Source organism: Salarias fasciatus, chromosome 17, assembly GCF_902148845.1.
Source record: "Salarias fasciatus chromosome 17, fSalaFa1.1, whole genome shotgun sequence".
Taxonomy (NCBI): domain Eukaryota; kingdom Metazoa; phylum Chordata; class Actinopteri; order Blenniiformes; family Blenniidae; genus Salarias; species Salarias fasciatus.
The window spans coordinates 16,227,849-16,298,418 of NC_043761.1; the positions used below are offsets into that span (position 1 = coordinate 16,227,849).

At 52.8% G+C, this 70,570-nt stretch overlaps 3 protein-coding genes across 3 annotated transcripts in view; 1 reads left to right on the forward strand and 2 right to left on the reverse strand.

Moving 5' to 3' along the window:
* Positions 1–2,275: 2,275 nt before the first annotated feature.
* Positions 2,276–16,446, reverse strand: lmo3 (LIM domain only 3). Its single transcript, XM_030113555.1, has 2 exons — positions 16,234–16,446; positions 2,276–2,493 (listed from the first exon to the last, which is right to left on the reverse strand). Exons 1-2 carry the CDS (start codon positions 16,256–16,258, stop codon positions 2,276–2,278), a joined length of 243 nt encoding a protein of 80 aa, XP_029969415.1. The 5' UTR covers positions 16,259–16,446.
* A 41,085-nt stretch (positions 16,447–57,531) lies between these two features.
* On the reverse strand, positions 57,532–58,807 carry LOC115404679 (extensin-like). The gene is made up of 2 exons (XM_030114082.1): positions 58,658–58,807; positions 57,532–58,509 (listed from the first exon to the last, which is right to left on the reverse strand). The coding sequence occupies exons 1-2, from the start codon at positions 58,805–58,807 to the stop codon at positions 57,532–57,534; spliced, it is 1,128 nt and encodes a 375-aa protein (XP_029969942.1).
* Positions 58,808–66,060: 7,253 nt separating this feature from the next.
* Positions 66,061–70,570, forward strand: part of arhgef39 (Rho guanine nucleotide exchange factor (GEF) 39) — a 4,765-nt gene continuing 255 nt past the window's right edge. Inside the window, exons 1-2 of the mRNA XM_030114083.1 lie at positions 66,061–66,113; positions 68,444–68,620. Coding sequence (XP_029969943.1) covers positions 68,471–68,620 — 150 coding nt within the window. The 5' untranslated portion in view covers positions 66,061–66,113; positions 68,444–68,470. The remainder of the gene's footprint in view (positions 66,114–68,443; positions 68,621–70,570) is intronic.

The window sequence follows — 70,570 nt, forward strand, 5'->3', positions numbered from 1 at the left end:
CCTGGACCATAAAGTGGCTCTACAACAGAGCTCCACAAAACTAACCGTCGTGAGACAGGTTAGTTTTACCCTACTGATGATGTGTTGTTGCAATAGTAATCCTTACTATTGCATTGCATTACTGTTGCATTACTATTGCAACAACACATCATCAGTAGGGTAAAACTAACCTGTCTCACGACGGTCTAACCCAGCTCACGTTCCCTATTAGTGGGAGAACAATCCAACGCCTGGTGAATTCTGCTTCACAATGACAGGAAGAGTCGACATCGAAGGATCAAAAAGCGACGTTGCTATGAACGCTTGGCCGCCACAAGCCAGTTCTCCCTGTGGGAACTTTTCTGACACGTCCTGCTTAAAACCCAAAAAGTCAGAAGGATGGTGAAGCCCCGCTTTCACGGTCTGTACTCATACTGAAAATCAAGATCAAGCGAGCTTTTGCCCTTCTCAGACTGACCTCAGACTGACCTCAGACTGACCTCAGACTGACCTCAGACCGACCTCAGACTGACCTCAGACTGACCTCAGACCAACCTCAGACTGACCTCAGACTGACCTCAGACCAACCTCAGACTGACCTCAGACTGACCTCAGGCCGACCTCAGACTGACCTCAGGCTGACCTCAGACCAACCTCAGACTGACCTCAGGCTGACCTCAGACCAACCTCAGACTGACCTCAGACCAACCTCAGACTGACCTCAGACCGACCTCAGACTGACCTCAGACCGACCTCAGACCGACCTCAGACTGACCTCAGACTGACCTCAGACTGACCTCAGGCTGACCTCAGACTGACCTCAGACCGACCTCAGACCGACCTCAGACTGACCTCAGACTGACCTCAGACTGACCTCAGGCTGACCTCAGACTGACCTCAGGCTGACCTCAGGCTGACCTCAGGCTGACCTCAGGGTGACCTCAGAGTGACCTCAGGCTGACCTCAGGGTGACCTCAGGCTGACCTCAGACTGACCTCAGGGTGACCTCAGGCTGACCTCAGACTGACCTCAGGCTGACCTCAGACTGACCTCAGGCTGACCTCAGGCTGACCTCAGGCCGCCCAGGTGGAGCTCCCAGACAGCCTCCATACTGGGAGACGCGGGGACTCCCTGTCCGTCCTGCACAGGTCCCGCCTGACGTCATGCTCGCTCATGCAAACGGTGTGAAATGAAGACAGAGATTCATTAACGTGTCGGCACATGGCGGCAGGGCGGCAGGGCGGCAGGGCGGCGGGGCGGCGGGGCGGCGGGGCGGCAGGGCGGCGGCGGAGGAGGAGGAGGGGAAAATAGAAGTTATTACAGAGAAGCATGCTCTACATGTTGTTTATCTCTCACTGATAGCCGGCTTTCCAAAACCTTCATAAATCCCGCCGTGTTGACGGCTCTGTGAGTTTGCCTGCATTTACAATCTTAGTAAAACCACTGTAGAGGAAAATTGAAGTTGGATTAAAAAATGAATGAATAGATAGATAAAAAATAAAGTATTCTCCTGGTGCTGTCTTTAAAATGGATGCCTGAAATTTACAGTTTTCCATTAACTGATGCCCAACAGCTTTTTCACGCCTGCACCCGGCCTTGGAGCGGTGTGTGTGTGTGTGTGTGTGTGTGTGTGTGTGTGTGTGTGTGTGTGTGTGTGTGTGTGTGTGTGTGTGTGTGTGTGTGTGTGTGTGCGCGCACCAGTGTGTCCTGTTGCCCTTCAGTGTTATTTGGAGAACATCTGTGTGGGTCAGAACTGGCCTGAGGAGCAGGAGGAGGAGGAGGAGCAGGATACACCCATAAGGCTGTGTGTGTGTGTGTGTGTGTGTGTGTGTGTGTGTGTGTGTGTGTGTGTGTGTGTGTGTTCTTGTATTTCTATCCTTGTCGGGGCCAAATGTCCCCACAAGGATAGCAAAACGTGGAACGACGTGCCTTGTGGGGACCTTTTTCTGGTCCTAAGTAGGAGAAACAGTGTTTTCTTGACCATGTTGTTGTTACTGAAAAAAGTAAAAGGTCAAAAACATTTCTTTAGGGTTAGGCTTTGTTGTGGTGTGGGTTAGGGTTAGGGTAAGGGTCAGGGTTAGGGGCTAGACATGAATGGGAGTCAATGGAAGGTCCCCACAAGGATAGAAATACAAACGTGTGTGTGTGTGTGTGTGTGTGTGTGTGTGTGTGTGTGTGTGTGTGTGTGTGAGAGTGTGTGTGTGTGTGTGTGTGAGTGTCTCAGTGTGATTGTGTGAGTGTCCAGTGTGATTGTGTGTGTGTCCAGTGTGATTGTGTGTGTGTGTCAGTGTGTGTGTCACCTCAGGTAGTCCCTCCTGCACAGGATGAGGTTGGCCTTGGTGTAGAGGGTGGAGCCCACCTCGCCCAGCCGGCAGTCGCAGCAGGCGCACTTCAGGCAGTCCTCGTGCCAGAACTTATCCAGCGCCTTCAGCAGGAAGCGGTCCTTGATCTTCCGGTTGCAGCCGGCACAGCCCTTTGGCTTGGTGTCCGGCTGGACGGAGAGCATCTGGATACCTGCAGGGAGCACACACTGTCAGCACACACTGTCAGCACACACTGGCAACACACACTGGCAACACACACTGGCAACACACACACTGTCAGCACACACTGGCAACACACACACTGTCAGCACACACTGGCAACACACACACTGGCAACACACACTGGCAATACACACACTGTCAGCACACACTGGCAACACACACACTGGCAACACACACTGGCAATACACACACTGTCAGCACACACTGGCAACACACACTGGCAACACACACACTGGCAACACACACTGGCAATACACACACTGTCAGCACACACTGGCAACACACACACTGGCAACACACACTGGCAATACACACACTGTCAGCACACACTGGCAACACACACTGGCAACACACACACTGGCAACACACACACTGGCAACACACACTGGCAACACACACACTGTCAGCACACACTGGCAACACACACACTGGCAACACACACTGTCAGCACACACTGTCAGCACACACTGGCAACACACACTGTCAGCACACACTGGCAACACACACTGGCAACACACACTGGCAACACACACACTGTCAGCACACACTGTCAGCACACACTGGCAACACACACTGGCAACACACACTGGCAACACACACACTGTCAGCACACACTGTCAGCACACACTGGCAACACACACTGGAAACACACACCGGCAACACACACTGGCAACACACACACTGTCAGCACACACTGGCAACACACACTGGCAACACACACACTGTCAGCACACACTGGCAACACACACACTGGCAACACACACTGTCAGCACACACTGTCAGCACACACTGTCAGCACACACTGGAAACACACACTGGAAACACACACTGGCAACACTTGATCAGGGATTATTGGTTCTGCCATGCATTCCCTCGAACAGAGTGCCGTGACAGGAAGCAGGAAGCAGGAAACAGGAAGCCGGAAAGTCAAAAACCAGCAGAAGACCCGGACGGTGGCTGAGAAACAGTTTTTAATAAAAGTCCTGAGAGAACAAACGCTGGAGGAGAGATGGAGCCAGTTGCTGAAAGAGCTCGGTGGCAGACTACCAGCGGCCCGCCGCCCGGTGTTCTGATTAACTGGTTCCCATGGTAACGAGTGATGGATTCCTGTAAATATAAAGACCCTAAACTGATAAATTTACTGTAACTGTTTAAAACCCACGTTCACTAGAACCACTACAAGCTTCAGTCGGGTTTCAACATCTGGTGGTCACAAGTTAACACGGTCACCAGTTAATCTGAAACACCGGCAGACTACACCGGGGCGAGGCGCCGGGCGGACCGGGACTCCGGGCAGGGAGGGGCTCTGTGAGCAGCGTCTCCTGGAGATGATGGAACGTTATGGATCAGATGAAACTCTGCTGCTGCACTGACAAAGACCTGGACAGTCCTGAGGACTCTGTCCTCATGTCACAGGGGGCTGGATGGTCTAAATGGTAGATGTTCTACACTGATATAGCGCTTTACACTGCATTATCACATTCACCCATTCACACTCACATTCACACACCAGTGGAGGCGGCTGCCATGCAAGGCGCTCAGTCCGTCCACCGGGGGCAATTTGGGGTTCAGTGTCTTGCCCAAGGACACTTCGACATGCAGAGTCAGGAATCGATCTAACAACCTCCCAATTGTGAGACAAATGCTTTCCCCTAGAGCCGGGTTCCTCAATTAGCGGACTGCGGTCCACGACCGGACCGTGGCACACCTCGCTGCGGACCCAGGGCAAATGGCACTTTTCCACAAAAAAAAAAAAAAAAAAAATCTTTCTTTAAACATATATTATTTTTATTAATCTCCAACCTATCGCGATGCATTTTTAGTCAAATCTCTCTCATGTTTCCACTTCTGTTGTATTCAATCACTCAGCGCTGTGTGTGTGCGTGTGTGTACGTGCATGCATGTGTGTGTTTGAGAGAAGAGGGAGACAGCGCTGATTGGCTGTTGCCTGGGTGACAGGATATTATGGGCTGTCATCTCTATGACAACGATGCGCTGATTGGCTGAGAGAGCGTGCATGCTGCTAGCAGGACGGGACGGGCAGCACCTTCGACCTGCCTCGAACATGTCCCAGGGCCGGTCCCGGGGCCGGTCCCGGGGCCGGTCCCAGGGCCGGTCCCGGGGCCGGTCCCAGGGCCGGTCCCAGGTCCCAGGGCCGGTCCCAGGGCCGGTCCCAGGGCCGGTCCCAGGGCCGGTCCCAGGGCCGGTCCCAGGTCCCAGGGCCGGTCCCAGGGCCGGTCCCGGGGCCGGTCCCGGGGCCGGTCCCAGGCAGAGGTGGACGAGAGAGCGGCCTACGGCGCAATGTACGGGGGGGGGCCGTGGCCGTACAAGGGGCGCCCCCACGCTCCGTGTTCCGTGTGAGCACCGCTCTGCGCTGCCCTGCTCTGCTCGGCACTGCCCGGCATCGCTCGGTATCGCTCGCCCCCCCCCAACAGGGCGCTGAAGCCCGGACCCATGCTTGTATGGAAAAAACAAACGTGGACCTTCAAGATTTGTACTTGAGGACCCCTGCCCTAGAGATGCGCGGATTGCGGTTGCACCTGTGGAGCCCGCGGATCACCGCGGATCAGGCGGATCTGTCGAAAAATTAAGATTTTAATGACGTTCGGGCGGGTTGCGGTTGAACCACTCAAATAAAAAAAACCCCCAACATTTTAATAGCCATAACACTATTGTGCGGATGGCGGCGGGTTCGGTTTTGAAAATTGATAAAAAATCTTTCGAGCGGGCGGATAGCGGGCGGATGGAGATTTTAAGAAGCGGTTGTGGATGGAAAAATGAGCCATCCACGATTCTCTACCTGCCCCACTGAACCACAGCCGCCCGTCTACTTCACCAGGACCCTGGAGGACCAGGACCCTGGAGGACCAGGACCCTGGAGAACCAGGACCCTGGAGAACCAGGACCCTGGAGAACCAGGACTCTGGAGAACCAGGACCCTGGAGGACCAGGACTCTGGAGAACCAGGACCCTGGAGGACCAGGACTCTGGAGAACCAGGACCCTGGAGGACCAGGACCCTGGAGGACCAGGACCCTGGAGGACCAGGACCCTGGAGGACCAGGACCCTGGAGAACCAGGACCCTGGAGAACCAGGACCCTGGAGAACCAGGACTCTGGAGAACCAGGACCCTGGAGGACCAGGACTCTGGAGAACCAGGACCCTGGAGGACCAGGACTCTGGAGAACCAGGACCCTGGAGGACCAGGACTCTGGAGAACCAGGACCCTGGAGAACCAGGACCCTGGAGAACCAGGACTCTGGAGAACCAGGACCCTGGAGAACCAGGACCCTGGAGAACCAGGACTCTGGAGAACCAGGACGGTAGTAGCACGCACATACATCATCTGCGATTAAACTAGCTTAGCTTCACGTCATGAGCGAGCAGAGGTGTAATGAGAGGTCCGAGAACTCTACAGACGTGGCTCCGAACAGGAGCTGTGAGGAACAGAAGTGCAGGGCAGGAGGAGAATAGAACCAGCAGCCCTGCTGGACCTGAAGCTGACCGCAGTGAAGCGAACACGAGCGCTAGTGGCCATCAGGTGGCGATCAGAGCAGCGCAGCCGACGCGTCAGCGCCATCTGCTAGCGTTAGCAACAAACGATGCTGCGTGAGCGCACGAGCGTGTGAGAGAGAGAGAGAGAGGGAGAGAGAGAGAGAGAGAGAGTGAGGATGTGAGAGAGGGAGAGTTGCCCCTTTGTGTGTGTTCTAGTGTTCTGCCTTTGCTAACTGTGGCTGACAGAATTAAACAAAAGCATGAAGTTAGACTGTTAGAAACACACCTGCTTCCTGTGTGTGGCGTCTTCATTTGAAAAGAGTTTTTTTTTCTTTTTTACTATGGTCATAATGGTGGTACTTGGAAAGCCTAATTTTTTCCGAGGTGGTACTTGGTTTAAAAGGTTTGAGAAACACTGATTTAAAACAAAGCACAGTTTAATATTTTCTGGATTGTCTTACATTTAATAAATTTATCAACAGAAAAAAAAAACCTTTTCCTTTTGACTTTTTCTGGGTTTATTAATGTGAAAATGTTTTTCTTCAGTTCAATAAAAAGAGGATTAAGTTTTGGAATCCTGTTTTTCTTTGAACACCATAAATCCAGGATGGTGACAACAGTCACAGGTAGCCAACAAGAAAAAGAAACAGCAGGAAAGAAACATCAGCCGTACATAAATAGGGCACAGATACTCACACACACACACACACACACACACACACACACACACACACACACACACACACACACACACACACACACACACACACACACACAGCGACTGCAGCAATCCTGTTTACTCTGGAAATACGGTTCATCTGTTCATCGTCACAAGCTGACAGATGACATTCAGACATGTTAAAGACAGGAAAATACTATTTAATACATGGAAATAGAATTTAAAGACATTAAATTATATTTTCATATCTTTAGGATATTTTAAAGACAATAAAATATAACTGAAAGACATGGAAATATATAAAGACATTAAAATAAATGTTAACATTTAAACTGAATTGAAAGACATTAAATTACAATTTAAAGAAATACAATGAAGAGAAAAAAATAAATATTTAGGATATTAAAATAGAATTTAAAGACATTAAAATATGCCATGAAATAGAACCGAGGTGAGTGTTAACACATGAATTTAATTTTACTGAGTGTTTAATGTTTTCAGTAGAGAGAATAAAAATCCATCAACAGGATAAATAAAGTCCAGTCTGAAGACGTGAGTTCCAGCCGATCTGACCGCCGTTACACACACACACACACACACACACACACACACACACACACACACCTTCAGGAGAATGACAGGTGTGTTGTTTGGACAGATGTCAGTGAATTGGTTTTTTTTCCACTAAACATTAAAATGTTTCGTCTTAGTGAAATAAAAGTGAGTCGTCAGGCTGATCGCCACCGCTCACACACTCTCACACACTCTCACACACTCTCACACACTCTGTCTGCAGACTGGAGCAGCGCAAGCTTTCTGCTTCTGCTTCTTCACACACCTCCGTCCTCACACACCTCCGTCCTCACACACGTTCTTTTACCCTCACTAAATCAAAAGGCTTGACATTTACACAAATTTATATTGTATGCTACATTAATATTATAAAGCATCCAGTATATTAAGTGCAAAAAATGACCAAATAAAATTCAAAGATGCACGAAATAATTGCCCGAAATAAAAAACGCGAATGGGTGCCGCACACCAATGAACTGATGATTACTGCTGGGGATTTTCTTTAAAGGGGCCGTATCATGCAAAATTCACTTTTTGTGTGTTTTAACCGCTGATTGGTTGAAGTAGCTGTCAGTCAAAGTCCACAGGGGGAGAGGCGGGATTTTCAGTGAAACTGAGCGTTTTCTCTTCCGGGTTTCAGAATTAGCCCCAGAAAATCTTTTATTTCACACAAAATGACTTTTCCTTAGCGCCAAAAATAAACTATTACCATGTTAATGCCATTTCTAGGGTTTGGACGAGCTAAAAAAGCAGGATACAGCCCCTTTAATCTTTATTTCGTGAGTCCTGTTTCGTATTTCGTATCGTTTCGGGGTTGATCATTCAATTTCAGTTCAATTCAGCTTTATTGTCATTTCACCCTTAATGTATATATGTATAAAAAAACTGTGTTCTCGCCGCCCCGGCGGTATTGTGTCTGTCTCCTTCCAGCTCGGGTCCTCTAGAGGCCTGGAGCTGGAGGGTTCTGCAGGGTCTTAGCTGGTCCTAGGATTGTGCTCTTCTGAACAGAGCTCTCAGATGTTGTTCCTGGTCTCTGCTGGAGCCATCCTCCCAGCTTGGGGGTTCCTGCTCCCAGTGTCCCGATCACTACTGGGATCACTGTCTTCACACCCCACACTCTCTCCATCTCTTCCCTCAGCCATGGTGGCTGGACAGTCTAGTGGTAGAGGACACTGACTTTGAAACGGGAGATCGGGGGTTGGAATCCCGGTCAGGGTGAATGGTAATCCAGTTAGGCGCTTGGACAAGACCCTTAACACAGACATGTCCACATCTCAGCATGAGCGAAACCATAAATAGAAGAGTCATACCGGCTCGGACGACGCCCAGGTCAACAAGGTCCGCGTGAGTTGTTGTGGAATCAGGGCATGCTGATGACAAACTGGCTCCTGGAACAAGACACTCGTGGAGCCAGTGGGATATATAGCAGCAGGATATACATATATATAATATATATATTATGCCCAGGCGATTATATGATTGTGATTAGTGATGGCGATTAATTTCCAGTCGATCACGGTGATCAGCTGTGAGCACACTTACTCGATCACATATGGCGGAAATGTACGTGACCACAGCCAATCACAGTCGACTTTTTCCTGCTCAACTTCCGCCTGTAAGCTGTCCTTAAAGAGTAAAGAGGGATGGAGCTGAACATGGAGCCGAGAGCAGCGAAGCAGATGAAGTCGGCCATGCCTGGGCGTCATCCTCTGAAGATGAGGCTGCCGCTGACAGGACAGGCTGCTCCCCGCCGGCAGTGTGGAGGCGGTTTGGCGATCTCCAGTCTTTCAGCGCTGCTAGCACACCGCTGCCAGGAAACCACTGCTAGCACACTGCTGCTAACACACCGGTGCTAGCAGACGCGGCATTAGCGGTGTAGCCACAGCGAGCGGGGCAGCCGCAGGACCAAACCAGCAATATATATATTAGCGCTGTCAGTTTTAATCGCATTGATCGCAATTTAATCGCATTGATCGCAATTAATCATGATTAATTCATGGAGAACTGTAAACAATTAACTTTTTTAAAGTTGAGATTAATTGCAATGAAGAATCCAATCCTCATAAATCAGCCCCAATGTCAGGAAAAAACACTATTATCCTCTAGTTCTCTTCTTTGACCCAATTGGCAGACCTCAATGGATTAATCGCGATTAAAATTGACAGCACTAATATATATATATATATATATATATATACACACACACACACACACACACACACACACACACACACACACATATATATATATACATAGGGGTGTAACGAAAAAGTCAACTCACGAAACGATACAAAATGCTCAAAATACTAAATAAAGATTAAAGAAAATCCCTAATAGAAGGAAGCTAAGCAAAAATCTCATTTTCTTAATTCTATTCTTTATGCAGCCACACAAAAAATGCTGCATCAATACAAAATAAATTCTCTTTGGAAAAAAAAATACAAATCATTGCAAATACAAACATAAAATCTAAAAAAAGTGCTTTTTTTGCTGTAACAAACAGGAGAACTACAGCATAACTACATTCTTGCTGCCTGTCTTCAGTTCAAAACGCAAAAGCAAACCGGTGTACAGCTCTGGTTTTATCCGCAGTCTTCTCGCCGTCCTCCCGCCGTTTACACAGGAAGTCAAAATAGGTCCACTCAACCCATCTATTTAGAGCTGCGACTATCGAGTATTTTTGGAATCGAGTACTGTTGATTATTTGTTCGAGTAATCGAGTACTCTCCATTCTGGGCTCACGTGGTGCACGTTCCACGCAGGCCACTGATCCACGCCTCCTCAGGAGCTTTTCTGTGTCTCCAGTCTGCTCCTTTACTCCAGATTATTCACAGTAAATGAAGCCCAGACTTTGTCAGTCTGTTATCATTGAGTATCAGAGTTGATTTTGACTTTTTTCTCTGTTTCTGAATCGCGGAGCGGCGCCTGAGCGATTACGTACTTTCACTTCTGTTGCAGACCTTCTCGTCCCTCCAGACAGAGTCTGCTGTCTCTGTCCTCCAGTGTCTCACTGTCTGGGTGTCTTTGCAGACGGAGCTGCCGCCTGATGGCGCTCTGGACCATGCATATACCGATACGCACGCGCAACGCCGTCACACAATGTGGGCTTACTGCGGACGTGTGCGGATCGAACCACTCAGACCCCAGCGGACAGGAAGTCATGACGGGACAGGTGTCAGGACCCGGTCCGGCAGCGCCGGCTTACACACACCACACCTCTCTCTCTCTCTAACACACACACCTCGTCGCCACGTGAGCTTAATTAATTGAAGCCTCCAGGTATGAAATTTGCCTCGATCATGTTTTGTACTCGAGGTACTCCAGTTACTCGAGTAATAGTTGCAGCCCTAGATTTATTTGACAAAGGAGCGTCGGCTAATTCCAAATCGTCTCAGCGGTGCTGTTTTTATTTCATGCGTCTTTGAATTTTATTTTGTCATTTTTTTAATTTCATATATTATATTAGGGCTGTCAAATGATTAAATTTTTTAATCAGATTAATCATAGCTTACAAATTAATTAATCATGATGAATCACAAATAATCGCAATTTCCAACTATGTCTGAAATATCCCCTCTTTTTGCATTAACAAAAAACGACAGGACATGATTATATATATTTAACACGTCATGTGTTTTTTATTCAAGGCTCCAAATAAAATAAATATTCAAAAAACTGAAACATGCTCACCGTAACATGATGTCTGTGTGTGTAGTGTATTTGTACGTGCTCCGCGCAACACCACACCGCTCCGCGTGCTGCACGCCGCGCCGCCTGTCATGGCGCGCATGCATTAAACCGCGTTAAAGATTTTAATGAGATTGATCACATAAATTAATTAACGCCATTAACGCATCATTGTTGACAGCCCTACTTTATATATCTATATATATACACACATATGTATACAGAATGTGTGTATGTGTGTGTGTCATGTGTATATGTAAGTATAATATGTGTGCTCAGTTGCGTGTGTGTGTGTGTGTGTATAACATGTGTGTGTGTGTGTGTGTGTATTGAATGAAACAACGCCTCACTTCCACACCTTTCACCATCAGACTGATGACAGCATTACTTCAACTAAATTTAACCACAACCATTTCAATGATCACTGATCTGTGAGCTCTCTCTCTCTCTCTCTCTCTCACACACACACACACACACACACACACACACACACACACACACACACACACACACACACACACACACACACACACACACTGGTTTCTGCTCTGTTTGGGAGGCGGGGCTGCACGCAGGAGGTTTGCAGAGTGTATTGTTTACCCCCAGAGGCTGTGTGGAGCCTTTTGTTGCCCCTCTGGAGGGCGGAGGGGGGCGGAGGGTGGAGGGCGGAGGGGGGTGGAGGGTGGAGGGCGGAGGGGGGTGGAGGGTGGAGGGGGGTGGAGGGGGGTGGAGGGTGGAGGGTGGAGGGCGGAGGGTTTAGGGTGGGGTACAATAAGGCTTCACACCGGGCTGGAATTAGTATTCTCCTGCCATTCCCCTGAGGAGAGGAACAGCCCCACGACCCCTTTGTCCCCTTCTCTCTCTCTCTCTCTCTCTCTCTCTCTCTCTCTCTCTCACACACACACACACACACACACACAGCTTCAAAGTAGCTTAGCTTTGTTAGTGTTGTTAATGTTCAAATGTTGGGAAACTTTGCAGAGTGTGTGTGTCTCAGTGTGTGTGTGCCTTGGTGTGTGTCTCAGTGTGTGTGTGCCTTGGTGTGTGTCTCAGTGTGTGTGTGCCTTGGTGTGTGTGTGCCTTGGTGTGTGTGAGTGTGTGACAGTGTGTGTGTCGGTGATTAAAGCTGCTGAGTGTTTCTGAATTGAAGAGCTTCTCTCAGTGTGTGCGGTTGGTTTATTTCAGTGATGTTTCTGTTTCACAGTCAGAGGGGGGGGGGGGGGGGGGGGAGGAGCAGGTGGAGAGTTTCTGGGCTCCGTCATTCTTCACTTCAGTCTACAACCTCAGTCTGGTTGGACGGTGTAAGCTCCGCCCCCAGCAGCAGCGGGTAACCAGTGGTTGGTTTACTCTCATGTCAGTCATCTGTTCTCTGTGGTGATTGGTGGAGCAGCTCCTAAAGCCCGCCCCTTCCAGCTGATTCTCTGCTCCTGACTGCAGATTCTTCACAGGAATGAGCTCCGGCTTCGTTAGCTTAGCATCATGCTAACATCATGAAGCTCCGGCTTCGTTAGCTTAGCATCATGCTAACATAATAATAATAATAATAATAATGCAGTGGTTTTATACAGCACTTTTCTGGACACTCAAAGACACTTCACATTGCTTTATTCATTCTCTCCACACTGGGTGGAGGTGAGCTGCTGCTGTAGCCACAGCTGCCCTGGGGGGGGCAGACTGACGCCATCGGCCCCTCCCACCACCAAACATTCACTCTCACACTAAGCAAGGTGGGTGAAGTGTCTTGCCCAAAGACACAACGGCAGTTTTACGCCTGCGGGAGCGGGGATCAAACCGCCAACCTTCCGGTTATAAGACGACCCGCTCTACCACCTGGCTGCTGTCGCCCCATCATGGAAATCATTCCAGTCTGAGTGGCGGGTCGGGGGGCGGAGCTCAGCTGTGCAGCGGGAGGCGGAGCCCCCTGCTGGGATCTGGTTCCAGACACTGCTGAAGCGGAGAACCAGAGCAGACCTGCAGCTCAGAGCTGCAACCATCCAGCATTCCAGTGATGATTTCTGGGAGTAATGGAGTACTCAGCGGAGCGTCTCGTCCTGGAGAAGCGTCTCGTTGCTCCAGACTGTTTCTGCTCCTTCATTCCACATTATTTACAGTAAACACAGCTCCTACATTGTCAGCCTGTTATCATTTAGTATCAGAGTTTATTTAGACGTTTTCAGTTTCTGATTCTCGGCGCGGCGCCCCACAGATTAGATACTTTCACTGTTGCACACCTTGTCCTCCAGAGTGTGCCGTCTCTGTCCTCCAGTGTCTCACTCTCTGGGTGTGTCTGTAGGCGGAGCTACAGCCTGACAGACACTTTTCAAAGTTAGCGTCGTTCCGGGTTTTTTTTTTGCTGTGGCGCTCTGGACCATGCGGCGCGTGCGTGCAACGCCGTCACAAAGTTTGGGCTGCGGAGGACGTCCGCGGACTGATCCGCATGGACACGAGCAGACAGGAACTGATGAGGACGTTCCCGTCGCAGGGACCAATGAGCCACGCCGCAGACATGAAGCATGGAGGCTGGCAGGGACAGCCATGCAGTCCGCCGCCGGGCTGCAGGTCCGGCTACAACACACACTCACCCCAGCTCACAGCACGTGGAACGGTGAAGTGGTCCCACACACACACACACACACACACACACACACACACACACACACACACACACTACCTCTCTCTCTCTCTCTCTCTCTCTCTCTCTTACCCCTTTCCCACTGGCCAAAAAACCCGTTTAAACCCGCTAAGTCATGGCAGTAGGAGAGGGTTTGACCCGGGATTTCGACCCGGGTCGCTGACCCTGCAATCGACCCGGTAAATTCCTGGGTGAGTTTGTAGCGGCTTTTAGTGGGAGGAACACATCCGGGAACTTACATGATGACGTCGGCGCAGCGCGGCTAACTTAGCGCGCTAGTTGTTGTTTCTGGACACAGCGTGAGATTTCCTTCGTCAACATGACCCAGCAGTGGCAAGAGAGCGAGACCAGAGAGCTTCCCTGATCCGTGGGGAGGAGGAGATTCGCCTACAGGTAACGGGGACGGGGTTCCGCTGCATTGTTTACTTTCGTTTTGCTCCGTCGGGCTGATGATGTCATCAACGTGGGACACCATCAACGCGGGAAAACGCAGCGACGCGGCTCGCCAGCAGGAGGTGAGACGCGGGTCTGCAGGCGGTGGGAAAGGAGTCTAAAAAGGCGATAGTTAGCGGGTCGCAGACACGGGTCGGCCCGCTAGCTGCAGTGGGAAAGGGGGATCTCTCTCTCTCTCACACACACACACTACCTCTCTCTCTCTCTCTCTCTCTCTCACACACACACGCGTGCGCCTCACTGCCACATGAGGTTAACTAAATGAAGCCTCGAGGTGAAAGAATTTGTCTCGATCATTTTTTGTCCTGGAGTTACTGGAGTAATAGTTGCAGCCCTACTACAGGTAAACAACCAGAGCAGAAGAGGTAAACAAGGAGATCTGGAGGTAAACACTGATGCAAACCACAGAGATAGTTCGAAACTTAAGGAATGTCTCTCTGGATTGATGCTCTGGCCAAAGAGCACAGCGTCAGAGCTTTTCAAGCCGACTGTCTGACAGGAGACACCAAACAAACAAACAAACAAACAAACAAACAAACAAACAAACAAACATTCCCTCTCAGTCAAAATGAATCAAGCTTCACATGACGGTGTGTGAATGCTGTCAGCTGCAGAGGAAGACATGAAACACAAAATACAAACAGCAGAAGCAGCTGCAGGACAAGGAGGTCTGACCAGGTCCAGTGAGGACGGAGGACACGGGACGGAAGGATGGACAGGGCTCCAGGGACGGACGGTCTGCTACTGCTGTTACTGCTACTGCTACAGTTACTGTTACTACTGTTACCACTCTTACTGCTACTGTTACTGCACTGCTACTGTTACTCCTACTGTTACTGCTACTGCTGTTACCGCTGCTACTGCTACTGTTACTGCTACTGCTACAGTTACTGCTACAGTTACTGTAACTGTTACTATTTTTGTTCCCTGCTGCTGTTCCTGCTATTTCATGGGCTATTCCCTCTGCTGTTCCTTCTGTTCTCTCTGCTGTTCCTGCTGTTCTCTCTGCTGTTCCTGCTGTTCCCTCTGCTGTTCCTGCTATTTCATGGGCTATTCCCTCTGCTGTTCCTTCTGTTCTCTCTGCTGTTCCTTCTGTTCTCTCTGCTGTTCTCTCTGCTGTTCCTGCTGTTCTCTCTGCTGTTCCTGCTGTTCCCTCTGCTGTTCCTGCTATTTCATGGGCTATTCCCTCTGCTGTTCCTTCTGTTCCCTCTGCTGTTCTCTCTGCTGTTCATGCTGTTCCCTCTGCTGTTCTTGCTGTTCCCTGTGCTGTTCTCTCTGCTGTTCATGCTGTTCCCTCTGCTGTTCTCTCTGCTGTTCATGCTGTTCCCTCTGCTGTTCTCTCTGCTGTTCCTGCTGTTCCCTCTGCTGTTCCCTCTGCTGTTCCTGCTGCTGGTTAATTGGCTGCTGGCTGTGGAGGCTCAGGCTGCTGCTGTTCAGCTGCAATGATCCGTCCAGCTTCGTTTCCACTACAAAGCCCCGCTGCTCATTACCAAGCCAAAGGAGTCGGACCCCCCCCATCCACACACACACACACACACACACACACACACACACACACACACACACACACACACACACACTTCAGGAGGACTGGGCTCAGGACAGAGGAGGAGATGCGTGGCAGGAATGTGGTCACTTCGGGGAAGTGCCGAACAAAAGCTTCGTTTTTCCCATAAAGGAGAGGAAATCACAGCTTCTGAAGCCTTAATGATATCTGCCCCCCCCCCCTCCCCCCCCCCGCTGCGCGTCCCCGGACTCATGCACCTCCATCCGTACCCGGAGTGGCCGGGGGACGGCGGGATGGAGGGACGGACGGACGGAGCTATTTTCGGTGCCAGCTGATCACCGTGCTGACATTTCACCGATCACTTTAATTACTGTTGCCATGGCAGCAGTGTGGTAAAGGCCAGTAACGGCCGGGAGGCGGGCTGCACGTGCCACGCAGCTCTCCGGGCTGGCGGCAGCCTGGATGTCCTCCTGCGTGATCCCCGCACCGCCGCAGCTCCGCTCGGGTCCGAATCACGCGTTTTCCCAGCGACCCCCGCGGGCCGGCGGAGCCGCTCGGAGAGCCTCGGCTCGCGCTGCACGCCGCCTCCGCCGCAGAGATGCTGGAGGTTCCCGCCGCGGAGATCAGCGAACACACGAAAGCTCCCGTTCCAACAAGCCCGAACCAAAATAAAGCGTCTTACCGAAACTTTTCTCCCTTTTCTGCATTTGTTGAGCCGCTGGAGCAGCAGATCCACCGCCGTGAGCGACCCGGAGCCGCCTGGTCCGGAGAGCAGCCGTCTGCAGGCAGACTGAGATCAGGCTTTGTTAGAGAGGGAACAATCCAGCACGGCGGAGGAGGCGGAGGAGACGGGGAGGACATCGGCCACGGCGCGCAGGCAGGCGGAGGAGCTGCGGCGGAGAGGCAGCGCGGACTGGCAGCACGACAAAGAGGCGCTTCTCCTCCGAGTCCTCACACAGCCTGACCGCCGCGCTGCTGCTCTCTGCTCACGCTGCTGCGCCGCTCCGCGCGCGCTGCGTCGCTCCGCGCGCTCTGCGTCGCTGTATGCGCTCTGCGCGCTCCGCGTCGCCCAATGCGCTCTGCGTCGCTGTATGCGCTCCGCGTCGCCCTATGCGCTCTGCGTCACTCTACGTCGGTCTGCGTCGCTCTGCGCGGCGCGCTCTGACAGTCCGTGTCCTCACACACACACACTACTCCACACAGCGCGAGCAGCAGTGCGCACGCTCACCTTTCCGCACAAGTTGAGCGGAACTGAAGTTGAGAGGTCAGAGAGCATGACCTTCAGGACGGAGGGTCTCCACCCGGCTACAGGTCCGGGACCACAGCCTGCCTACACCCCCCTCACCCCCCTCACACTGAGGCTTCACTGCACCGTCAGGTCATCCCCGGCTGCTCCACCTGCTCCACCCGCCTCCTTCTGGAGGAGCTGCTCCGCCTGAGCTCTGCGTCAGGGAGGCTGTCAGCAGGGCGGCTCTCAGGAAGGAGCCTGGATGATTGTGTGATGCTGCGTGGGACTTTCAGCTGACACTTTATTCACTGAGCCGGTTCAGGATCTCACAGACCAGGTCGGGCTTATTCCAGCTGAGCCACAGACTTCAGGCTCTCCAGGCCTTTCATTAGGTCAGAGGTCAGTTCAGCTCCTCTTGGTTCTTTTTTCTTTGATCTCTGACTTTAAGTTTTAGCAGTTTAGAAGGTTGAAGGTTTACAGTCAGTGAAGTCCTTTATTCTGGCTTTCCTCTCTGAGACCTGCAGCAAGCAGGAGGAACCTTTTAAGTGTGGTTTCCAGATCATTCAGTCCCTGCGCTCCACATCGTCCACATCGTCTACATCGCTCCACATCGTCCACATCGTCTACATCGCTCCACATCGTCCACATCGTCCACATCACTCCACATCACTCCACATCGTCCACATCACTCCACATCGTCCACATCGCTCCACATCGCTCCACATCGTCCACATCGTCCACATCACTCCACATCGTCCACATCACTCCACATCGTCCACATCGTCCACATCGTCCACATCGTCCACATCACTCCACATCGTCCACATCACTCCACATCGTCCACATCGTCCACATCGCTCCACATCGTCCACATCACTCCACATCGCTCCACATCGTCCACATCACTCCACATCGTCCACATCGCTCCACATCGTCCACATCACTCCACATCGTCCACATCGTCCACATCGTCCACATCACTCCACATCGTCCACATCGTCCACATCACTCCACATCGTCCACATCGTCCACATCGTCCACTTCGCTCCACATTGCTCCACATCATCCACATCGTCCACATCGTCCACATCGCTCCACATCATCCACATCGCTCCACATCGCTCCACATCACTCCACAAATCGTCCACATCGTCCGGGACAGACCGGCTGTCTGTCCGTCCCAGACCTGCAGTGTGTCTGTGAGCCCAACACAACCACCGCCTCCACCACCGCCTCCAGCCAACACCACCGCCATGCTCTGACCTGAAATTTCCTGAGAGAAAAGAGGAAGCCTGCCACATCCATGCATCTTCATTACTGCTGCTTCCTTTCTTCCTCAGGCGCACTGTGAAGTCTCCGGGTCTGCTGCATTATAGTGTAATACACTTCATCTGTATTCTGTATTCTTCTTGCTTCAGTCGCCAATTAAAATATAGTAAAACATAATCATCTGCAAGTAGAACTCCCAGTCATCATCCTCAGTTTTATTAGTAAGGGCTTTCATGAGCATTTATTTCACTGCCAGCTTCAGTTCTAAAGGAAGAAGACGTTTCAGCGCTCTGCCTTCACTGAGGGGAAGAAGAGTGAAGCTTCTGGTTCTGGTCAAAGATGGATTCACTAATCAGCCTCCCGGTGCTGAAGCTTCACCAGAGAGGAGACAGCCCCGCTACTTTTATTTTGAAGAGCTCATGTTTTTGACATGTTAACATTTCAGCCTGCAGGCTGAAAAACGCAGCAGTCCACATCAAGACCACCTCAGGGTCCACGAGGCTCCCGACAAGTAGCACTACTTACAGCCCTGAAAATATAATATAATATAATATAATATAATATAATATAATATAATATAATATAATATAATATAATATCATGTAATAAAAGCAGCTGTGGGTATGCAGGAACGGTGCTGTCTGGAGCTCAGGAGAAAGAAGCTGCTGTCTTACTGACGGCTTAGTTTTACCCTCACGCATCAGGCTGTCCCGCAAAGTCTCCGTTTGAAATCAGCTGAGAGGGAAAGAGCTCCTGCCAGGTCTGAATGAAGAGATGGAGGAAGGAGCAGCAGGAGCAGCCGGAGCAGCAGGAGGAGACAGCAGTCAATAGTTGGCACGCGGCCGCAGCCTAAAATGCAGCGATAATGAGATCGGTCATAAAACGCTCTCCGCGCGATGATGAGTGATGAGGAGCATTAAAGCTGACAGGGTATTACCCGCCAGTAATTAGGTTTTGTCATGGATTGAATTATTTCAAGGCGGCCTATCTCGGTAATCACGCAATTTGCTGCAGCGCGTGTCGGGAGGTGTGAGGCTGTCACCCCCTCTCCTGCCCTCCGTCCACCCGTCTCCTGCCCTCCGGAGGGTGGAGGGCAGCCGGGAGTGGAGGGTGGAGGATGGAGGATGGAGGGTGGAGGATGGAGGGTGGAGGGTGGAGGGTGGAGGATGGAGGGTGGAGGGTGGAGAGTGGAGGATGGAGGATGGAGGGTGGAAGGTGAGGCGGACGGCGCGCGGACGGAGGAGGAAGCGTCCATCCTGCAGACTCGACCCCCGTCGGAGCGCAGAGTACCGGGGGCCCGCGTGCAGCCCCGGGGCCTTTGGCGGGGGGAGTTGTGGAGGAGAAGCGGGACGCGTCCTCCCTCGGAGGCTGCGCGCCGTGGAGCCGCGTGACGCGCGGCTGCGCGCCGCCTAAAGTCTGAACAGCACGCGCGGGAGACGTACCTGGAAGTACAGCCGGGACTCGAACTCCGTCCTCTTCTGTCCAGCTGTCCACAAGGCAACTTTATGAAACTCCCGCAGTCTCCGGGAAGTCCGGAGCCTCGTCTCCGGCTCCGGTCCGCGCGCGTCTCTGCCGTGACGGGAAAGCGCGCGGAGTGCAGCCTGCGCTCCTATTTAAGCCCCTCCAGCAGCTCCAGCAGGTCCCGCAGGTCCCAGCCAGCAGCGCGCTCCGGATCATCCAAGAAGCTGACAAGCCGCGCTCTGGAGGCAGCGCGTGCTGCTCTAATGGAGCTCATTAAGCTCTACTTACAGATGTTCTCTTAACATAATTGATCTGCAGCGAGTCCCCAGCCCCCAATTATGGCCCGGTAATTAGATCCCCAACCTCCACTTCTCCACGTTCACCCTTCTAACATTCCGAAATATCAAAGTATCTCTTTCTCTCAAAGCGACCAGCCCCCCCCCCCCCCCCCCCCCCCCCCACCTCACCTCCACCCCCTCCACCCCCCTCCCCCTCCCCTCCCACCCACAAGACACTATTGACAGTCAGATCTGCTAACCTTTGTAGTGCAGCCAGACTGAGAGGTTCCTCCACAGAACTCACTCTGGGGGCGGGGGGGGGGGGGGGGGGGGGGGGGGGGGCGGTGAGGAACAGGGAGGAACGGGGGAATGGAGAGGAATCAGGGGAACCTGGAGGAAGGGGAAAGAATGGAAGAATGGGGAGGAACAGGGAGGAACAGGGCAGTACCGGTGGGAACAGGCAGCTTGTTCTGGTGGTTCTCGTGCTGTTCTCTCACTCGTCCTCCTGGATGATCCTGAAACAGTCTCACGATTCAGACTCCAGGATTTTGAGCAAGAAGCAGGAATGGTGAGGTGGAGCAGCCCTGAGAAGGAAGGTGGAGGGGGTGGAGGGAGCAGGGGGGCGGAGCCATGCAGCTCATATCCTCCAATAAACAAAACCGAGCTGGGACGCCAGCCGCAGCTTTCCCACCAGACCAGAGCTCCTGACTCAAGGGAGACAGAACATGAAACACACCACTACCGAAGACGGAACAAACCGACGAGCAGAACACCGACCGCTCAGCGCACCGGGTGACGGAGCAGTCAGGAACAGGAACGCCGTCAGGGTGGGAACACCACAACCTGACAGGACCAGACAAGCTGCAGCACAAGGGCCAGCTCCAGCTCCAGAAGACAGGACCAAGAAGGTCTGCCGTGAGCAGCAGCTCTCTGGAGCCATCAGAGGTCAGAGGTCAACAGACACACTGGACGGAGATGGCAGAAAGACAGCAGGAAGTCAGAGAACGTCTGGATCCAACCTGCAGTGAGCATAAGAACGTCTGGGAGCTGATGAAGACCACCAAGGGGTCCCGCAGGGAACTGAGGCTACAGGTCAATCAGGACCAGCAGGACCGGACCAGAGAGGGTCTGAGGAGGGTTTTTTGTATCTGTCCTGCATGATGGTTCATGAGGAACCTTGTCAGGACAGGAATCTGTAGTTCATTAGTTTTTGGATTGTTTGGTTCAAATCTCTTGAGAAGGCGGCTCTCCACACACAAAGCGATGTATTCTGATCCCCGTCAGCAAGGACTCCGTCGTTTTGCTTTAGCCAGTGTGTGGCCACTGTGAGGGGAGTCCAAGTCAAGGACTATAGTGACCTTTCACCCCAAGACAGTCCGAGAGAAGGAAGTCTTCTAAAACTAAAGAACTGGGAAACCGAAGAGAAGGCTTCACTGACAGAGCTGAAGAGAGGAACCCTGACCCTGACCCTGACCCTGACCCTGACCCTGACCCTGACCCTGACCCTGACCCTGACCCATCAGGTCACGGTCAAACTGCTTCATGACTTGTTTCATCCAGGATTCTCTGAGAATCTGACAGAGAACTTCAGAAACCCAGACAGTGGAGTCCCTGATCAGTGGAAGAGGTCCTGAAGGGTGGCCTCGCCCACAGGGAGCTCAGAGCGGTCCAGGCCTCAGCGGTGGATCGTTCCTCCAGACTCCGTCCCCCTTTCAGGCTCAGGACGGCCTCCACCAGGACGCCACACGCCTCTCTTTCTTTCTCTGCCTCCGATCGGACGGCATCATGGGTAGAACAGCCTCAGGCTGCCAGCAGGGTGGGATGGCAGGGGAATGGAGGACCCTGTTCTCAGGTTCCTGGGCCATGAGCCAGATCCCCAGGCCGGACCCCCAATCCAACATTTTAAGAAATGAATGTGCTGTCCACATTAACAACATGAGGCCATTCTTATCAAAGTGTCACTCAGTGAGAGTCTGTGGTTTTTCTTCCTGAAAAACAAAATAATATTAAAAAAAGTGTTGATTTCACATTTAATGCAGATCTGTATTTTCTTCACTCCTCTTCAGCTTCGCCTTTTCTAAGCATATAAAGTCACTTCCAGCCGCTGTTCTAACAGCCACATACCACAAGGTGGCGCCTAGTGGTTCATCCCTAGATGGAATTCTCCATTTTGAGCCTCTCGAGCTTCCGTAGCTACTTTTACTGTGTGAATTCTCAGCATTCACAGTTTTGGATCAATGTTCGTGGTCCTGGAAATGTTCAGCAGTGACTCCTCCTACTTATCCTTCCTGCCTTTATATTCCTAAAGTTAAATGTTGCTCAGTGGGATTTTCCTCCTGGAGCCTCGTCTGTCAGAGCGACCTGGCCTCGGCAGACCAGATACGGTTCAGTAAACTGATGAATGAGTGACGGCACACCGTCAGCAGCGCCACACATGAGCTTCACTATTCTCGATATCGGCGTGACGTCACGCACCACGTGATCTTCCTTAGTTACCAGGCCGGAGGGGCAAACAACGTGGAAGGGACCGTTACCGTAGCGACCGTAAGGGCTTGCACAGTTATTAAAACTTTCAGCGTTTTGTTGTGTTGCAGCACAAGTTTGTTATTGGTCACTGGTGCCAGGTGTGGCTCACCAGTATCAGGATGGGCCGAAGCCTGAAGCTTTTAGCAAGATATAAGGCAGAGCTTCACGTGGTCGGCTGGATTCGTGTCCATACAGGAACACAGCTGATTCCTGGCTAAATAATCCAAAACAATGGTCTAGTCTGGGTACCCAGATGTGAACCACTACCTCATCAAAGCTCCTGGTAAGTACAAATGTTGCTATAAAAGGCCTGCTAGCGCTTGTTTGTTACCACGCTTAAAGGAATAGGCTCATATCCTGACTCGCCAGACTGTCTCTCCATAAGCAGAGATACATGGGGAAACATGGATCTCGTTGTGTCTTTATATGTGTGTAATACATACAGTCAGTCTGGCATGCCAGGCTAACAGGCTAACAGGCTAACAGGCTAACAGGCTCAGCTCACATCCACTCATATAGTCTAGAAACGGAAATGGCAGCTCTAAACTTTCCTTTCTTCCCTGTTACAAAGTGTGCAGAACAAACATACGTGTAGTCTGATTTCGGTAGCCAGTTTTCCCGGTGTTTTGCTGTCGGCGGTTCTGTTTATAACAGCCACTTCCTCCTCCTCTCTGGTTCAGCAGCCTCGCTCGGTATCATATAAAAGGACAAGTGAGACTGTGGAGCTACATTGTTGGTGCAGTTTAACACACAACAATTCTTCACCATCGTTTTACTGTGTCTCTCAATTTATAACAAATTCTGAGCAAGAACAAACTCCACACAAACACTCCGCTTGCAGCACTGTCCGTGATTGTTTGCCCCCTCGCACTGGTTGCTAAGGACCGCACATACCCGAACGTGCTTAGTTCCCTGGATGTCCGTGGTCGAGAATAACCTTGAACAGCGGCTGAGTTCCTGCTAACTGCTCCATGATATCAGTCGATGTGATCGGCCGGCGTTTCCTTCAGCCTGCCTCAAACTGAGCGTTTCAAGCAGCCTGCCGCACCTCGGCAGCAATCAATCAGCCCTAATCCAAAACCAATTCACTCCGCCTGAAGAGGGAAATATCTTTAATCTCTAGCTGACGATCCGCGGCGCGGCGCAGAGCGCTAGCTAACGGCCGAGCTGCTGCTCGTTTACAGTCAGCCGCCATTTCCACGGTGAGCCGTCAGAGTCCAGCGCCGGAGCAGTGCTGATCGCTCTGCCTCAGGGGGGAGGGTTCAAATCCCGACTGGCCCATCTGTGTGGAGTTTGCATGTTGTCCCTGTGTGTGTGTGTGTGGCTTTCCTCCCACGCTCCAAAAACATGCAAGACCCCGGAGCCTTGAGGAAAATCTGCTGAGACTTACATTAGAGAATAACACCTGAACTCATTAGTTATACCTCCTTATAGTGGAAAAATACAGCAGGAGAGGACAGTTCACGTTAATTCAACTCAACTCAATCACTTCTGTTCTATTCAGCTCAATTCACTTTAACTCAATTTAATTTAATTTCATTTAATTTCATTTAAGAGAGTGTTGTTTCTGAACGGTATTGATTTTAGCTTTTGTCTATAGTCTTTGTGTCAAACTGTCATTTTAGTTTTTATCTGTTGTGCTCACATTCATACTCTTTTATTTTGTCTAGTCAAGTTTTAATCAGCTAACAGTCTGAGTCTTATTTTAGTCAGAATATCCCAGAACTATTTTAGATTTTAGTTTTAGTCAATGAAAACTATTTTCTCTCTTTTTAGTAATGTAATCTATTTCAGCAAGTCAATACAGTATAATGTTCTAGTACAGGATAGAGAGAAAACCAATGACGGATGGATGGATAGATGGATGACAGATGGATCATGGATGATGGATGGATGGATGACAGATGGATGGATTGGGGGATGGATGATGGATTACAGATGGATGATGGATGACGGATGGATGGATGCATGACAGCTGGATTACAGATTAATGACGGATGGAAGGAGTGAGTCGCTCTCTTCCCTCTAGCCCCGCCCCCTCTCTGATTGGCTGGATTCTTCCTGGCTGGGCTTCCTGTCTGGCTTCTGTGAGTCTCAGGCAGCAGATCCTGTGATCCTGTGATCCTCAGCCCTTCACTGAGCCACAGACGCTCAGATCCACCTGGACACACCTGAGAGGCTGTGAGGTTGTGATGCTGTGATGCTGTGAGGCTATGACGTTGAAAGGATGTGAGACTGTGAGGTTGAAAGGATTTGAGGCTGTGAGGTTGAAAGGTTGTGAGGCTGTGAGGTTGAAAGGATATGAGGCTGTGAGGTTTTGAGGTTGTGAGGTTGAAAGGATATGAGGCTGTGAGGTTGTGAGGCTGTGAGGCTGTGAGGTTGTGAGGCTGTGAGGTTGTGAGGCTGTGAGGCTGTGAGGTTGTGAGGCTGAGAGGCTGTGAGGTTGAGAGGCTGAGAGGTTGTGAGGCTGTGAGGTTGTGAGGCTGAGAGGTTGTAAGGCTGAGAGGTTGTGAGGCTGTGAGGCTGAGAGGTTGTGAGGTTGTGAGGCTGTGAGGTTGTGAGGCTGAGAGGCTGAGAGGTTGTGAGGCTGTGAGGTTGTGAGGCTGAGAGGTTGTGAGGCTGTGAGGTTGTGAGGCTGTGAGGCTGTGAGGTTGAGAGGTTGAGAGGCTGAGAGGTTGTGAGCCTGTGAGGTTGTGAGGTTGTAAGGCTGTGAGGTTGTGAGGCTGTGAGGCTGAGAGGTTGTGAGGTTGTGAGGCTGTGAGGTTGTGAGGCTGAGAGGCTGAGAGGTTGTGAGGCTGTGAGGTTGTGAGGCTGAGAGGTTGTGAGGCTGTGAGGTTGTGAGGCTGTGAGGCTGTGAGGTTGTGAGGTTGTGAGGCTGAGAGGTTGTAAGGCTGTGAGGCTGTGAGGCTGTGAGGTTGTGAGGCTGTGAGGCTGAGAGGCTGTGAGGTTGAGAGGCTGAGAGGTTGTGAGGCTGTGAGGTTGTGAGGCTGAGAGGTTGTGAGGCTGTGAGGTTGTGAGGCTGAGAGGCTGAGAGGTTGTGAGGCTGTGAGGTTGTGAGGCTGAGAGGTTGTGAGGTTGTGAGGCTGTGAGGCTGAGAGGTTGTGAGGTTGTGAGGTTGTGAGGCTGAGAGGCTGAGAGGTTGTGAGGCTGTGAGGTTGTGAGGCTGAGAGGTTGTGAGGTTGTGAGGCTGTGAGGTTGTGAGGCTGTGAGGTTGTGAGGCTGAGAGGTTGTGAGCCTGTGAGGTTGTGAGGTTGTGAGGTTGTGAGGCTGAGAGGTTGTAAGGCTGAGAGGTTGTGAGGCTGTGAGGCTGAGAGGTTGTGAGGCTGTGAGGTTGTGAGGCTGTGAGGTTGTGAGGCTGAGAGGCTGAGAGGTTGTGAGGCTGTGAGGTTGAGAGGCTGAGAGGTTGTGAGGCTGTGAGGTTGTGAGGTTGTGAGGCTGAGAGGTTGTAAGGCTGAGAGGTTGTGAGGCTGTGAGGCTGAGAGGTTGTGAGGTTGTGAGGCTGAGAGGCTGAGAGGTTGTGAGGCTGTGAGGCTGTGAGGTTGAGAGGCTGAGAGGTTGTGAGGCTGTGAGGTTGTGAGGTTGTGAGGCTGTGAGGTTGTGAGGTTGTGAGGCTGAGAGGTTGTAAGGCTGAGAGGTTGTGAGGCTGTGAGGCTGAGAGGTTGTGAGGCTGTGAGGTTGTGAGGTTGTGAGGCTGAGAGGTTGTGAGGCTGAGAGGCTGAGAGGTTGTGAGGCTGTGAGGCTGTGAGGTTGTGAGGCTGTGAGGTTGTGAGGCTGTGAGGCTGTGAGGTTGTGAGACATGATGTGTGTCCCGGGACAGACAGAGTGAAGCTGGGTCCCGGTGCTCCTGCAGGACCTGTTTGGGGTGAGTTCCCTCTGAGAGCCCGTGAGCACTCTGGGAGTGTCGCTGCTGCTGAGCTCTGCAGGCTGCCGTATGGTACTGGCCCTCCACTGTTTGATGGAGGGGCCTCTGAAGAGTTCCCCACGGCACGCAGCATGAGGACAGCTGTGGACACCAGGCTGCTTCTGGGGACAGACCTGACAATGAGACATTCCTGACTGAATCCTTCTGGACGAAGCTCCGGCCATCATCCTGCACCGTTCACTTTTCAAACCAGAGCCTTTCGCTTCTCCAGCTCACTGCTCTTTTACTGTGGCCAAGACAAGACGATGTTTTGATAAGACGTCCCCCATGAAGGACACTGATGGACATTTAGCCGCTTGCTGCCTCTTCTGTCCTAGACAAAGTTCCTCAGAGATTTTTGATCTTTATCATTAGTTCTTCTTGATGAAGTGGGGCGCAGTGTGTTTCCACAGCTGTACAAACACACACACACACACACACACACACACACACACACACACACACACACACACACAGCTGAGTGTGTTTCTGCTTCATTGCTCATCCTTTTGTCTTCTTGCGTGTCTCCAGCAGGGTCTCGGGGGAAGCGTCTCTCCAGGAATCTGACTGCTGGAGTAAAGTCAGAAACTCCCTTCTTTAAATGTTGGTCCTGTTTTCACTCGAGGCTCAGAGGACCAGGACCAGAGCTTCCCCTCCTGCAGGATGGCCTCACACCGCAGGAAGCTTCACGGATCGGAGCAGGACCAAACCCTGGAGATCCGCTGAGGACGACCATGGAGCAGCTGGCCGTTAACATCCGGAAACCTGATGAATGTTTCTGCCTGATTGACAGAGAAATGTCTTTATTTCAGACTGACAGAGGACGTCTTTTATTCACTGAGACGGAGGGCGGACAGGACGGCAGTGACAGGGTTTCTGTTGGAGCGCTGCGATGGAGCAGGTCTCTACGGGACAGTGAGTTTCTGGCTCGTTGCTGGCTGTTAGCGTCAGGAGCAACATGAACAGAGTGGCTGAGCTTTGCTGTAGTTTTTACTCCTGATCTCTGGTCTGGATCATCGGTCAGATTGTGTGCTGATTGACACAGATGCCTGCGAAACGCTTCTGGAGCCATGTTTCATCCCACCAGATGATCAGACGCTGTGTTTCACTGCAGAGCGTCCTTTCAGCAGGCTCGGATCCAGACCTGGTGCAGGTCCATCAGTGGAGGCTGAAGCAGTCCTCTTCGGGTTCCTGGGTATGGAACCCCCGGCAGCTGGGCGGAGCTTATCCATCTCATCAGCCACGGGTCTGTTCGCTGGACGCTGCTTGAAGTTGGACTTCTGGCAGCTTGGATGAAGACGCTGGAAGAAGTCCTGCGACGGCCCTGCTCTGGAGCAGGATCCAGCAGGACTGCAGGGCGGAGCTCCTGCCGGGTCCAGCAGGACCAGCAGGCGGGTCAGAAGGTCCTGCAGAACCAGGCCCAAAGCATGCCTGCCTCACAGACCCCAGCAGGCTGCTGCTGAAACCATGACGGCGTGCGGGGCGTCCCTCCGGCTCGGCGTCGGCTCCCGAAGACCAGCAGAATAATTATTATTCCAGAGAACAGATATCACCCCTGGGCTCCAATTATTTTCATGCATTGGCTGCGTCCGTCTCTGATGAGGCTGCTTCCTTCCAGCCTGGATGTAAACAACCTGCTGCTCCGGGTGGCGTGCTGAGGAGGAGCCTGGTACCCTCTGTCCACCTCTGTCCGTCCAGCCATCCATCCAGCCATCCGTCCAGCCATCCGTCCAGCCATCCGTCCAGCTGTAATGACATGATTATGGTGAGGAATAAATACATGAGTCACAACGTGCCGAGGACATTCACAAAATCAGAAAGTACCACCAGTCCCACCAGTCCAACCAGTCCCACCAGTCCCACCAGTCCCACCAGTCCAACCAGTCCCACCAGTCCAACCAGCCCTTCCAGTCCCACCAGTCCCACCAGTCCAACCAGTCCTTCCAGTCCCACCAGTCCCACCAGTCCAACCAGCCCTACCAGTCCAACCAGCTCCACCAGTCCCACCAGTCCAACCACTCCTTCCAGTCCCACCAGTCCAACCAGTCCTTCCAGTCCCACCAGTCCAACCAGTCCAACCAGCCCTACCAGTCCCACCAGTCCCACCAGTCCAAACAGTCCAATCAGTCCCACCAGTCCAAACAGTCCAATCAGTCCCACCAGTCCAACCAGTCCAATCAGTCCCACCAGCCCCACCAGTCCCATCAGTCCAACCAGTCCCTGCAGTCCCACCAGTCCCACCAGTCCCACCAGTCCAACCAGTCCCTGCAGTCCCACCAGTCCAACCAGTCCAATCAGTCCCACCAGCCCCACCAGTCCCACCAGACCAACCAGTCCCACCAGTCCCACCAGTCCCACCAGTCCAACCAGCCCTTCCAGTCCCACCAGTCCCACCAGTCCAACCAGTCCAACCAGCCCTTCCAGTCCAACCAGCCCTACCAGTCCCACCAGTCCCACCAGTCCAACCAGTCCCACTAGTCCCACCAGTCCCACCAGTCCAACCAGTCCCACCAGCCCCACCAGTCCCGCCAGTCCCACCAGTCCGACCAGTCCCACCAGCCCCACCAGTCCAACCAGTCCCACCAGTCCCACCAGTCCGACCAATCCCACCAGTCCCACCAGTCCCACCAGCCCCACCAGTCCAACCAGCCCCACCAGTCCAACCAGTCCAACCAGTCCCTCCAATCCCACCAGTCCCACCAGTCCCACCAGCCCCACCAGTCCAACCAGCCCCACCAGTCCAACCAGTCCAACCAGTCCCTCCAATCCCACCAGTCCCACCAGTCCCACCAGTCCCACCAGTCCAAAGCGCTGCTGGTGAATGATGGAGCTCCAGAGTCCCTGCTGATGGACGATCGCTGAGACGTGTGACCTCTCAGCTGCCAGAGAGGACGATCTGGTCTCCGTGAGGATGGACCAGATGTCCCGTCTTAATGAGGCCGGCAGTGATGTCTTTAATGGCTTCCAGCCCGTCCCAGCAGCAGAGCAGCTCCTGCTCCGCCGCCGCTCCGCCGCCGCTCCGCCGCCGCTCCGCCGCCGCTCCGCCGCCGCTCCGCCGCCTTCAGTCAGCCCTCCGTAGACTCTGTCTAACAACACAACACAAAAACCGCCCTCCGAGGAGCTGTGTGGGTCTCTCCGAGGTTTTGAGTCAGACAACACCTTCTGCATCCCTTCCTCTCTTTCCTCCTCCCTCCATCCTTCACACCCCCCCCCCCCCCCCCCCCCCTTCACCACAGCTCTTTCCTCTCGTTGGGTATTCTGTCCTTCATCCTTTTTTCTCTTTCATTCTTGATAGAGAAGACATCCTTATGTCAGGGAACGCCCCCCCCCCCCCCCCCCCCCCCACCTCCACCTCCACCACCACTCGTTGGGTATTCTGTCCTTCCTTCCCTTCTGTTTTTTTCTCTTTCTCGGAGGAGAAGACGTCCTGATGTTGTCAGTAACGTCTTCCCTCCTTCACTTGATGTGGATCACAGCTCAGAGGAGCTCAGAGTGAAATCTGGAGCATTGTCGTCATCCTCCTCCACCTCAAGGTAAAGACACCAGCAACTTTCTGAACAAATGTTATCGCTTGCTGTAATGAGGGTATAAAATGTTATTAATATTTTAGAACAAGTCCTATTTTTCATTTCTGAAGCCCACTGTGGGGCTTCTTTTCAAAGGCTTTCAGTCAAAACCCAATGGGAGATTCAATTGACTTTAATCTTGCATTCGTTTGAAAATTTGAGCCCATTAGTTAACTTTGCCTTCTCTGTGCAGTTTCCATTGCATTTCAATGAAGCCGCTTTCCTGTGGTGTTAAAACACTAATAGTTGCTTCAAAAAGCAAATGAGAGCGAGCGAATATGAGCATAAGAGAGAATAAGAGAGGAAGGAAGGAGGCAGGAAGAGGAGGAGAGGCTGAAACAGTCCAAACATGATTGTTCAGGGTGAACATTCATACATGTGGAAGCTTTCAGCTGGAGATGTGAGAGATGGGATGGTTCGCATGTTGACAAGCAGGAGAGACACTGAGTGGTCAGAACGGTCCCATCCGCCCTCCACACTTTGACCTTCAAACATCGTCCACCTGGCCTTTCACCAGCCCCTCTCTGGGTGCTGACACAGGAAGCCTGCGCCCATGGGGGGCGGTGGAGATGGGCGGAAGCCTTTCTCCCCGCTGCCTTTAACCACGTGTCATTATGCCTTTCATCACAGGCTGAGCAGCCATCTTTTCTCATCCACAATCCCCGTTAAAGGAAAGTAGGTCAAGTGTGGAGCTGAGAACGGGACGGGGATCTCCAGCCTATCGCCCCGGCCGCCATGCAGGCCCACCCCATGGAGCCACCTGCAGGAAGTCTGCAGCCATTGGTCACGCTCAACCTGCTGAATGTATGTGAGCATCAAAGGAAATGATGAGACGGGTTATTTCTCTGTTAGATTCCCTTAATGCCTCTCCTGCTGGTGAGCAAGGCGGTGTCAAAGCGAGGAGAGTCAACACATCTCCAAGTGCCCGAGTATCACAGGATTTGATCCGATCAGCCGCGCTGCCCTCGTGGCTTCCTTCCTGCCTGCCCCTCAAATGAAAGCTGGTGTTGTTGTCTCCACCGCCTGTGTATAATCAACGCCCCCACTGCCACCCCCACCCAGCACCGTGGCGAGCTGCTGACACAATGCCTGCCTAATCCCGCGCCCGGCTTTGGGGTATGGCAGCCACACAGTCAAATGAGCAAACAAAGCAGCTTAAGTCCTCTATACTGGATTAAGGAGCTATAAGAATAATGGTGGGCCATAGATACTGCTGCTGCCGCCGCCGCTGCCTAAACCCCGGCACCCCGGCACCCCGGAGCCCCGGCACCCCGAGCCAAGTGTCTCAGACTGTCTGAGCCCCGACTAGCTGAGCCCATCTGTCATGACCCCCGTCCTGGTCAGACCTGGACCATCGGCAGGCTCATTGATATCAGCTGGAGACAAATCGCAAAGACAGCTGCAGCACGTCTTCTGCAGCTGTGTGAGTGTGACTGTGTGTGTGTGTGTGTGTGTGTGTGTGTGTGTGTGTGTGTGTGTGTGTGTGTGTGACTGTGTGTGTGTGTGTGACTGTGTGTGTGTGTGTGTGTGTGTGTGTGTGTGAGATTTGATTTGATGGATCTCCTCTTAAAAGCGGACCAGTCAGCATTAGCTGTGAATTAACATCTTGTTTGTGCAGTCCAGCAGTTTGGAAACAGATCGAGAGTCTGACAGCCTGATGAGATTACACAGGAGACATGCTAACGGCATGCTAACAGCAGCTAACAGCAGGCTAGCACAGGACACGCTAACGGCATACTAACGCGGGAGACACGCTAACTGCATGCTAACAGCACGCTAACAATACAATCATCATGGAACTCTTCCAGTTGTGTGGTCTGACATGTTTCCTGGTTAAAACCTCTGCAGAAGCTCACTGGTCGGCTGAATCTGATATGAACCTCAGTCAAACCCTTCTCATTGGTTAGTCCAGACATGTGGCTGATCACACCTGGACTCTGTCTCAGGTCCATCAACAGACTTCTTCCGACAGACAGTGGAGGATCCTGAAATGAAGTGACTGAAACCTGCCAAGAGAACCAGGACCGAAGACGCATCATCTCAAAACACGTTCCTTCATCTCACTGACATATTCTTTTAAAGTGCCTTTATCCTAAATCAGGTTTTGACTGAAACCCAGGGAGGTAGTTTTAGCAGGGTGTGGGTCAGCTGGTCTTCAGGTGAGCAGGGTGAGGGTCCTGTGGACTCAGTGTGTCCTGCTGAACGCCGCGGTCTGGCGGAGACGGCGGCCCGTTCACTCTGCCTCCACTGAACAGATGATAAACAGACAGCAGCTCCACGGCGACGGAGCAGCAGCAACAAAGAGCTGCGGCAGATTAGCGAGCAGGTGGGATTTAATACTCCGCCGGACGCTTCAAAGCAGCTGCAGTGGAGGGATGTGCATATTCTGAACAGCACACTGCTGTGTGTGTGTGTGTGTGTGTGTGTGTGTGTGTGTGTGTGTGTGTGTGTGTGTGTGTGTGTGTGTGTGAGTGAGCCTGTGGACTCTTGGGGGGGGGGCCAGGTTAAAGTTGTTGTGTGGGGTCGGTATCAAACCTGGACCATCTAGCCACGATCCCTGCTGCATCCAATTTCAGCAGCAACACTTCCTGTTAAAGCCCATCAAACACACACACAGCGGCACAAAGGAAAACCTCATCTCCACGGGAAACTAATCCGCCGGTGTGCACTGTAAGCCTGTCAGGTTTTTTTTTTTTTTTTTATTGAAAGAAGTCATCACTCATTTCGCCAAAGATTAAAAGTATGGCTAAATTGAGAAAATCCGCTTAGGAATTGTGAATTTAAATAGTGAGTTGGAGGGGCAGCGGGCAGAGATTCCGAGGCACAGGCAGGTATGGAAGGTGAGATAAATTGAAAATATACATGTTTTTGTAGTGAGATTTCCCGTAATCACAGTGTTTTTCATGCTGTGGAGGGAGCCGAGGATGGAGGAAATGAGGGAAGCTGATTAGAGATTTCAGCTGCAGAAACACACGTGTGAAAACGCTTCCTGCCACTTTAATTACCTGGCTGCTGCTACACGGTGCTCCGACAGGGGAATGCCAATGTCTTCCCAACCTGCTGATGGAGGACGGCTCAATGCAGACACATGGCACGGCCGGCAGGACAGAGCGGTCGGGTGGCCGGGTGTCTACTACCAGTCTTCTACCAGTAATCAGATTACCCAGCTGGTATAATACCCTGGACTCTGGAAGAGATGCAAGCTACCGATATCAAGACCAGGAACCTCCTCACAATGCAGGAGGGTTCCACCCCAAGTCCAGGTCCTGAGGCTGGAGGCCGAGGACTGGGGAGGGTCAAAGGTCAAAGCCACCATCCAGGAGGATAAACCCTAACCCATCATCCCTCCAAGAACACATCCAGAAAATTACCCAGTGAGAGCCCGCTCAGTGAATGCCTCAGACAGTGGAACCCCGAGAGAACCAGGAGCCAGAGGAGGATCATGGGAAGACAAACCCCTACAGGGCATGTTCCACCACAGACTGAAGAAGTGGCTGACAGAGAGAGAATTAGAGGTCAGGGTGGACCAGACTAGACCAGACCCCAGGACCAGACTGAGACAGGAAGCCCTGAAACAGTACAGACCATCACAGCAGGGGGCCAGATGCTGCAGGAAAGGCAGACATGGAACCAGAACCAGGCTGAGGCAGAGTTTACAGGAACATCTGTGGAGAGTCGGGACTGGAGAACCCAGAGTCTAGCTGGAGAACCCCCGAAAGGGGTGGAGAACCACCAAGACCAGATCCTGAAGGACTTCAAGATCCAGACTGACTAACTGGTGATGGAGGATCAGCCTGACCTAGTGGTGGAGGAGAACCAGGAGAACCAGGAGAACCAGGAGAACCAGGAGAACCAGGAGAACCAGGAGAAGAGAGCAGTAGTGATGGATGTAGCAACCCCGGTGACAGAACATCAGGAAGGAGGAACATAACTACCTCCTCGTAAACAAAGCACTGCTCAGTACCCCTACCCAGAACATCACGAGACCTGCAGCTGATCTGCAGAACGGCATCAGTCATCCTCGAGATGCTTTGCTACAAGATGAACAGCGTGAGGAGCCAGAAGTCAGAGCCTCCATGGAAAAGAAGGCTGGAGGCAAAAATCAAGGCAGCAGAGAAAGAAGTGAACCTCCTGACAGAACTGAACAGAGGAGTGAAGCTTAAGAAGGAACTGTCTAAGAAATACAGCGAGCTGTCCACAGCCGAGGCTCTGGAGGCTGCTGAGCAAAGACTGACAGCCCTGTGGCTATGGCCTAAAGAGATACACAAGAGAAGCAGAAGCCAGGAGAACAAACAACCTTCTCCAAAGACCCAGCACAGGTATCCTCTCAGTGGCAGTAAGACCACAGCAGACCCACCCAGGATGGAGGCTGAGCAATACTGGAAGAGTGTCTAGTGGCTAGAAGACCTGCAAGCAGAACACTGCAACCTCCCAGGACAAGAACCAGCAGTCATCACAACAGCAGACTTCCAGAGAAGAAGAGCTGGACAGCTCCAGGTCCTGACAGGATCCACACCTACTGGCTGAAGAAGCTACCTGCTCTCCATGAAGGCCTGGCAGCCCAAATGACCCAGCGAGAAGAGAAGGGAACCACCCACAGTGGAACCCAAGGTCCACAGTCCTCATCACGAAGGACCCCAGAAGGGAACAACACCGTCAACTGGGGACAACAGCAGAGGAGCCAGGCACCAGTTACTGGTCGACAACGACTGAACTAGACTGTAAGAGCAGAACCACCAACCTGAGCTGCCTGGACCGATAACTCTGGAAGCTAAGTGGAAGCTGACTGGGAGCCAGTGGCAGAGGAGAGCATCAAAGATGGCAGCTACCAAGGAGACGCTCTGTCCCCCCTGCTGTCCTGCAGAGACCTGAACCCCCTCAGCCAGACCATCACCAGGACTGGATACAAGAACCGGTTCCACAGTGGAACAGTCGTCAGTCACCTCCTCTACAAGGACGACATCAAGCTGCAGCCAGCAGAGAGCGGGACATGGACTCGATGATTCCCCTCACCAGGACATCCAGCAGGGACATGGGGACGTCTCTGGGACTGGATCAGTGTGGACGGATGGTATCAAGCAGAGGGACGATGGTCACTACTGAAGGGCTGAACCACCTGCAGCCTGGAGGAGGTTAAAGGATCAGTTTGGTTTAAAGAGTTTTCATGTTGTTTATAGAAAGATGTAGAGCAGCATCCTCACCCGAAGGCTTTTCTGATCCGATAAGTGTTTCGGGAGAAATTTAGATCCAAAGTCGAGCTGCAGACATCCGTATACTGTTAGCCAATGGGGCATGTGTGGCGCCGGCTCCCAAAACGGCTTTAATCGTCCAAAAAGTCATTATTTCAATATTTCCTCCTGGTCCCTCAGCCTCTCCTCCTCCACAGCCCGGGGTTGCAAAATACCTGCTGTTGGTTTTACAGATCTCTGAAGTGAACACGGTGATCAGGAAGTAAACCGAAGAACATTCACCAAGAGACACAGTAGGTGGCGCTGTGCACCTAAGTTGTTGGTGGCCACCTGCTCCAAAGAAGAAGAAGAAGATCTCTGAACTGCAAACATCTGCACAACTTATCCTTTAATTGTGAACTATAGTTTCAGCGGGACTGTTGCTCCAGTAGGGTTGTAGTTTCAGGAGTGTAGTTTTAATAGGACTGTAGTTCCTGTAGGACTGTAGTTTCATTAGGGCTATAGTTCCAGTAGGACTGTAGTCCCAGTAGGACTGTAGTCTCTTTAGGACCGTAGTCCCTGTAGGACTGTAGCTCCTGTCGGACCGTAGTCCCTGTAGGACTGTAGCTCCTGTAGGACTGTAGCTCCTGTAGGACTGTAGCTCCTGTAGGACTGTAGTCCCTGTAGGACTGTAGTTCCGGGGTGGTAGTGAGGGACCGCTGTGGCCAGGACTTGGTGTTGCAGTGAGCTGGTTCAGTGTGAGCGGCTGACAGGAGGGAGCCGGCCTGGTCTTCAGACCGCAGTGGTCTGGCTCTATAATAAATGTGCTTTTGAAGCCTGCAGGCAGCTGCTGAAGTTTCTATGTCACTTCTATCCAAATAGACTGATTTCAGTCTGACCGGTGTGTGTTAGCTGGTAATTATGTCAGCTCCCAGACCAAATGATGTATTATTTATTGTGCTGTAACTCTCCCTCTAACTGCTGGCTGAGCCCGGAGCCCCTGGAGTGGTCATTAATCTGATATCTGGCTGGCCGGGGCGCAGCCCTATGATCCTGACCCAATCTCAGATCCTAATCCAAGGAGGAAGAGGGCTGCGGGCCAGGATTTGCAGGCCCTGCTATCTCCCTCTCTATAATTGATAGGTTTTAGGCGATTATACGCTTCACATGATTACGATCTATAACCATGTATTGATCGGACTGTACTGAGATCCAGCCTGGCTGCTGAGACGCCTACACACACACACACACACACACACACACACACACCACACACACACACACACACACACACACACACACACACACACACACACGACAGTGAATTAATGTAAGTTTTGTTTTGGCTGATCTGAGTATTCAAAGGAAAGAAAAACAACACGAAGTAAGAGGAAAGACTGAACACGTGAATCACAGCAGGAGGGGTTTCACTCTCCTCCAGCATCTCCATCGCCTCCACCGAGCTCCTGCGGGTGAGCAGAGTGAACTGACTCCACCGTGTTCCTGTGGGTGAGCAGAGTGAACTGACTCCACCGAGCTCCTGCGGGTGAGCAGAGTGAACTGACTCCACCGTGTTCCTGCGGGTGAGCAGAGTGAACTGACTCCACCGTGTTCCTGTGGGTGAACAGAGTGAACTGACTCCACCGTGTTCCTGTGGGTGAACAGAGTGAACTGACTCCACCGTGTTCCTGTGGGTGAGCAGAGTGAACTGACTCCACCGTGTTCCTGCGGGTGAGCAGAGTGAACTGTGGAGTGTCAGAGGAGGCCTGGCCTCTGATTGGAGAGCAGCTGTGTGAAGGCTCTGCTCACTGACATTCTTCACAGCACAGACCTGGAACTTTCCATGACCTTGAAGAGGACGTGGAGGGTGGAGCGGTGTTCAATAAGTGTCTGCGCTGCAGAAACAGGAGGGCGGCGCCCCGGTGCCGCCGCCGCCGCCGCCGCCGCCATGCAGCGAAACCTCGGGAAAAGTGGGGAGTAGAGAAGAGCAGACAGAAGCACTTCTGGCTCACACCAGCATCATGGCACACTCCACTCCTCGCCTCGGTCTTAATATCCATGAGCGACTGTCGTCACCCTCCGGCTGTAATTAGGCACGGACTGTGGACAACAGCCGGCGAGCCGGTCCAGCTCGTCCTCACAGGCAGATTACCTTTAGCTTATGGTAAGCAATATTCCGTGCCAGGCAACTTTTACTGCTGATTAGCAATTAGCCCAAACTAGCGGCAGCCGCAGCGCTAATGTTTAATTTGCTCCTCTAATGACGTGCTGCGGCGCCGGCGGAGGGATGGAGGACGGCGTGGAAACGTATGGATTCCTGCTTAATGCCTGACAGGCCCGCAGGTAGACAGCCGGGAAATCTTTTTGCGATTAGTAATGGCTGCTCCTCAAAGGGAAGGCAGCAGGCGAATGCTAAGAAGACACACACACACACACACACACACACACACACACACACACACTCAATTATTCACTGTGAAGTCTGAATAATAATGGCGTTTTGTGAGAGAAAACTCAGAGTGATTACTGAGCACGTCTCCTCCTCCTGAGCCCGGAGAGCCAGGACCGGTTCTCCGGCGAGCAGGATGACGCTGTTATGGCGGCGCTCACAGAGACGGCGTCACGTTAACAGTGGCGGTAAACCTCGGAGGTGATGGTGGAGTGTGTTCATCTTAATGGGGTGATAGAGAGTGATAGAGAGTGACCTGTGACCTCTGGGACCAGTCATTCAGAACCAGCCTCAGAACCTGGTCCAGCTTCATGTTGGACCACATGGTGCTTTGAAGGCGCCTTAAAGCAGCTGTTAGCTGTTAGCTGTTAGCTGTTAGCGTGAGGCTCCTCGGCGCCCGGCACCTTGTTTACTGTGGAGGCTGAGCCTGCAAACCGGAGCAGGTGGTGTCAGAGGACGCTGGGGGGCTCCTGCTCAGGTCTCTGGTGGGCCGGGCTCCTGCTCAGGTCTCTGGTGGGCCGGGCTCCTGTTCAGGTCTCTGGTGGGCCGGGCTCCTGCTCAGGTCTCTGGTGGGCCGGGCTCCTGCTCAGGTCTCTGGTGGGCCGGGCTCCTGCTCAGGTCTCTGGTGGGCCGGGCTCCTGCTCAGGTCTCTGGTGGGCCGGGCTCCTGTTCAGGTCTCTGGTGGGCCGGGCTCCTGCTCAGGTCTCTGGTGGGCCGGGCTCCTGCTCAGGTCTCTGGTGGGCCGGGCTTGTGGAACAGGGGCTTGTTAAAAAGTGCAAAGGGCACAGGGACAACCCCCCCCCCCCACCACCTTCCCGGGGTTAGGGACTCGTCCTCTCTAATGAAGACAGGATGGAGCTCGTTATGGGACTCGCCTGGATCACCCGTCTCTCTCCGTCCTCGTTTTGTCTCCCAGCAGCTGCAGAGACAGACTGCAGCCTGCAACCAATCAGGTCCATCCAGCTGCAGACGCTTCACCAGAGGACGGGGACGTGAGGACGGGGACGTGAGGACAGAGTGCTGGAGCAGACAGATAGCAGGTTAGGAAATAAAAGGTTTCCATATGAGAATCCAGACCAGCAGGACCAGCAGCACTCAGGAGGAGGTCCAGCAGGACCAGCAGGTCTTGGTAACTGACTGAACCAGCTGAGACACCAGAGGATGAGCTGATCCTCCTCGGCTCTTCTTGGGTGTAGCACCTGCATGGATGTGTTTGGTTTACTTCAGAGGTGTGTGTGTGTGTGTGTGTGTGTGTGTGTGTGTGTGTGTGAGAGCGCATCCTGCTCGGCTCTACATGCTGCTGTTGAGGAAGTTCAGTTGAAAGGTAGATTTATTTCTCTTTTTCCCTTTACAGAGTCAACAAACTCAACTTTTCACCTGTGCAGACTCTGAGGAGGAGGAGGAGGAGAAAGAAGAAGAGGAGAGAGAGAGAGGAGGAGAGAGAGAGAGGAGGAGGAGAGAGAGGAGGAGGAGGAGGAGGAGGAGGAGAAAGAAGAAGAGGAGAGAGAGGAGGAGAGAGAGAGAGGAGGAGGAGAGAGAGGAGGAGGAGGAGGAGTAACTCTCACTCATCTCAAACAGTAAAGAGTGACAGCTGCTTCAAAGCCTCTCTCCTCTCCTCTCCTCCTCTCCTCCTCTCCTCTTCCTCTGGTGCTGAATTTCAATACTTGTCCCCCCCCCCCCCCCCCCCCCCCCCCGCCACACACACCCCTCATTGATTAATTAATTAAGATAAACAGAGAAGCTGCAGAAATGGTTCTCCACCAACCAGGAATGTTCTTTGTTCTGTCTTCAGGAAACATGCAGCATGAGAATGAGATGTCCGTGAGGGATTTACCAATCCAGAGAGCAGGAAGTCAGCGTTACTGGACGGAACCGAGACCAGAGCTCCTCCAGAGAGCAGGAAGTCAGCGTTACTGGACGGAACCGAGACCAGAGTTCCTCCAGAGAGCAGGAAGTCAGCGTTACTGGACGGAACCAAGGCCAGAGCTCCTCCAGCAGCGCTGCGGATCACCAGGGAGAAGTGTCTTTACTGGGCTGAATGTTTGACCTAATTACCATAAGACTTCCTGTCTGAGTGGAGGATTTGAGAAGTGAAGAGACTTTAATCAGAATGACTGATGAGCGAACCCCCCCCCCCAAAGAACTTGACCTTGTGGTGACCTCTGACCTGCTCCCGTTCCGTCCAGCCGGGCGTCGGTCTGATCAGGCTCACTCTGTGACAGATCCCTCAGTGCTGGTCAGTTTCCTGACAGACCACAGGTCAGAGCCTGGTTATCTCTACCCCCCCGGCCAGAGGGTCCGCACCTCCTGCTGCTGATAAGGAAAGGTCGGCCTGCTCCAGATACTCTGCAGCCAGAGGGTCCAGCAGGTCTGACAGCCAGAGACACTCTGAGACGTCCTCCAGGGACGGGGTGAAGCTGCAGCCTCACAGCACTGCACAGTGTCACAAACTAGTCTAGTGAAGGCTAAACTAGTCCTAGTAGAGTCTAAACTAGTCCCCGTGAAGGCTAAACTAGTCCTACTAGAGTCTAAACTAGTCCCCGAGAAGGCTAAACTAGTCCTACTAGAGTATAAACTAGTCCAGTGAAGGCTAAACTAGTCCTACTAGAGTCTAAACTAGTCCAGTGAAGGCTAAACTAGTCCTACTACAGTCTAAACTAGTCCTACTAGAGTCTAAACTAGTCCAGTGAAGGCTAAACTAGTCCTACTACAGTCTAAACTAGTCCTACTAGAGTCTAAACTAGTCCAGTGAAGGCTAAACTAGTCCTACTACAGTCTAAACTAGTCCCCGTAAAAACTAAACTAGTCCAGTGAAGGCTAAACTAGTCCTACTAGAGTCTAAATTAGTCCTACTAGAGTCTAAACTAGTCCTACTAGAGTCTAAACTAGTCCAGTGAAGGCTAAACTAGTCCTACTACAGTCTAAATTAGTCCTACTAGAGTCTAAACTAGTCCTACTACAGTCTAAACTAGTCCAGTGAAGGCTAAACCAGTCCTACTAGAGTCTAAACTGGTCCCCGTGAAAACTAAACTAGTCCAGTGAAGGCTAAACTAGTCCTACTAGAGTCTAAATTACTTCTACTAGAGTCTAAACTAGTCCAGTGAAGGCTAAACCAGTCCTACTAGAGTCTAAACTAATCCTACGAGAGTCTAAACTAGTCCAGTGAAGGTTAAACTAGTCCTACTAGAGTCTAAACTAGTCCCTGTGAAGGCTAAACTAGTCCTCCTAGAGTCTAAACTAGTCCTGCTACAGTCTAAACTAGTCCAGTGAAGGCTAAACTAGCCCTAGTAGAGTCTAAACTAGTCACCGTGAAGGCTAAACTAGTCCTAATAGAGTCTAAACTAGTCCGGGGAGCTCGTCCAGACACAGGATGGGTGGTTTGAATCTGTCGGGGTGGAGTCCAGCGTCCTGTCTGCTCCGGCCTGGCCTGGTGTGTGTGGCGGTGGTGCTAGCAGAGTGAGTGTGTGTTGGAGAGGAGGCCATGCAGGGCCGAGCTGCGGAGTGCAAATACATGCTCATTTTTCCACAGCGTCTCTCCCAATAATGCTTCTGAGCATGGAAATCAGCAGCGGGGCTGTATGGAAATCTCGCTGTCAGTCCCAGTGGGGCTTCTGTTGTGCACAATTATTTTCCCTGTTCAGCTGCTGGAAGTTTACCCTGCACCCACACACAGGCGCCCCTCCCCCACCACTCTGTTATTCCTGATTAACTGTAAACGAGCAAATATTTTCCCAGTGTTCGCCAGGTTAGATCCCCATTTAATTAAACTGGCTCATTATGTCGCTCTCTGATTAGTGGAGGAGAATCAATTATTCAATTCACAAACAGGAGCAGGAGCTGGAGGTGCACAACGAGCTGCTCATTTAATTCCAAGGACACTAATTAGCTACAAAGCAAGCAGTAACTCTCCTCTCTTTCTTCCTCCCCTGCCTTCTTTTCCAATTACTGCACATGGAGGACGCTTAGAGTCGGCGGCGGAGCCGGGCCGGCGCCGGCCGGGCCGCCGGGGCCGGGAGGAGGCGTTCTGGGAGCCGGGGCGTGGCGGGTCAACCGGATTCTCCTCCGGTTAGCGAGGGGGAGAGGCGGCGGCAGCAGCAGCTGATTTGCTGATATGTAGATCACGGAGCCCAGCGCTCAGGAAACGACCCCGGGGATTCACGATGTGTTGAGCCGGCCGCTCACTTTTGTTGTCTGCAATCAAACAGCGGGCAATTATCCGAATTATTGACAGCAGATTTCTCATTTCAACTGCAAATTAAGGCTATCAATAAAGCTTTCTGATGCAAAAGTGACTAATTAACCGACGGAGAGCAGCTCTGAAGCCTTGATATAAATAAAAAAAGCTCCAGTCGGCTGCTGGTTGTGGAAACACAGGGGAGCTAATTAGTTTAATTATCAAAACAGCTAATTAAAATTACACAGTTGCCTAATTAGTTCTGTGCTTCTCGCTGTCTCCATATCTCCCTCTCTTCTCTCAGCTGCCCTCTCACTCTGTAATTGACAGGTTGAAGTTAAATATAAAATAGATGAAAAAAGTAAAGTGTGTGTGTGTGTGTGTGTGTGTGTGTGTGTGTGTGTGTGTTGCTGGGAGGGAGCTGCAGAACATAAACCACCTCGCTAATGTTTCTTTCTTCTCCAGAGTCCCAGCCTCAGAATGGAGAAAGGCTGTCCTCTTGGTTTGTCCTCTTGGTTTGTCCTCGTAAATCCCAGCGGGACCGAAGACAGCTGGACGAAGGGACGAGAGCAGCTGAGACAGGACGAGTCCATCTCAGAGAAGCCTTTAAAACCTCTGAGTTGCCTTTAATTCTCTAAAAAATAAAACCGACTGATGAGACTGAGACGCAGTAACTCAGGGCTGAGTGTTTGTCTCCTGACCTTTGACACATGGACAGGACCAGATGGGAATCAAACCCACAACCTGCTAACATCTAACTGCTAACTGCTAACATCTATTTGCTAATATCTTACTGCTAACATGTATCTGGAAACATCTACTGGCTACTGGCTAGCGGTTGGCGGCTAAGCAGCCAGAAGCAGCTAGCGGTGTTGCAGCAGAGCTTGAGCCTGGATCAGGTCCTGCTGTGGACCACATGCAGCCATGTCTCTTCACAGGTGGATCAGAGACCAGTCCTCAGTGGAGTCACTCCAACTTGCTGCTGTTGAATGTACCTGTAGGTAGAAATGTGATTCTGCGTGCTGATTGGTGGATGTGCTCAGTGAAGCGTCCTCGTCTCCTTGGTGATTTGTGTCCATCGGTGACCCGGAGCGGCCGAGACGAGCATCAGCACAGCTGGAGGAGGTGGAGGCGCCTCTGCCCGGGCGGGACCCAGGGTCTGCAGTGAGATACCAGGACCCAGGGTCTGCAGTGAGAGACCAGGACCCAGGGTCTGCAGTGGACAGACCAGGACCCAGGGTCTGCAGTGAGAGACCAGGACCCAGGGTCTGCAGTGAGAGACCAGGACCCAGGGTCTGCAGTGAGAGACCAGGACCCAGGGTCTGCAGTGGGAGACCAGGACCCAGGGTCTGCAGTGAGAGACCAGGACCCAGGGTCTGCAGTGGACAGACCAGGACCCAGGGTCTGCAGTGAGAGACCAGGACCCAGGGTCTCCAGTGAGAGACCAGGACCCAGGGTCTGCAGTGGACAGACCAGGACCCAGGGTCTGCAGTGGACAGACCAGGACCCAGGGTCTGCAGTGGGAGACCAGGACCCAGGGTCTGCAGTGAGAGACCAGGACCCAGGGTCTGCAGTGAGAGACCAGGACCCAGGGTCTGCAGTGAGAGACCAGGACCCAGGGTCTGCAGTGGGAGACCAGGACCCAGGGTCTGCAGTGAGAGACCAGGACCCAGGGTCTGCAGTGAGAGACCAGTACCCAGGGTCTGCAGTGAGAGACCAGGACCCAGGGTCTGCAGTGGGAGACCAGGACCCAGGGTCTGCAGTGAGAGACCAGGACCCAGGGTCTGCAGTGAGAGACCAGGACCCAGGGTCTGCAGTGGACAGACCAGGACCCAGGGTCTGCAGTGAGAGACCAGGACCCAGGGTCTGCAGTGAGAGACCAGTACCCAGGGTCTGCAGTGAGAGACCAGGACCCAGGGTCTGCAGTGGGAGACCAGGACCCAGGGTCTGCAGTGGGAGACCAGGACCCAGGGTCTGCAGTGAGAGACCAGGACCCAGGGTCTGCAGTGGGATGTGTGGTTAGCGTTGAGCGTTGAGCAGGTCTTTTACACATCAGTGTGATTAAGACCAAACTGTCTCCATCTAGAAATGCTTCTCAGGCAGCTTTCGCCGCCTTGCAGTCCTGTCCACGTGCACGTCTCTGTCCACGTGCACGTTGTGAGACGGTGAGTGAATGTGATGGCCCTCTGAAGAGACGGCCTTTGTGTATAAAATGCAATCTGGCCGCCGGCTGCAGACTGAGGATGCAGATTACAGGCTGGACTGCCTGCAGAGCGCCGCTCCATTTGAATTGTCAATGCGGCTCGCCGTTCGACCGGAACAGAGGCGTCCTGGCTCCGATAGCGCCAAGACAGATTCCATCAGGGCCTTATCTGTTACAGGCTGCACTGCTTGCAGCTGGATTCAGTGTGGGCCTGTAACGCTGTTGTTCTTTAAACATTAGGATCCGGAGGTTTTCTGCACTGGTCAGCATGACGGAGGCCAGAATGAAGGAAGCTCCCGCCCGCCGCCGCCGCCGCCGCCACTGCTGTATTACTCCCATCATTTTTCTGGCTTTGGGGAGGAAAGTAATTTGATCTGGTGAAGGGTGTATTTTTTCGGGGGTGTGTGTCGTGGTGGGACGGGGGAGTTGTCTGCCTCGATACATCATGGCCGCCGGCTGTGATCAGCGGCGACTGGCAGCTCCTGCAGGGTGGGACACATGGCGGTCTGGACCGTCAGCAGACACCAGTCCCTCTGAGAGGTCTCCAGGAGGACCAGCAGAGCCCAGAAGACCAGACTCCACACAGCCTCAACCCTACCGGTCCGTCCGTCCGGCCGCCCGGCCCTCCATGCAGAACTGCAGTCCTCTCTGGTTCCTGGTGGCGGAGGAGCTCGGTCCCTCAGCTGCTTGAACGTTCTGTTGCAAAGACAAGCGTCTTTCATCAGTGTCCTCTCGTCCACCAAACCTCCAACATGTCCCTTAAAGGGGCTGTATCCTGCTTTTTTAGCTCGTCCAAACCCTAGAAATGGCATTAACATGGTAATAGTTTATTTTTGGCGCTAAGGAAAAGTCATTTTGTGTGAAATAAAAGATTTTCTGGGGCTAATTCTGAAGCCCGGAAGAGAAAACGCTCTGTTTCACTGAAAACCCGCCTCTCCCCCTGTGGACTTTGACTGACAGCTACTTCAACCAATCAGAGCTTCAAAACAAATACGTCATGCATTACCTTCTTTAAGCGTTAGCTTTAGCTCTTTAGCTTTAGCTTCTGTAAGGGTTAGCTTTAGCTTCTCTACACGCAAAGACACGAAAACGTCTTTTCCTGTGAGAAACTCACCAAGCGCAGACCCTTCAGACCCTTCAGACCCTTCAGACCCTTCAGACCCTTCAGACCCTTCAGACCCTCCAGACCCTTCAAACTCTTCAGACCCTCCAGACCCTCCAGACCCTCCAGACCCTTCAGACCCTCCAGACCCTTCAGACCCTTCAGACCTCTTCAGACCCTCCAGACCCTTCAGACCCTCCAGACCCTTCAGACCCTTCAGACCCTTCAGACCCTCCAGACCCTCAGACCCTCAGACCCTCCAGACCCTTCAGACCCTCCAGACCCTTCAGACCCTTCAGACCCTCCAGACCTCCGACCCTCCAGACCCTCCAGACCCTCCAGACCCTTCAGACCCTTCAGACCCTCCAGACCCTTCAGACCCTTCAGACCCTCCAGACCCTTCAGACCCTCCAGACCCTTCAGACCCTTCAGACCCTCCAGACCCTTCAGACCCTTCAGACCCTCCAGACCCTTCAGACCCTCCAGACCCTTCAGACCCTTCAGACCCTCCAGACCCTTCAGACCCTTCAGACCCTTCAGACCCTTCAGACCCTCCAGACCCTTCAGACCCTTCAGACCCTTCAGACCCTTCCAGACCCTTCAGACCCTTCAGACCCTCCAGACCCTCCAGACCCTTCAGACCCTCCAGACCCTTCAGACCCTTCAGACCCTCCAGACCCTCCAGACCCTTCAGACCCTCCAGACCCTTCAGACCCTTCAGACCCTCCAGACCCTTCAGACCCTTCAGACCCTCCAGACCCTTCAGACCCTTCAGACCCTCCAGACCCTTCAGACCCTTCAGACCCTCCAGACCCTCCAGACCCTTCAGACCCTCCAGACCCTTCAGACCCTTCAGACTCTTCAGACCCTTCAGACCCTTCAGACCCTCCAGACCCTTCAGACCCTTCAGACCCTTCAAACTCTTCAGACCCTCCAGACCCTCCAGACCCTTCAGACCCTTCAGACCCTCCAGACCCTTCAGACCCTTCAGACCCTCCAGACCCTTCAGACCCTCCAGACCCTTCAGACCCTTCAGACCCTCCAGACCCTCCAGACCCTTCAGACCCTCCAGACCCTTCAGACCCTTCAGACCCTTCAGACCCTCCAGACCCTTCAGACCCTCCAGACCCTTCAGACCCTTCAGACCCTCCAGACCCTTCAGACCCTTCAGACCCTCCAGACCCTTCAGACCCTTCAGACCCTCCAGACCCTTCAGACCCTCCAGACCCTCCAGACCCTTCAGACCCTTCAGACCCTCCAGACCCTCCAGACCCTTCAGACCCTCCAGACCCTTCAGACCCTCCAGACCCTCCAGACCCTTCAGACCCTTCAGACCCTCCAGACCCTCCAGACCCTTCAGACCCTCAGACCCTCCAGACCCTTCAAACTCTTCAGACCCTCCAGACCCTCCAGACCCTCCAGACCCTTCAGACCCTCCAGACCCTTCAGACCCTTCAAACTCTTCAGACCCTCCAGACCCTTCAGACCCTCCAGACCCTTCAGACCCTTCAGACCCTTCAGACCCTCCAGACCCTTCAGACCCGTCAGACCCTCCCCCCAGAGACCCTCCAGACGCCTTCAGACCCTTCAGACCCTCCAGACCCTTCAGACCTTCAGACCCTCCAGACCCTTCAGACCCTTCAGACCCTCCAGACCCTTCAGACCCTCCAGACCCTTCAGACCCTTCAGACCTTCGACCCTCCAGACCCTCCAGACCCTTCAGACCCTTCAGACCCTCCAGACCCGTCAGACCCTTCAGACCCTCCAGAACCCTTCAGACCCTTCAGAACCCTCCAGACCCTTCAGACCCTCCAGACCCTTCAGACCCTTCAGACCCTTCAGACCCTCCAGACCCTTCAGATCCTTCAGACCCTTCAGACCCACCCTTTCCATCAGCTGCTCACTTCCTGCTGCAGACCTCCAGACGAAGCGGGAAGCGGGACGCAGAGCCGGTCCTGCCAGGGCGCCTGGCCCTGTCCCTGGAGGGGAGCGTCCCTGCAGCAGGAGACAGCAGAGCTGCTCTCCAGGAGTCCCTCATTGTTTTAACTGTTCTGAAAAGAGCCGAGTCTGCTTTCTTGGAGCCGATGTTGAAGAAAGGAGGTTTTCCAGGCAATGTGTTGGAGCAATTATGTACATACCCCATAATTATGCATATCTCCTGGAAGCATGTAAAAGCTGTATGGAAATGAGACGGGCTGCAGAGAGCCCCCCCCCAGCCCCCCACCGCTCGCCATTGTTTGATATTTGCCTCAGTTTTGGCAGAGCATGTGGACTTGAAGACATGTTGATGGAAACTGTTTCCAGCGGTAGAGGACGAGGCTGGGTGTGGACAGGAGCAGTGCCCCCCCCCCCCCCCCCCCCCCCCCCCCCCCTCCACACAGCACTGGGTCCCACCCTGAATACAGCCTGCTGGGGGTGAGAGTGTAGAATCTGCTGAGAGTGAGGTGCAGTCAGGCCTCTGTCGGAGCGCCAGCCTCTCCTTCTTTCTTTGGTGCATATATTCCTGGGGGGGGCGACGGGGTAATTATTTCCAGCTGTCATACATTATGTTTCTTTTGTGAGGACCCAGCGCTCCTTATGCTACACAAGTTAATCTTATCACAGCAAAATTCAATTACTTTTATCACAGTTGTTTCTGCAGGTGTAGCCTTGGTAAACCTCTGCCCAGCATTGTGCTGCTGCCAGGATTTCCCCGCCAATAATTGAGCCTCACTTTTACCCATAAAGCGCCGTGTCCCGGGCAGCGGCGGTGTAACGGCTCTATGAGAAACCAATAATGGGGGCATTACGGCGGTTCAGCCGGGGCCGAGCACCTGTTACCGCCGGCCCGCCGTGCGGCGGCGCTGACATTTAAAATGGAGGCTTTCAGCAGTGATAACAGGCGAGTGGCGGCGGCGAGCCCGGCTCATGAAGGCTATTTAAATGCTTGCAAAGTGGCCAGATTAAAATCAAATAAGTGCAGCTTTTTCCCTCCTTTTTCTGCTTGACTTATCTGGATTTGTTCCCCCAGACCCTTGCCGCAGTGGATTCTGGGTAATTCCCCTGGCCCAACACACCAATTACCCCTGGATGGATTTTTTTTGAGTGAAGCAGGATAATTGTGTAATTATCTGGTGAAATGGGAAGTCTAATGTGTTAAAGTGGGATTTTTTAAGCCTGTGGGGGGGGGGGACGGCATGGCGCCGGCGCCGGGGCTGCAATCAGCCGCTGATAAATAAATACATGTGAGCAGGTGACTGGTCTGCGGGGGGGGGGGGGGGGGGCTCGGAGCTTCATCAGAGGAGCTCCAAAGCATACATGACATGGAGGTTCAGGTTACTCCTGTCCTGCACAGCAGTTCGTTTGTTGGCTAGCTGGTTGGTTGGTTGGTTGGTTGGTTGGTTGGTTGGTTGGTTAGTGGGTTGGCTGGTTGGTTCATGAGTTGGCTGGTTGGTTGGTTTGTGGGTTGGCTGGTTGGTTGGTTGGTTAGTTAGTTGGTTGGCTGGTTGGTTGGTTGGTTGGTTTGTGGGTTGGCTGGCTGGTTAGTTTGTGGGTTGGCTGGTTGGCTGGTTGGTTCATGAGTTGGCTGGTTGGTTAGTTTGTGGGTTGGTTTGTGGGTTGGCTGGTTGGTTGGTTGGTTGGTTAGTTAGTTGGTTGGCTGGTTGGTTGGTTGGTTGGTTTGTGGGTTGGTTTGTGGGTTGGCTGGTTGGTTGGTTAGTTAGTTGGTTGGCTGGTTGGTTGGTTAACCCAAACTTGATATACTGGACACCAGGTCCGGTCTGAAGACATACATTTCAAAAAAGCATTAGCGCCACCTGTTGGTCATCGGGTGTTTCAAGCACTATATTTTCACACAGCATGGTTCCAGACTGTCAGAACAAGACTTCATTTAACTTTAAACCATATTTCCAGTCTTCAGTTGCCGGACAGTTTTCTTCTAATTGTCTTCTGTGAGGATTTAAACCTGACTGCTACAGCCAGCCTTTTGTTTCAGGTGGTTTTATGAATCAACCTGACAGGACTGTATTTGCTCAGGCTGCATATTCTGAGTTTAAACTTCAATGAGGAAGTTTCTTTGGCATGTTAGGACATACTAATTTTAGACGCCTAAAAAAAGCAGCAATAATCATGATGGAAAAGTGATGCCGACTGTCATAAAGCTATGGTTGTCTGATCGAGTTAGCTCCCCACGACTAACGACTGCAACAACACAGAAGAACTGACAATGACTAATTAGCAAATCCATAATGTTTCCTCCTCTTAAGCATCATCCTCAAAGCTGTTTTGAATCATTATGCAAATTATGTTGTCAAATGTCAATTAACATGTGCAGAAATCCTGTGATTTATCTTCTGAGGAGTTTCTTCTCCAAGTCATTAAATCTGTTAGGAGACAGAGGTGGCGAGGAGAAAACGAGGAGGCAGCTTTCAGCCAGAGACAGAACACCGAATATCACCGAGCAGGACTGAAAACAGGGCCGGGGAATTCACGCCACCGGAGTAAAGTGGAGGAGGATACCTCTTCCATCAGCTCTGATTTCTGACCATGGCCTTTGACCCTGTATTTGGGGTATAATTGTATGACTGATTGGGATTGAGTGATGTGTAAGAGTGATTGTAGAGCTCTGCGATTGTAATGCTTTTATATTTTATATTTACTTGCTCAGGGACTACGGATGGAAATTAGCCTAGGCTAAATCTGGTGTGAAGCATCTTTGAATAATGTTTTTCACACATTGTCCCTGTGAAATAAACCAATAAACTAAACTAAACTAAACTATTTACCGTCCTCACTGTCTGCTGGCGGTGGTTTCTGGTTCTGGAATCAGCTGCTGGGTTGCTGTTTCCTGGAGCTTCTAGTAACTGAAGTTCACTCACGCATCAGAAAGGACTCTCAAACTGGGTTTGGTGTAAAATCCGCCCCAGCAGAGAGCTACCCTGTTCTCACCTGTTGTGCTGCAGAATGAGCATTTCAAAGTTTGTTCCATGTCCGCAAAGTTTTGTCAGGTAGCTATTGGCTCCCGTCTCAATGTAATTCTCTGTTTTCAGTGGGGCTTCGTACTGATAAGCAGGTGGAAACCAGTGGCATGAGACCAAAACAGTCATTGTTCATCAACAAAGCCTAACAGCCAACAACATAATGGCATGTGGTCTTTCCTCATAAGTACCCCATGAATAGAACCAGCTCGGACTTTCAATAGCCGGGGTGAAGTGGCTTTTCAGAGGCTGCACAACCACCCAATAAATCAGCCAATAAAATACAGCGCTGGGTGTCAATTAGCCTGTGTTATTGAACAATTACTGGCCTGAGAGCTCTGCCACACTTACTGCAGAAACCCTGCTCCAAATGTCAAAAAGCTATTGAAATAAATTACACATCTCTAAGACCAGTCCAGCGCTTAGAACCACCATAACAATTCACTCACACACACACACACACACACACACACACACACACACACACACACACACACACACACACACACAGCCCCAGTCCTCCCTGTGGTTCTGGACTTTCTCCTCCAGAGAGAACTTAAAGCTCCTCAGGAAACGTTCCGTCATGTTCTGGAACTCTCAGAAACCAGCTTTAAATGTTGACGTTCTGGATTTGACTCTGACTCAAAGACACCCGGTCCCTGTGGGTCTGGCCTCCAGTCCCCCACCATGACGACCCCGGAGAGACTGGTCCCGGAGGAGCTCCGTCCACCAGCTCAACCACACCTGCCTCCGCCCGGACCGAGCAGCCTGCTGACTCCAGGTCCTTCAGCCCCATCAGACCCACAGCTCCGACCAGCTGACGGTGCGGGTGGATGCAGGTGGAGCCACCCGGTCGCCTGGACTGTGGACTCTTGACAGGTTGCAGTTCGTGCTCCTGCAGGGTGGGGGTCAGGAACATGGGGGCCCCTCAAGAAATGGTTTGGAGTCCATCAGGAGGGCCGAGGCCCCTCAGGGCACCGTCCAAGCGCCATCAGGTGACCCACCAGGTCAGGGGGCCGTCTGAGGACCCTCAAAGGACCGAAACAATGACCGCATCACTGCAGACGCTGAACCCATTAGCCTCCAGCTAATGCTAAACATTTAGCCTCCAGCTAGTGCTAAACATGTAGCCTCCAGCTAGTGCTAAACATGTAGCCTCCAGCTAGTGCTAAACATTTAGCCTCCAGCTAGTGCTAAACATGTAGCCTCCAGCTAATGCTAAACATGTAGCCTCCAGCTAATGCTAAACATTTAGCCTCCAGCTAATGCTAAACATGTAGCCTCCAGCTAATGCTAAACATTTAGCCTCCAGCTAGTGCTAAACATGTAGCCTCCAGCTAATGCTAAACATGTAGCCTCCAGCTAATGCTAAACATGTAGCCTCCAGCTAGTGCTAAACATGTAGCCTCCAGCTAGTGCTAAACATGTAGCCTCCAGCTAGTGCTAAACATGTAGCCTCCAGCTAATGCTAAACATTTAGCCTCCAGCTAGTGCTAAACATGTAGCCTCCAGCTAGTGCTAAACATGTAGCCTCCAGCTAGTGCTAAACATGTAGCCTCCAGCTAATGCTAAACATGTAGCCTCCAGCTAGTGCTAAACATGTAGCCTCCAGCTAGTGCTAAACATGTAGCCTCCAGCTAGTGCTAAACATGTAGCCTCCAGCTAGTGCTGAACATGCTGCCTCCAGCTAATGCTAAACATGTAGCCTCCAGCTAGTGCTAAACATGTAGCCTCCAGCTAGTGCTAAAGGCTGTAATGTGGCCTCTCCTGTCAGGGTGCGGTTGTGTTTCTGGTGTGTTTGGTTGCGGTGTAGTCTCTGGCTGGTGAGCATCACTGAGACACTGGCTAAAGGGCTCCTCAGTGAACGCCATCGACAGCAGCTGTCCTCTCTCACACTGCCCCACACTGTGACCCTGTGCAGCTGGGGGGTTTCCTCCATGAGGAGGGCGCCGTGTGCCCCTGAGCAAAGGGACCGGTGGGTATGGAGCTTCTAACCGCAGCATGGCGCTCCAGTCCTCTCCATGGACAGTACAAACGAAGCCCATGCTGGTGTTTGCTGTTGTTGCGTTGGTTGATGGTACCAGCGGTCATGTTTCCTCCAGACGTGTTCAGACTGGGATCCGTCAGCAGGAGAGCAATGGCGGACAGGGGGGAGGGGGGGGGGTTATCTGGGGTGTCAGTGCTGGAGGTGTGAGGAATCAATCAGCACAGAGACGGAGGAAGAAGAGCAGCTATCTCTTCACATCCTGAGCTCCATGTCTTTCATTTCCCATCAGAGTGTCAGGGAGATCACTGCTCTCCCAAATTAAACATCATTCAGCGCTAACTTCTTCACCACTTCCAATTAGCTGGGAACAGCCTCTTTGTGATTGAGCCCCCCCCCACTCAAACACTTTCCAGAAAGCCTTACAGCAGAGAGCTCCACCCCCACTGCACAAGCACGTGTGTGTGTGTGTGTGTGTGTGTGTGTGTGTGTGTGTGTGTGTGTGTGTGTGTGTTTCTGGTAAGCTCTATCAAGTGGTATAAATCTTTCATTTAGATCAGCATTAATGGCCGGAGCGCCTCAGATCTGGCTTTTCTGATCCTTTCATCGTTTCATCGTGGTGCTGCAGGAATTCCAGAAGAAGGGCGGGGGGGTGGGGGGTGGGGGGGGGGGGCTGCACCATCGCTCCCTCACATAAGTACACAAAATTAGCTGCTTATCAGTTGATCCTGTACATGATGTGGAGGACGCTCTGCTGGAGAGAGAGAGAGGGAGAGAGAGAGAGAGAAAGAAAGAGAGAGAGAGACATTAAGTTTCAGCCTTGTACCTTGCAGGGAGTTTAAAGGTCATTAATGTGTTTTGGCCTCTGGTGTGGCTCCAGATGACGGAGGGAGAGCGTCTCCTCCTTCAGATGACGGAGGGAGAGCGTCTCCTCCTCCAGATGACGGAGGGAGAGCGTCTCCTCCTTCAGACGGAGGGAGAGCGTCTCCTCCTTCAGATGACGGAGGGAGAGCGTCTCCTCCTCCAGATGACGGAGGGAGAGCGTCTCCTCCTTCAGATGATGGAGGGAGAGCGTCTCCTCCTCCAGACGGAGGGAGAGCGTCTTCCTGCCTGACCAGCCGGTAGTGAAGTGCGGCCTGGCCGGCGGTGGAGCTGCAGAGCGGCAGCAGCAGCTCTCGTTAGCTGAGCTCTATTGATCGGAGGGGGGGGGGGGGGGGGGGGGGGCACTGGGGGCTCCCTACCTGCCTGACTTTGTACTGCTGCTGGAGTTGTGAGGGTCTGCTGAACAACAGGGACCACGCACATCTCAAACAAGGTCTATGAAAAGCCTATCAATTAGGCTTTGAAGGTCAAGCAACCCCCCCCCCCCCCCCCCCCCCCCCCCGCCTCCCGCTCCTCCCTGGTCTTCAGCCAGCGGTATCTTCTCTGCTCTCTCCAAAATACATCTGAAGACTCCATTCAATTAAACCTCTCTGGGCTCCAGCTGCTCCCTAAGTGAAAGGTCAACTGAGTCCAGGAGGCTAAAAGAGAAAGGCTCCTTTACAATCCCCCCCACAACAAAGCCTACACCCCCCCCCCCCCCCCCCCCCCCCCCCCCCACCCCCCCCCCCGCCCGGCGCTCTCCTCCTAATGATCCCCACTGGTCAGTCCCTAACTAGCAGTGACAGTTCCCCCAGCAGCCGATCGATCACACACCAGAAAACACACATAATGATAACCTGCAGACACAGAGCCCGGCCCCCCGGCCCCCCGGCCCCCCCGCTCCACATCCAGGTGGGAGGAGGAGGGCGAGCCAGCCCCACTTCAAACAGCAGCCGCCTCGCTCTCCTGCTCCCACTGAGGCGGGTTCACCCTCTCACATGGACTCTAATTATCCACAGTGTGGCCCCGGGGAGTCCCGGAGGACGCACACACACACACACACACACACACACACACACACACACACACACACACACACACACACACACGCTCCAGCGCCACCTCGAGGCCAGTGGCGGTCAGGGCGGTCCGGAGCAGCAGTCCAGTTCCAGGCTGTTTGATCAGGTTTCAGTCTCTCAGCTGCAGCCAGACCCTCACCATCAGACCTGCTTTAATGTTCAGTGAACCGTTCTTCAGAACCCTGAGACAGAGACGGTCCCCGGCAGACTCTGGACAGAGACGGTCCCCGGCAGACTCTGGACAGAGACGGTCCCCGGCAGACTCTGGACAGAGACGGTCCCTGGCAGACTCTGGACAGAGACGGTCCCCGGCAGACTCTGGACCGTCAGAGGACGAGCTGGTCTGGCTGCAGAGGGAGAGGACCAGAGTCTCCTGCTGGGTTCCGTCCTCAGCTCTGGTGTCGCTCCTGGTTCTACTGAGCCGCTCTGTTCTGGGGTCCGGATGCCGTCCTCGACAGGACAGTGGGACCGACTGCTGTCCCAGCTGGACGGAGGACGGCAGGCGCCACTGATCCGTCTGCTATTAGACCGGGTCCACTTTCAGGTCCTCTCACAAAGCCGTTAAGTCTGGTTCTCCTCGTCTCCGCTCAGAACCGGCAGACGGTGAGACAGGCTGGCTGTCGCTGTCCTGACACCTGACCTGCTGTCCCCCGGTCCGTCCCCTCCCTCTGTCTCCCTCTGTCTCCCCTAAATGACGAGCTGCAGACTGGAGGCGATCACATTTCCAATAGCATCAATACCTCTGCTCCCGGCCGTGACCTTGGAACCTCGTCCTGCAGTGTGTCCTTCTGCTCCAGTCCACCGCCGAGACCGCGACTCTGAAGACACTGCTGGCTGCCTCTGGCTGGACAGCTGGACCGCTGGACAGCTGGACAGCTGGACTGCTGGACCGCTGGACCGCTGGACCGCTGGAATGCTGATCCTCAGGTGGATCCCACCGCAGGAATGTTCTGTCCTCATAAACACCTGGTGGACACTGAGACACTGAGACACTGAGCTTTAACGCCGTGTTTAGGCTGTCAGAGGGTTGGAATGATGGCAGAGTGGAGTTAACTGCGAGTAATCCCATTTTGACTTCATGTGACGTTTCAGCTCTTCTGCATTGCAGGCAGTTTTCAGAAGTCCTGTAAATCATGGTGAGCAGAGCGCAGTGGTGGGCACAGCGAACCAAAAAGTTAGCTTCGATAACCGCTCTTCCACTAACTGAAAAGTTAGCTTCAATAACGCTAAACCGATAAACTGCTAAAAGATTTAGCTGAAGCTAACAATAACCGCTAACCGCTAACTGCCTCACCCACAGCCGCTGCAGGCTCTGCAACAGGCCTAACGGGGAACGAGCTGGAAGCGCCGCGCACGGAGTTTCTGATGGCCTCCCATGTTAACCTATCTGACCTAACCCCACACAACGCTCTGCAGCGCGCACGCTCCGCTCCGTTTTATTGTTCACGCGAGCCGGGTGCGCCATTTGTCAAGCTGGATCAAACAGATCGGACCAGACAGGAAGTCGGAAACAGAAAAGGCAAGAGAATCCGGTCAATTTTCAAAATAAAATAAATTAAATGATAATTAGTTACGGACGGTGTTGCTCGTCCGTCTATAATTCGTCTCTTGGGTCTAATCACAAGAGAGATGGACACACACACATTGTTTTTCAAAACAATTTTTGGCGTTTTTTAACCGCAGCGAAGAGACTTTTCATTACTTTGCACAGTAACAGAAGCACGTACGAGAGGCGTTCAAGTACCCTCGGAAACTAGAGTCAGCCTACATTGGCTCCCAAATCTACCACTAGACCTACGCTAATGTGTAAATTTAGCGGAAGCTAATTAGTCCGCTAATGTTTTTCAAAGTTAGCTGAACAGCTAATCCGCTAATGAAAATGTTAGCTTCGCTAATTAGCGGTTAGCTGATTAGCAGACTGCACCCACCACCGGCAGAGCGTCTCCGCTGGGAGTCAGACCAACAGAGAATTTCCTTCTGACCTCCAGAAACCAGAGGATCTGACTTCCTGTCATGTGTTTACTGATAATCTCAGGCTGGATCGGAGAACCGGAACGTTCCTCTGGGTTCTAAAGGTCAGACTCTGGGGCTGTACAGTTCACTCTCTGAGAAGTTTAAGATGGAAAATAGTCAAATGTTCCTGAGAGAACCAGACCGAGAACCTCACACCCTGCACTGTTAGCTTAGCATTAGCATCATGATGGTTCTGTCCTCCTCCACATCATCCTCCTCCTCCTCCTCCTCATCATCATCATCATCAGAGAACACATGGATTCCTCATCATCATCATCTTCACCATCCTCTTCCTCCCCCTCCTCCTCCTCCTAGTCATGACTCCTCCTCCTCCTCCTTCTCTTCCTCATCCTCCTAGTCCTCCTCCTCATCATCATCATCATTATCGTCAACATCATCATCATCCTCCTCCTCCTCCCCCTCCTCTTCCTCCTCATCCTCCTCCTCCTAGTTGTGACTCCTCCTCGTCCTCCTCCTCATCATCATCATCATCATCATCATCATTATCGTCAACATCATCATCATCCTCCTCCTCCTCCTCCTCCTCGTCCTCCTCCTCCTCATCATCATCATCATCATCATTATCGTCAACATCATCATCATCCTCCTCCTCGGTGCTCCTCCTCCTCCTCCTCTTCCTCTTCCTCCTCCTCCTCCTCCTCCTCCTCCTCAGGTCAATACTCTTCCTCTTCTGGGGATGTTTAGTGTGACAGGGGTTCTGGTGAATCAGAAGGCTTCCTGTCAGCGTTTAGTTTCAGTAAACAGTCAGTGGCGGACTTGGGTTTCCACGGCTGTGGGGAAGCTGAGAACCTTGAACTCTGACCGTCTGCAGTGTAGGTTCTTCTCGCCACTCAAGGCATATTTAGAGTGGCGGGACGTTCATCTTCATGAAGCAGCTTTTCGAGATCATCTCTGAGTCTGCTCAGGTTGTCCTGATCATCTGCAGTTCCAGAGTCCAAAGACATCCAGACAAGAGACGAGACGAGACGAGAAAACACGAGACAATACAACATAGAAGAAGAGAAGACATGAAGAGAAAAGTTCGTCAGCGATCCTTTCCAGTGATCAGCTGATCTGCAGAGGGATCGAACCGGAGAGTCTCAACACGGGTTGACATGTCTTTAGTCCTAATTGATCCCAAACCCTTCCAACTTAACACACACACACACACACACACACACACACACACACACACACACACACACACACACACACACACACACACACACACACACACACACAGAGTAAAGGTCAGCCGAGCTTGTAGAGGACTGTCAGGACTCAGAGGTTTCAACCTTTCCCTGTCCTGCCGGAGGAGCGGCGCTCCGCTCAGCTTCCTTAAAGGCCAGTCCTCCGTTCACCGGAGCCGCAGCAGCATCCTGATGAGCCGCCACGCTCCCCGTCTGAGAACACTCTAGAACCCCCTCCGTCCACACACCACGCTCCTACCACCTCGACCACGAGCGGTGGTAGATGGTAGGCGTTGGGTGGTAGGCGGTGGGCAGTGGGCGGTAGGCGGTGGGTGGTAGGTGGTGGGTGTTAGGCGTTGGGTGGTAGGCGTTGGGTGGTGGGCTGTGGGTGGTACGCGGTGGGCGGTAGGCGGTGGGCTGTGGGTGGTAGGTGGTGGGCGGTGGGTGGTGGGCGGTGGGCGGTGGTTGGTAGGTGGTAGGCTGTAGGTGGTAGGCAGTAGGCGGTGGGCTGTGGGAGGCAGGCGGTAGGCAGTGGGTGGTAGGCGGTAGGCAGTGGGTGGTAGGTGGTGGGTGTTAGGCGTTGGGTGGTAGGCGTTGGGTGGTGGACTGTGGGTGGTACGTGGTGGGCGGTAGGTGGTGGGCTGCGGGTGGTAGGTGGTGGGCGGTGGGTGGTGGGCGGTGGGTGGTAGGCCGTGGGTGGTAGGCGGTAGGTGGTATGCGCTGGGCTGTGTGTGGTAGGGGGTGGGCGTTGGGTGGTGGGCGGTGGGCGGTGGTTGGCAGGTGGTAGGCTGTAGGTGGTAGGCAGTAGGCGGTGGGCTGTGGGAGGCAGGCGGTAGGTGGTGGGCGGTGGGTTGTAGGCGGTAGATGGTAGGCGGTGGGCGGTGGGTTGTAGGCGGTAGATGGTAGGCGGTGGGCTGTGGGTCGCAGGTGGTGGGCGGTGGGCGGTGGGCTGTGGGTGGTAGGTGGTGGGTGGTAGGCGTTGGGTGGTGGGCTGTGGGTGGTATGCGGTGGGCGGTAGGTGGTGGGCTGTGGGTGGTAGGTGGTGGGCGGTGGGTGGTGGGCGGTGGGTGGTAGGCCGTGGGTGGTAGGTGGTGGGTGGTAGGCGGTGGGCTGTGTGTGGTAGGGGGTGGGCGTTGGGTGGTGGGCGTTGGTTGGTAGGTGGTAGGCTGTAGGTGGTAGGCAGTCGGCGGTGGGCTGTGGGAGGCAGGCGGTAGGTGGTGGGCAATGGGTTGTAGGCGGTAGATGGTAGGCGGTGGGCGGTGGGCTGTGGGTGGTAGGTGGTGGGCGGTAGGCGGTGGGTGGTAGGTGGTGGGCGGTGGGCGGTGGGCTGTGGGTGGTAGGTGGTGGGCGGAAGGCGGTGGGTGGTAGGTGGTGGGCGGTGGGTGGTAGGCCGTGGGTGGTAGGCGGTAGGTGGTAGGCGGTGGGCTGTGTGTGGTAGGGGGTGGGCGTTGGGTGGTGGGCGGTGGGTTGTAGGCGGTAGGTGGTAGGCGGTGGGCAGTGGGTGGTAGGCGGTAGGCAGTAGGCGGTGGGCGGTGGGTGGTAGGCGGTGGGCTGTGGGCGGCGGGCGGTAGGCGGTGAGCGGTGGGCAGCCGGTGGTGGGCGGTGGACAGTGGATGGTGGGCGGTAGACGGCAGGCGGTGGACAGTGGGCAGTGGGCGGTATGTGGTAGGCAATGGGCGGTAGACGGTGGGCGGTGAACGGTGGGCAGCAGGCGGTGGGCGGTGGGCTGTGGGTGGTAGGCGGTGTGCGGTGGGCGGTGGGCGGTAGGCGGTAGGCGGTGGGTGGTGGGCGGTAGGCGGTGGGTGGTGGGCGGTGGGCGGTGGGTGGTAGGTGGTGGGTGGTAGGCCATGGGTGGTAGGCGGTAGGTGGTAGGCGGTGGGCTGTGTGTGGTAGGGGGTGGGCGGTGGTTGGTAGGTGGTGGGCGGTGGGTTGTAGGCGGTAGGTGGTAGGCGGTGGGTGGTAGGCGGTGGGCGGTGGGCGGCGGGCGGTAGTCGGTGGGAGGTGAGCGGTGGGCAGCTGGTGGTGGGCGGTGGACAGTGGACTGCGGTAGACGGCGGGCAGTGAACGGTGGGCAGCGGGCGGTGGGTGGTAGGCGGTGGGCGGTGGACGGTAGGCGGTAGGCAGTAGGTGGTGGATGGTGGGCGGTAGGCGGTGGGCGGTGGGCAGTGGACGGTAGGCGGTAGGCAGTAGGTGGTGAATGGTAGGCGGTAGGCGGTGGGCTTTGGGTGGTGGGCTTTGGGTGGTGGGCGGTGGGCGGTAGGTGGTGGATGGTGGGGCGGTAGGCGGTAGACAGTAGGCGGTGGATGGTGGGCGGTAGGCGGTGGGCGGTAGGCGGTGGGCGGTGGGCGGTAGGCGGTGGGCGGTGGGCGGTGGGCTTTGCCTGATTTGGCGGCTCAACACAGTAAAATGATAAATATCCAGAAGGATTCAGTGGCTGGTCTCCATGAGGGACCGAGGTTCGGCCTCAGCTTCTCTCTCTCCACACTGAAGGATGAAGGATGATCTGGGGTGGTCCAACGCCGCCCCGAGCCCATGCCACAGGCAAGGCAGCCTCCGCCCCCCCTCCACGCTGCACCCTCCAGCCACTGCCTCTTCAAGTGTGTTACACAGAGTGGAAATGTTGAATGTGAGGCGGAAGAAGGGCTGCAGCATCACAGATCCGGGAATCAAAGCCTGTCTGGGTCTGGGGAGGGGAGCGCACACACCTTAATCAAGACAAGCTTCCATCTTTTATTTATCACCTATTTATTATTGAGTATATATCACCATTAAATTATTCAGCTTCTTCTCCTTTCTTACCCGTAAGTTCGGTCGCAGTGCACAATACCTAGAGGCTACATTTCCACAGTCGGTTTTTTCTTGAAGTATCTCTGCTAACATGAGATCTCAACTTTCTGCCCCCCTCGGGGGACGTTTGATTCATAATTCAATCATTAATTCCTCCGCGGTGACAGAGAACCTTCAGCAGAGTGGCTCCTGCTTTGGTAATGTAATCACCCGTTAAACAGGCGCCCAGACACTTTAAAGGTGGTGTGTGTGTGTGTGTGTGTGTGTGTGTGTGTGTGTGTGTGTGTGTGTGTGTGTGTGTGTGTGTGTGTGTGTGTGTCACCCTCCAGGCTCTCCGTCAAATGGGAACAGGGCCCAGATTAGCAGAGCAATCAGCAGCAGCTCTGTCAGTCAGGTGGCCGAGGATAAACACAGCGTCCGCTTTAATTAAAACTCTGACATTAGATCAGAAAACATGAGCCTCGTCCTGATGGAAGGACCAGAATGGACCCGTCAGGCGGCTGAGACCAGCAGGAGAGCCTCATGGTGGACCGGTTTACCTCCAGGGTTCAAACACGACCTGAAGGACCTGATGGGAACATCAAAACGTTTCAAAACCTGCTGAGGATCGCAGCATGTTTACACTCCGAGCACAAGCACACCCGGTCCGTCCCTCAGGGTACAGAGGTCCTGGTCCTGGTGCTGGTGCTGGTCCTGGTCCTGGTCCTGGTGCTGGTCCTGGTCCTGGTCCTGGTGCTGGTCCTGGTCCTGGTCCTGGTCCTGGTCTTGGTCCTGGTCTTGGTCCTGGTGCTGGTCCTGGTCCTGGTCCTGGTCTTGGTCCTGGTGCTGGTCCTGATCCTGGTCCTGGTCCTGGTCCTGGTCCTGGTCCTGGTCCTGGTCTTGGTCTTGGTCCTGGTGCTGGTCCTGGTCCTGGTCCTGGTGCTGGTGCTGGTCCTGTTCCTGGTCCTGGTCTTGGTCCTGGTCCTGGTCCTGGCCGTGGTCCCAGTCCTGGTCCTGGTCCTGGTCGTGGTCCCTGTCCCGGTCCCGGTCCCGGCCCTGGTCCTGGTCTTGGTCTTGGTCTTGGTCTTGGTCCTGGTCCTGGTCCTGGTCTTGGTCCTGGTCCCGGTCCCGGTCCTGGTCCTGGTCCTGGTCCTGGTCTTGGTCTTCGTCCTGGTCCTGGTCCTGGTCCTGACCCTGGTCCTGGCCCTTATCCTGATCTTGATCCTGGCCCCGGTCCCGGTCCTGGTCCTGGTCCTGGTCTTGGTCTCGGTTCTGGTCCTGGTCTTGGTCCCGGTCCTGGTCCTGGTCCTGGTCCTGCTCAGCAGGAAGTCTGAGAATGAGCTGTTCAGTACTGCCTGCTGTGATGAGGTGAAGACACACGGAGACCCCACAGGGACACGGCGCTGGAGGAAGAGACCGGGGCTGGTTCTGGGTTCAGCCTGAGAGGAGGGTCTGCAGGAGCCTCACGTCCTGCTGGAGGAGCCTGTCCGCTGCGCTCAGGACTTTCTAGTGGCCGTTAAAATGAGGCAGTGTGTTTGGTGGCGAGCAGAGGATTAGGACAGCGCTGATGTTTGTCTTCATTTCTGCCATGGTTTGCTCGATTACCCAGCCTGCATCGTGTTGTTCTATTAGGGCTTCATCTTTTTCCTCATCACATCATCCTCATCACCTCATCTTCAACACCTCATCCTCATCACCTCATCTTCATCACCTCATCCTCATCACTTAAACCTCATCACCTTATTCTCATCACCTCATCCTCATTACTTCATCCTCATCACCTCGTCCTCATCACGTCATCCTCATCACCTCATCTTCATCACTTCATCCTCACCACCTTATTCTTATCACCTCATCACCTCATCCTCATCATCTCGTACTAATCACCTCGTCGTCATCACCTCATCTTCATCACCTCATCCTCATCACTTCATCCTCAGTTGACATCACATCTGGAATGTCAGGTCAGCAGATTCTGGTCCAGTCCAGACTGGTCTGGTCCCGGGCCAGTGCAGCGCCACAAACACAGACCTGATTCACAAATGACCACATCAGACCGTGGAACCAGGAGTACCAAAAAAACCAGGAGAACCAGGATTCTCTGTTAAAGAACTCACATTTCACTTAATCCAGTAAATAAATAGAGTCCGAGAATAATGAATAAACATAAATCATCTAAAAGCCTGGTTAAAAGTTAAAGGTGGCTCTTAAGTTTGCTGCCCTCAGGTCTTTTATTCAGGCTCTGCTCTCACGCTGATTTGTGCTTCTGAGATGCTAATTTAATGTGTGTCCAATATGAATAATGTTATAAAGCTGTAGAGAAAATGTAGAAATTATTAAAAGAAGAATCAATAGGAAGTTTTAATGGGTTTTAGGTGGGTGATGATAGAGGAGGTGAAGAGGCGAGGGCGGGGGTTAATGGCGCTATCAGGACGGAGAGGAGAGGTCCACCGCCAGAGGTTAATTAACCTTTCTAAACTCAAGGTGTCTGAACGCTTATACATATTGAATGGAAGCTGCCACAGAAGACTGCAGGTCACGGCTAACACATTCTGCAAGTTACAATTAAAACATCATCAGAGAGGCGCCGGAGAGCGCCGTCACGAAGCAGGAAGTGTGTTCCAGCCAGAAGCCAGCAGGGCGGGGCAGCGGGGCTCACGGGGACGGACAGTGTGAAGACAGGCCGGGGGTGCAGGAACAGGGACGTCCTCCCCCGTCAGGTCAGAGAGGAGACATGCTGAGAACAGTTCTCACTGGAACCCGGTCCTCTGGAGGGAGGAGGAAGTTCTCCATCCTCACCACAGAGCTATTAGAGGAGGAAGATGCTCTATGATCTGGTGTTAGAGGAGGAAGATGCTCTATGATCTGTTGGAGGAGGAAGATGCTCTATGATCTGGTGTAAGAGGAGGAAGATGATCTATGATCTGTTGGAGGAGGAAGATGCTCTATGATCTGGTGTTAGAGGAGGAAGATGCTCTATGATCTGTTAGAGGAGGAAGATGCTCTATGATCTGTTAGAGGAGGAAGATGCTCTATGATCTGGTGTTAGAGGAGGAAGATGATCTATGATCTGGTGTTAGAGGAGGAAGATGATCTATGATCTGTTAGAGGAGGAAGATGCTCTATGATCTGTTAGAGGAGGAAGATGATCTATGATCTGTTAGAGGAGGAAGATGCTCTATGATCTGTTAGAGGAGGAAGATGCTCTATGATCTGTTAGAGGAGGAAGATGCTCTATGATCGGTTAGAGGAGGAAGATGCTCTATGATCTGTTAGAGGAGGAAGATGCTCTATGATCTGTTAGAGGAGGAAGATGCTCTATGATCTGGTGTTAGAGGAGGAAGATGCTCTATGATCTGGTGTAAGAGGAGGAAGATGTTCTATGATCTGTTAGAGGAGGAAGATGCTCTATGATCTGTTAGAGGAGGAAGATGCTCTATGATCTGGTGTTAGAGGAGGAAGATGCTCTATGATCTGTTAGAGGAGGAAGATGCTCTATGATCTGTTAGAGGAGGAAGATGCTCTATGATCTGGTGTTAGAGGAGGAAGATGTTCTATGATCTGTTAGAGGAGGAAGATGCTCTATGATCTGTTAGAGGAGGAAGATGCTCTATGATCTGGTGTTAGAGGAGGAAGATGTTCTATGATCTGTTAGAGGAGGAAGATGCTCTATGATCTGTTAGAGGAGGAAGATGCTCTATGATCTGTTAGAGGAGGAAGATGCTCTATGATCTGTTAGAGGAAGAAGATGCTCTATGATCTGTTAGAGGAGGAAGATGCTCTATGATCTGTTAGAGGAGGAAGATGCTCTATGATCTGTTAGAGGAGGAAGATGCTCTATGATCTGGTGCTAGAGGAGGAAGATGATCTATGATCTGTTAGAGGAGGAAGATGCTCTATGATCTGTTAGAGGAGGAAGATGCTCTATGATCTGTTAGAGGAAGAAGATGCTCTATGATCTGTTAGAGGAGGAAGATGCTCTATGATCTGTTAGAGGAAGAAGATGCTCTATGATCTGTTAGAGGAGGAAGATGCTCTATGATCTGTTAGAGGAGGAAGATGCTCTATGATCTGTTAGAGTAGGAAGATGCTCTATAATCTGTTAGAGGAGGAAGATGCTCTATAACCTGGTGTGTACGGTTGCTGGTGGTTGTGTCCACAGACAGTGTTAGTGTGAATGCTACGGCTAAGCTAACCGGGGTGTTACGGTGTGTTTTGCGTCCTAGCGGTTCAGGGCCAGGCAGATGATCCACCCCTCTTGTGTCTGACTGTTGATGCACAGCCGTCCTGCAGCCTGTTGCCGTGGCGACAACCTCTGAGTGTCCCTGACAGCAGTGCTGTGCGGGTTCAGCGCCACGGGCTGCCAGTACCCATGAGCACTGCTGATGGTGCTGGTCCTCCACCCTGATGGAGAGGTTTAAAGCGGACTACTCTGTTGTTCCACCTTCTGTCTTCTTCTCTGTCCGTCCACACGCAGAAACCAGGAAGTGGGAGATATGTGTGAGGTACAGGAGTTATTTAGTCCACTGCAGCACGAAGAGGCTCCAGAGGCTGAACGATGCTGGAAGAGTTCAACAGATCACATTTTCCAGCTGAAACAATTAAGCTCTTGTGAGCGTCCCGGCCGCTCGCTGGAGTGTCAACACTCCACGCTGTGATTACCGTTTGACAAAAACACTGGTAATTAGCGGTGAGGAGCTGAGTGGAGCGCTGGGGGCGGAGCGGGTGGAGCGGGCGGAGCGCTCTGCTCCCCTTCAGCTCAGGTAGATAATGGGATTCCCTGTGTGTTCTCCACACGGAGCAGCAGAATGCTGCAGCTCCCTCCTTCGCTCTGATGAGGCTTCTGTAGCCGAGCTTCGCTCTGGGTTTGCTGGACGTCTCTGGCTCGCTGCTCCATCAGCCCGGCTCCACCTCTTCAATCATTCATGAGCTGCAGTCCAGCGCCGTTGGACTGAAAGTTGAATTACAAACATGGCCTTCTCTCATCTTCAGAAGCAGTTTTCTCTGGGAGAGCAGAGGTCAGAGGAGAGTCCTGGTGAGGAAACACCGCAGGGCTGCGGCGCCTTGGGACACGTCCTCTGCTTGAGGACATTATTGACGCTGCTCCTGTCCTCAGGTAGAAGATGTGGACCTTCATCTGGTCCCCTGCCTGCCTCAGCCTCCACCGCCTCCAGGCAGGACTCCTCATTTCAGCCGAGTGTTTTGATGCCAGTTATTATAAAACCAAATGTGGTGGAAACAGCGTCAACCTGAGGAGGATGAAGGCCACCAGTCCCACGTCCTGCTGCTGAGGACGCTTTTAAACGCCAGAGTCTCAGACACTACACACACTTTTACTATTCACACGTCACTCAGAGCTGGTTTGTTCAATCAAGCAGGAAACATTTAACTGTTATTCCCTGTTTATCAACATGATGAGCCATGAGGTGTGGGAGGTGTTTCCCCCGGGCCGCTGAACAGGTCCTCACTCCGGCCAGAGGGTCCAGCCTCGCAGCGCCGCTCACCCAACGGGGGTCCAGGGGGTCCAGGGGGGGTCCAGGGGGTCCAGGGAGGTCCAAGGGGGTCCAGGGGGGTCCAGGGGGGCCAAGGGGGTCATGTGACTGAAGGAGCACTTTGAACATGGACACTCATGTTCTGACCCAAACACACAAATGATAGAGATCCTACTGGAGCAGGTCCAGAGGTGCTCTGGGGAGTCTCCATCAGAACCGGACCAGAGCAGGTCTGAGTCTCCATCAGAACCGGACCAGAGCAGGTCTGAGTCTCCATCAGAACCGGACCAGAGCAGGTCTGAGTCTCCATCAGAACCGGACCAGAGCAGGTCTGAGTCTCCATCAGAACCGGACCAGAGCAGGTCTGAGTCTCCATCAGAACCGCACCAGAGCAGGTCTGAGTCTCCATCAGAACCGCACCAGAGCAGGTCTGAGGAGGTGGTTCATCCCAAAGCAACTTTTCCCAGAACCTGATGAACACAAGCGCATGTATACAAGCACCAACACAACACGCACATACAAATAACAAAGAAAAACAAAAAGCTGATGCACGCCCCCACACGCGCGCGCGCACACGCGCACACACACACACACACACACACACACACACACACACACACACACACACACACACACACACACACACACACACACACACACACACGCCGTCCAGCTGATCGTGTCACTAGATGGCAGTGTTGCGCTCTGAGCCCTGTCGGCCTCTCAGCCTTTGATCTGCGCTTCATCTGCAGAAGCAGACGGAACTGCAGCCCCGCCCACAGCGGCTCCAGCAGCCAATCAGCGTGCGCGTAAACAGCGTAACCCGGAAGAAGGAAGCCGCTGTGTGAAAAGCGCGCGCAGCTCGAAAGAGACGGCCAGGAGCTCAGACTGAACACGGTAAATAAACGGAACGTTTCACTCTTTATTTCACTCTACACGCTCACACGGCTGCGGGGTGAGACCCGGAGCCACCTCTCTCTGCTGCCGGTCACACTCAGCTCGGTGAAGAGGTGAATTTTGACCCAATGAAAGACTCGACATGCTGTCAAAGCTGCGGTTCACACCTGAAACTTCTCCTGATAGTACTACAGATCTCATTTATCACCATCTACACCGTAAATAACTCACAATGTATCTCCTAAACTCCGTGTCGTTTCTTTAGTTTAGTGCAGAAAAGTAAAGCTGAAGTGTAGAAACATGGAGAACTGCAGTTCCAGTCTGCAGTCAGCTGTCAGTCTTGTAGATGAATCAGTAACTAGAGGTGTGCCATACTGCGAATTTTGGTATCGATCACATACCAAGTAAATACTGGGCCAGTATTGCCGATACCAATACCGATACTTTTTTACTAGGTTTAAAAAAAAAAAAAAAATAAATAAGTTTTTATATTTATTTTCCATACATGACAGGCAGCAGGTTCGCTGTCTGACGCTCTGAAGTAGCTCCTCACAGTCCTGCTCCTGCTCCTCATCTTGAACCAGCCAGTGTGTCTGATCAGCAGCAGGAGGAGGAGAGCTGCACAGTGAGCCTGAGGAGCTGAGAGAGAGAGCAGCGATCTGTAATCACCTCACCTGGAAAATAAAACACGGGACCAAGATTTTAACCAAAGAAAAGAACAGTTTTTATCAAAAAACACAAGATTACTACAACAATGTCAACATTTCAATAAAAATTATTCCTTTTTCACACACAGAAAGTGTCAATACTGAAAATATAATTTAAAAAAATGTAACAGCAGTACAACAAAAAGTACCATTACCCACAGGTATTTATGAAAATAAGTCATTAGTGCAAATAAGGTGCAAAATACTATTGGTACTCTTGGCTCTTTGCTCTTTTGTCACTGAGTTATACCCTGAGGTCGCTTGTTGCCCCTGGATATCGTGAGCAGTTATACTACAGTAAATAAATACATTTTAAAAAAGACCTGAAAATGCACAGCAATAACACGATAAACAAAACTTTAAAAACACACAAGCTGTGTCAAGACACAGCATCTTCAGAGTCACATGCTGAACCACATGAAACAGCTCCAGTCATCAGTGTAAATATACTGTAAACTACAGCTGGCTGTCATTCTCCACCACCTTTGATATATATTATATTTTTTTAGTTCCATTAACACAATCAGGATTTATTTCAATTGACTAAATATATGAAAATAGTTTAATCACTGCTAAAATGACATCTTTGACCACCAACTGAAAAGCAACGTCAAATTATGCTGAAACACCAAAATCTTAACTTGGCTTCTCTAAAACACTCCCTGGATGTTCTGGAGGCTTCTGTTGGAAACCTCAGGCAGAGACCTCTGTCTGTGTCGGCTCTGCTCCGTTTACGCTGCTTTTAAAAGTTTGTGCAGATTGGTGGAGTTACCGCAGCAGCCAATCAGCTTCCTGCACACAGGATGCAGCGTCTCTGTCTGAAGCTGTGAAATAAGTCCTCCTCCATCTTTATCCTCCACCATCGCTTTTCCTCTCCCTCTCTCTCTCTCTCTCTCTCTCTCTCTCGCTCTCTCTCTAGCTGCTCTGACAGGGCAGTGAAGAGCAGAGGGAGGAGGAAGCGCAGAGCGGCGCAGAGCGGCGCAGAGCGGCGCAGAGCGCGTTATCGAGCGTCTGAGCACTGAAGTGAGCTGAGGCCCGACAGAGAGGCTGCGCTGACTCTGCCAGAGCAGAAAAAAAATATCGATCGATACCAATACTAACTTTGGTATCGGTACTATCGCTATTTGGATCGATCCGCCCACCACTATCAGTAACAGCTCCTGACTGACGTCCTCCAGTCTGCCGGTGAAGCAGTCCTTCCTTCACCCAGCGGGCCTGCTGGCTCGGTCTGGAGGAGGCCTGCTGTGTCTCCAAGGACAGAAGACAGTGTGAAGAACCTGAAGAAGTGCTGGACTCACTGCAGGACAGACCAAGTCCAGTTCAGCAGAACCCCAGAGACCACACCTCTTCAGTTTTATCAACATTCTGATTGTTTTCCTTCAAAGCCTGAGGACAGACCGTCACAGTACAGGGTTCTAGTGAAGTCGGTCCTTTCTGTGTCGGAGAGGGACACCCTGGCTGGCTGCAGCGGCTCGTGTCTCCGACGGGACCGGTCAGCTGCTGTCCTGCTGGACGGTGTTGACATCAGGCTGTCTCGTTGTAAAGGAATGACCCTGCTGTGAGCCTGGGGGGTGAGGGACACTCATCGGCGTCAGCGGTGTCCCGGTGGTCTGTGTGTTGCAGGGACCGGCTGCTCGTCCTCTCCTCGCCATGAGCTTCTGTCCCCGTCCTCCGGCCGGCTTCGGGAGCGGCAGCGTCCAGGAGCAGAGGGAGCGCTGGGACAGGAAACGCAGCCGGACGTCCAGGGAGCTGGTTCAGTCCGAACAGGACTACTGCCAGCGGCTGCAGCTGGTCTGCACCGTACGTACAGACCCCCATTCTGCTGAGGCTGAGGACTGTGGACGTCCTCACCTCACCTGTCTCACCTGCAGCAACCCGCCTCCTGTCCTCAGTGAAGCCTGTAGAGTTAAAGGAATACTCCACCCAAAAAACGATTTGGCCTCATTTTCTACTCACCCTCATGCTGAGAAACACTCTGGAGCAGTTTTTCTGATGTTTCAAATGCAGTTGGAGATGTTTGGGGACTTTCGTTGTCAACAAACAGGGACCGACAGAGCCCGACAGAAAAAACGGTCCATAAAGTCCACAAAAACGTGCCCATTTTCCTTCATACTGCTCGTCCGCTGTAATCCAAGTGTCCTGAGCGCGTAACGTCCACAATTAATTCTTAACGAGGTAATTTAGTATATTTTAAGGATCCAAACAGTGCGCTCTCATACAGCTCCAGGTGCATGTCTGCGCGCAGCCTGAACTACGGAAGCCGCGGCAGACCAAGCAACACGCTTGTGCCCTTTCAGCAGGACACCGAATTCAAAGCTTTAAAACAGTAGCCAATCACTTTTGTGATTGTCCACAGCTCGGTCACTCACAGCAGAATATAAACAGCGGAACTTCTTCTTCTACGCTTGCAATTTAGAAAAGTAGTCACTGAAAGCGCGCAAGCGTCTGGCTTGGTCTGCCGCGGCTTCCGTAGTTCAGGGTGCACGCAGACATGCAATGGAGCTGTATGAGAGCGCCCTGTTTGAGCTCTTAAAATATACTAAATTACCTCATTAAGAATTAATTATGGACGTTACCGCTCAGGACACTTGGATTACAGCGGACGAGCAGTATGAAGGAAAATGGGAACGTTTTGTGGACTTTATGGACCATTTTTTCTGTCGGGCTCTGTCGGTCCCTGTTTGTTGACAACTAAAGTCCCCAAACATCTCCAACTGCATTTGAAACATCAAAAAAGTGCTCCAGAGTGTTTCTCAGCATGAGGGTGAGTAGAAAATGAGGCCAAATCGTTTTTTGGGTGGAGTATTCCTTTAACAGGTCCAGCAGTGTTTATCTTCAAACTGCTTCTCTGACTGAGCTCAGAGTCATTCTGGACTTCCAGACCTCAGTCCAGACCTCAGTCCAGACCTCAGTCCAGACCGGAGGACCAGACCGGAGGACCAGACCGGAGGACCAGACCGATCCCAGACCAGACTGATCCCAGACCGGAGGACCAGACCGATCCCAGACCGGAGGACCAGACCGATCCCAGACCGGAGGACCAGACTGATCCCAGACCGGAGGACCAGACCGATCCCAGACCAGACTGATCCCAGACCGGAGGACCAGACTGATCCCAGACCGGAGGACCAGACCGATCCCAGACCAGACTGATCCCAGACCGGAGGACCAGACTGATCCCAGACCGGAGGACCAGACCGATCCCAGACCAGACTGATCCCAGACCGGAGGACCAGACTGATCCCAGACCGGAGGACCAGACCGATCCCAGACCAGACTGATCCCAGACCGGAGGACCAGACTGATCCCAGACCGGAGGACCAGACCGATCCCAGACCAGACTGATCCCAGACCGGAGGACCAGACCGATCCCAGACCAGACTGATCCCAGACCGGAGGACCAGAGGACCAGACCGATCCCAGAGCAGATTGTCAGGCTGACCAGAGGACCAGATTTCCTCCCACCCTCCCATCATGACCCCCACCGGTCTCCTCCTATCAGCAGTCACTTTAGGCCTAATGCACGTACGATTGGCTGATCTCATTTCACCCTAAATGACCTGAAACGAGTCCGGCTGTTGTTTTATTGTCACTGTAGTGGTCTAGCTCAGTGCAGAGGAGACTTCCTGTAGAACCAGACTCAGGAGACCTTCTGCAGAACCAGACCCAGAGGACAGTCAGACCGTCGGAGATCCAGACCCTGCAGGACTCGAGGTTCTGGGGTGTCTAGTAGTCCCAGATCAGTGAATC

Excerpts from the sequence above, each read along its gene's own strand:
- lmo3 (XM_030113555.1), bottom strand. The coding sequence starts at position 16,258 with ATGCAGAAAAGGGAGAAAAGTTTCG. Across the intron at positions 2,494-16,233 it reads GAAAAGGGAGAAAAGTTTCG|GTATCCAGATGCTCTCCGTC; the intron begins GTAAGACGCTTT and ends TGCTCCCTGCAG.
- LOC115404679 (XM_030114082.1), bottom strand. The coding sequence starts at position 58,807 with ATGGCCTACCACCCACCACCTACCACCCACCGCCCACCGCCCACCACC. Across the intron at positions 58,510-58,657 it reads CCCACCGCCTGCTGCCCACC|CCCACCGCCTACCACCCACC; the intron begins GTTCACCGCCCA and ends CGCCGCCCACAG.